Raw genomic sequence first — 72,089 nt, 5'->3', positions numbered from 1 at the left:
ATAATAATAAGTCAAGATGACATTAATTGGATTAATGATTTCCGAGGAGCAATCAGCATACAATTTTGTCTTCTAATGATTTGACAGTATGGATTAAGTTGATAGACATCTGCTCCCAAGAAGTCTTCATCAGACTTGCACTAAAATGACAGTCTAGATTAAGTTGGCAGACATTAGCTCCCAAGAAGTCTTCATAAAACTTACACCAAAATGGAAATAAAAGGCTGAGGTAGTATAAAGCTCATTTATGCAATTATCGGGTATGTTTGTGACAGTCCTGGAATACATACTACCGGCTACGCTTCATTAGAGAACCGATATTTAAGATACTACCGGCTGCGCTTAGGATAAAACTGAAGTTTAGATATTACCAGATTTCGATACAACTGAAGTAGAGATGCTACCGGCTACGCATTGGATAAAACTGAACTTAGATACCACCGGTTACGTGTGAGATAAAATCGACTTTGAGATATTATCGGCTTCAAGATACTAACGGATAGGCTCAGGATAAAACCAACTTTGAGATATTACCGGCTTTAAGATACTACCGGTTGCGCTTAGGATAAAACCGACTTTAAGATATTACTGGCTTGGAGATATTACCGGTTACGTTTAGGATAAAACCGACTTGGAGATATAACCGAATATGTTTAGGATAAAACCGACTTTGAGATATTATCGGTTACTTCTAGAATAAAACCGACTTTGAGAAATAACCGGATACTCTTAGGATAAAACCGACTTGGAGATATAACCAGATATGCTTAGGATAAAACCGACTTTGAGATAATACCGGTTACGTCTATGATAAAACCGACTTTGAGATACTACTGGCTTGGAGATAATACCGGTTACATTTAGGATAAAACTGACTTCGAGATATAACCGGTTTTGAGATACTATCGGTTACGTCTCTGATATAAGACCGATTTTGCACCTGACTTGAGATAAAACCGATCTGTCTTATTTCCGGTTTTCTTTAACCAGCATGATATTTAAACTTAGTTAAGTTCTTTATTAATAGTTAATTAATAATTAATTACCTATTTATCTAACAATTTCTCCCTTTTTGATTATTTAATCTAAATATTCAAAACCTTGTAATTTTATAATCGTTGGCCGTTTATAATGAGTTAATTGTTTAGTTTAATCTAACAATTTCTCCCTCTTTGATTGTCTAGAATAAATTATCAAAGCCAGTTAGTTTTATCAAAAATAGTGATCTAATTTCTTGCAATTTCTCCCTTTTAATTGTTTTAACTTAAAACTATCAAAATCAGCCATAGATATCAAAATAATTATCATAAGAACATCCCTATTTGACAAACAGAAACCAGTGTTGTTAGCAACAGGAATATAGCCAAATGTTCAACAAAAATAACTTTTTTTTTAAAAACAAAATAAAACGCATAAATAGGAAATCAAAAGTATGGAAATGTTTCAGTGTCTCCCTCTTTTTGGTTTTGGATCTGGTCACCCATGAATCTTGTTACGAATCCTTGATTTGGTTGCCCGGAACGTTGATTTCAGGACTCCTTGCCCTCGGTTGATCGAGTACATTGCCTACGACCGGACATGGTTCTGCGTGGAATTTTTGGAGGAGGTGCATCAGGCTGGGACCGAGTGTTCGCAACTCGAGATCTATATCGTGACAACGGCATATCATCTGTTGGTTCTGTGGTTTTCTTTCGTTTAACCGCCTTAGGCTTCTTGACAATATTCGCTTGTTTGGTAAGATCGTCTGTATTTTCCTCCTCCTGAATACGTCGGACAACCTCCTCATTTTCTGACTTTCTTAGCCTCAGTTTGTTTAGTGGCCTCAACAATTGCATTCTCTTCATCTTAAAGACGTCTAACAACTTCTTTACTTTCTCTGATTTTCTCAGCATCAACATCGTTATGGGATTTGGCCATCTCGACAAGTTGCGATGATACGACTTCAACAGTAGTGAGTGTCTTGCAGACTATGGGTTTTATCTGTCCTAATTCCTGCCTCAACTCCTATCGTAACCCTGTCAATTCTTTATTATGATAACTTGAAGAGGATGCTTGCTTCCTTTCCATTGCATCTAGTCGGGCATGAATAGATGCTTGCCACGGAGCTAGAGAGTTCAAAATAATCTTCTCGATGTCCTACTTTGGAGTTTGTTTAGATTCGGACCGAGTTGAGATGTAAGAACCAATGGGGACAGCTTGGATAAGACGAACTTGATAAGATCTAACTTGAATAGATCTTTCCGGACGAACCGGTCCTTCAACATTATCATCATTGTTCTTATGACCACGATCAGATAGTTCTTTAGGCTCAAAGGACTTACCCGATTTAGATTGAGCTGGGGTCGGTGTCTTGGCGGGTGGAACTTCAAGTTCCTCTACAACAGGTGGTTGTGCTGGAGGAAGAGTAGAGTTATTCGTGTCTTGGTCATCCTCGTTTTCAGATTCATCACATGTTGTTCCCAACAAGCCAAATTCTGTTACATCAGCCAATGTGACTTTATTTCTTTCTGTAATCCGTTCAAATTCTTGTTTGGACATTCCAAGATATTTTTCTTTAAAACATCATCCTTTAACATCATATCCCTCAAAGAGCTCTCGTTCTTCTGAAGGGGTCCAGGTTGGCTTTGATGTTTGAGCTTTACAACAGGTGGCTTCTTGGTTCCGATAGTTTGAGGTTCACCTTGAGAACGAGGCATTTCTTCAATGAAATCCAATGGTTCTATCCCGTCGTCATGATTTAGGTCGGCTCGCGGGCAAGGAATACCAGACTCTTCAGAAGTTGAAGTAGCCCCTCCATCCACAAATCTCGCAGTAGTGGACATGTATTGATCCATAACAGCTTCCAAGTGTTTCATCACTTCCCCGTCTTCCTTTGCGCTTGCTACAGATGGGTCAAAGTTCTCTTTGCAGCCTTTAAGAAATGGAAAAATTGATCGGCCCCTTGCATAAGCATCCACAAATATACTTCTTCGCATGGCTTCAACAATCAATTTGGTTTATGCTATAGAGAGAGCCCCTTTTTCTAAGGTGATAAGAGCAACCCATTTCTCATTTTCGGCGACCTCGGGGAAGATCTCAGCGAAATTCCTTTCGAGTCTCAATTCTACCCACATATTGTATATATTTATCTTTTTTTGGGAAGTGGTCTCGGCCTCTTTGAGAATGAGGTTAATGATTTCCTTAGCTTCTCTCTAGAATCAGGAGGTGGTGATGCAACGCATTTGTTTTTATATAGTTTTCCCGTAGTAGGATATATGGGTATCTCAACAATGGTCTCCGGTTCTAGAATGGGCTCTCTGATCTCAAGTTGTCTTGAGTTTCTCATTGTAACAAAAGAGGATTGTAGTTCAATTATAGTTCTTTCTAGACCATGTTTATTAGGAGGAAACAAAATATACAGAATCCCCTATGGAAACGATGGAGTTGGAATAGGTTCTTTGTGGATGACTGTCCTACTTGTCTCATCCTTAATAGACAAGGGGCCTATAGCAGGAATGGAGAGCTCTTTCTGAGAGGCCTGTTCATCGTTAACTTGACCGATTTCAGCGACTTCTAGCTGACTGGTTTTTGACATATTCGACTGATCGGTTTCAGGAGGAATCGACCGATCGGTTCCAGACGCAACGTTCACCCAATCGGTTTCAGCTATCCATCCGGTTACAGCGGGATCGATCACCTGTATTGTAGTATCAACCACTACCGACTAAACCTCTAAGGCTGCAGGCTCAATCGTAGTGGTCGGAAGTGTAACACTTTCCTTTTGATTTTCAACAACTACCAATACAGGTTCAGCATTAAAAAGAGGAGGAAGAAGGATATTTACCTTGGATCGAGTCTTCTATTGTAAAGAAGTAATTTCATTCACATCTTTCAGTCTTGTTCAAGCAATACTAGTAGTCCTAGCGGTGGACTCAGCGGCTGATCGGTGTCTTGAAGCTCCACGAGTGGAGGTGTTGACGTGTTTCGAACCTCCCGCTATCTTTTCACTAACAGTCTTTCTTCCGTTTGTTTGTCGACTTGAGGCCTCGGAGTTGGACTCCTTGGCCTTGCTAATCCTCGTAAAGTATCTACTCGTAGTGAGGGAATTTAAAATCTTATTGGAAATCAAAGAGGTACCTAGACCGGTAGGTATATTTAGATGTGTTAAGATCCAGCCGATCTGCATTGCGTACCCATGACTTCGTTTGTTGAAGGGGGATACCATTTCGCACAGGGTGTTGAATAGAATAAGCCCCTAGTTGATGCTATCGCCCTTGACGATGGCACCCATCATATCAATTTTTGACTGAGTCATCATATCAAAATTTCCCCCTTTTCCTTGTAGCGCCTTGGAGACAATATCACACAGAACGCGATATTCACATATCAGTTCATTCTTCTTCCCGCTAAGGCTTACTGGAAAGTTCTATCGAAAAATAAAAATTGTCTGAATGTAGATGATGGGGATAACGCTTCAGAGAAACCTCTGCCCTTGTTTGGGAGTTTTAGAACTTCGGCGAATAGCTCTTCGGAGATGGTGAACTCCATACCGTTTACTTTGGCGACAATGGAACCTTCGTTCATCTTGGCGGAGTCAAAAAACTCTCGAACGACTTCCAAATAGTACATGGGTGGTCCTTCCAGGAAATGTATTAGGCCGGATTCTTTAATGGATCGTAGTATCTTCTGCATCTCGATGTTTCCGGAGTCGTAGATGGATTGAAAGTCGACACATACAATATGGTTGAACAAAACATTATCCTTAACCATTTTGGGATACAGATAAGAAGAAGTAGCAAAGAAGGTAGAACAATAATATTTTAGGGTTTGTGTTAGGTCAAATTATTTTGACTAAGTGTTGAAATAGTTTGACTAATGTTTTGATGCAGTCTAACTCGTGGAGTTAGACGTGCTGTCTAATGGTTTGTGAAAGATTAGACGTGAAGTCTAATTGGTGAAAGTTAGACGTGTAGTCTAACTCCTTCAAATTAGTCTAAAGTGATTGTAATTAGACGTAAGTCTAATCCCATTAGACCACGTGGTCTAATGGATTCTGCTCTTAGACGGGGACGTTTGATTTCATTAGATGAGGTCGTCTAACTGAAATACGTCTAATGCTATGCTTAAGCAGTATGCTTGAAGCTAGCACCCGCCTACCCACGTGTTATATCTGTACTCTACTCCTGCTCCACTTTCTAGTGAAGATCAGTACGATAGCTATACGCAACCAACCAACGAATGCCACATAAGAGAATTTCTCTCATATTACTGGTTTTGCAAGTACATCTCTGATGGAATATTTTGCGCACTAATAGTTGGTGTATGGCCACGATCCTTGTGCTCAGAACCTAATGTGTACTATGGAGGTTTTCCAATGGAAGAGTGCCACGTATCATTCTAAAGATTTGATCGTTAGTTTCTGCCCAGTATTTATCATATCTCTAGGACAACGGACAATCTCTCCATCTCGGCCGACTACTCTCTCAATCATCTTGCTTACTGGAATTATTGAGTAATCAATTCTTTGAATATTCAAAACGCAAGCTGCTTTCCTGATTGTACTGTGTGTGAATCAAGAGAGCTAGAATCAAAATCACTTTTAGCTGAGTGATATTCTTCATCTTGTAAATTGAACAGAGTGTGTTCTGTTCAATAGTGAGATAAGTGTGTGCAAACAGTATTTTGATTCCAATCATATTATAGTGAATCCTTCCAGTGGTTGGAAGAAGGGGTGACGTAGGAGAGTTTGCTCTGAACATCCATAAACAAACTGTTGTGTCTTTTCATTTATGTCATCTTCACATTTCTCATCTTGAGCTTCAAATCTAAGTAACAATTCCGCCTTGATTCTGTTTCAAGTGTTTACAAGGGTTTGCGTAGAATAGAAAGCGAATTAAATCCCTAACAAGATTTCTTTCAAACCTTTTTTCATAAGCCTTCATCAATAACCAGACCCCGTCTCTATCGATAAAGCCGATCCTTTCAATTGGTATCAGAGCCAGGTTTCTATTCTCAAGCATCAAGAACCTGAAGCATGTCTATCATCAATGAGATCCCTATTTTGTCAAGGAACAACTGCGAATATTGGATGATGAGAATGCAAGCTCACTTGGCTGTTCTTGATTGTGATATGTGGAGCGTCATTACTGATGGCCCCATAAAGATTTCGAAGCCAAGGAGTGAGTGGACTACTGAAGATAAGATGACCAACAACCTGGATAATGTTGCTAGGAACATTTTGTATCAGTCGATTAACATGAACGTGTTCTATGAAATCAAGTCTTGTTTCTCTGCTAAAGAGATATGGGATAAGCTTAATCAGATCTACGGTAGAAGCATTCAAGCAAAGAAGAATGAGAAAGTTTTCATGTGTGTTGAAAACAAATCCAGATGGGCTGATAGCGACTTAGAGGAGTCTCTTGTAGAAAAAGAGAATGAAGTTGTTACATGTTTGATGGCGGATGACCAATCCAAGGTAAATGATGTCTCTACACTAGAATTTACAAACGAGGAGTTACCTAATGCACTCTATGAAATGGATATTGAGTACAAGAAGTTAACTGACTCTTTTTACGAAATGAAAGTAAAATATGAATCAACTGTTCTTTCTTCCAACAAAGAATCTGAATCAAACATTTGTGACGAAAACATAGTAGAGATCTCATCTGAGAATGAGTTGCTCAAAGAACAGATTCAAACTCTTTCATCTGAAAACAAGAGATTAAACTATGTAGTCAGTGCATGGACAAGGTCCGGAGATGCTGTCAAACATCAGATCAGTATGTTGAAACCTGCTGGATCTAGATCTGGTCTAGGATTTGACAGCAATGACCCTAACCTGTCCTGCAAAGAGTCAAACTCAGCAACTGACAAGTTTAATCCAATAAGCTTTGTCAAAGGTAGTATGACTAACATTAAATCTGATCCTATTAAGGTAGAAGTAGCTTTCAAAAATGAAATAATCTATGTTTCGCCGACTGTTAGCTGGATGAAGAATAAGCTAGAAGCAACTAGCAATTCTGGCAATCTAAAACCTGACTCAAAGTCAAGGAGTTTTAAAAGAAAGTTTTCTTCAAATTCTAAGGGATCAGTGGCTAGCAAGAAGTCATCTACTAAGTCAAAATCTTATGCATTAATCACAACACAAAATGGGAAATCCATCAGAATAACTCAAATATGGATTCGTAAGGGACTAATTGACCGAGGACCCAATTGAAAGTGGGTACCAAAAGATTTTAAATATTTATTTATGTAGGTACAAATAAACGAAGCGTTGGAGGAATCTGTATGGTATCTTGATAGCGGATGTTGCAGGCATATGACAGGAAACAGACGGCTTCTTACTGATATTTCAGATTGCTCTGGACCTAAGATTACATTTGGTGACAACAAAAAGGGTAAGACCATGGGTAAGGGTAAGATTATCCATGGTAACCTAACCATTAATGACGTGTTACTTGTAGACAATCTGTGCTATAATTTAATTAGTATTAGTCAGCTATGTGATAATGGTTTGTCAGTTGATTTTCAAACTCACTCATGTCTAGTTAAGGACCAAGATGGAAATACGTTGTTAACTGGTAGTAGAGTAGGAAACTCATACAAAATGAATTGGCAAAATGAGTCTTCTGATCCTATGTGCATGATTGCCAAGAATGACCAGAAATAGTTATGGCATAAACGTTTTAATCATTTAAATTTCATGACCGTCAACAGCATTTACTCAAACAATTTAGTTATTGGTTTGCCCAAACTTCAGTTCTCAAATGACAAGATGTGCACTACTTGCTAGTTAGGTAAACAGGGCAGATCATCGTTCAAAAGTAAAGGGAAATCACAATCCAGTCGTTGCCTAGAACTTTTACATATGAATCTGTTTGGTCCAATTCCTGTCAAAAGTATAGGAGGAATGAGATTTGCCCTAATTGTTATTGATGATTTCTCTCGATTTACATGGGTTGAATTCTTACCATCAAAAGATAAAACTTCTGAAAACTTGATTATAATATTTAAAGGAATTCAGAATCAGAAATCCTTGAATATTGCGTGCATTATAAGTGATCAGGGAACTGAGTTCACTAATTGATACCTTTCATCTTATCTCGAGGAGACTAGAATTAGGCACGAGTTGTCTAGCGCCAGAACTCCACAGAAAAACGGCATTGCTGAGAGAAGAGTGAGAACTCTGAAGGAAGCAGCGAGATCTATGCTAGCTGAATCAGACGTACCTCAGAGGTTCTGGGCGGAAGCCATTAGCACTACTTGCTATACACAAAATCGGTCAATAATCAACAAACGTTTTGATAAAACTCCCTATGAACTGTACTATGGGAGAATTCCCATGGTTTCTTATTTTAAGATATTTGGGTGTAAATGTTTTATCCATAACAATGGAAAGGTTTATCTGACCGCTTTTGATGCTAAAGCAGATGAGGGATTCATGTTGGGATACTCGTCCGTAAGCAAGGCTTACAGAGTATAAAACAAAAGAACACAGACTTTTGAGGAATCCCTCCATGTAGTTTTTGATGAGCCTGTTGAGAGAAAATCCATTGAATCCATTGATCTTGTTGACAGACTAAAAGCGACAAGTCTTGAGTCTGTAAGTGAAGAAGAAGAAACTCTAGATAAATGGATTGCCCTGTCTGATCCAATGGCTGATCCGGTTGAGGTTCAACCAGACGTACAAACTCCTGTTCAACAAAATGTTGAGAGTTTAGACGTCGCGGAGTCACCAGTTCAAATGACCAATCCCCTTGGATCCAACTTCAGATGGAACAGAAATCATCCACCATAACTGATCATCGGAAATCCTTTTTCTCCTCAAAGGACAAGACGTCAACTAATGGATGAAATGGCCAACTCTGCATTTATTTCTCAGATTGAACCCAAGAAAATTGGTGAATATGTACTTGATCCAGATTGGATCAATGCTATGCAGGAGGAATTATACCAATTTGTGAGAAATAAAGTGTGGTATCTTACTCCTAGACCAACTAATAAGTCAGTTATAGGAACAAGATGGGTCTTTAGAAACAAGCTTAGTGAAGATGGTTTAGTCATTAGAAACAAAGCTCGTTTAGTTGCTCAAGGATATAAACAAGAGGAAGGTATTGATTTCGATGAGTCTTTTCCACCGGTAGCAAGACTAGAGGCAATTATAATCTTCCTAGTATATGCATCATTTAAGAACTTTAAGGTTTTTCAAATGGACGTGAAAAGTGCATTTTTAAATGGGAAATTGAGTGAAGAAGTATATGTTGAGCAACTTCCCGGATTTGTAGATCATGTGTTACCTAATCATGTTTATAAGCTTAACAAAGCATTGTATGGTCTGAAACAAGCTCCTAGAGCTTGGTACGACACATTAACTGAATGTTTGTTTGATCATGATTTTGTTGTTTGAACTGTGGATAAAACCTTGTTTAGATTCACTAAAGATTCTCACATTCTACTTGTTCAAATATATGTTGACGACATTATTTTTGGTTCAACTAATCCCAAATTGTGTGAGAAATTTTCTAAGCTGATGCAGGACAGATTTCAAATGAGCATGATGGGAGAGTTGACATTCTTCCTTGGGCTTCAAGTCCGTTAGTTAGAAAATGGAACCCTAATCAATCAGGCCAAATACACCAAGGAACTGCTAAAGAAGTTTGGTTTGGAGAACTGTTACGCCGCAGCTACTCCAATGAGTTGTTCTAGTAAACTGGATAAAGATGAAAGTGGCCAAAGTGTCGATGTAACAACATATAGAGGACTCATCGGATCCTTATTATATGTAACTGCTAGCAGGCTAGACATTCAATTTGCTATTGGTGTTTGTGGTAGATTTCAAGCTAATCCTAAATTCTCTCATTTTAATGTTGCTAAACGTATTCTTAAATACTTAAAGGGAACTCAAAATGTGAGACTGTGGTATCCGAAGGAATCCAGTTTCAATTTAACTAGTTTCTCAGATGCAGATTATGTAGGGTGAAAAATTGATAGAAAAAGCACAAGTGGAACTTGCCAATTCCTTGGAGATCGTCTAATTTCATGGTTCAGTAATAAGAAGACGTCAGTCGCCACGTCTACAACTGAAGCAGAGTATCTTGCAGTTGGCAGTTGTTGCTCTTAAGTTCTGTGGATTAAATAACAGCTCAGGTACTATGGGATTGAGGCTGAAGAATCTCCAATTTTCTGCGACAACATGAGTGCTATCGCAATCACCTACAATCAAGTTCTGCATTCTCGGACAAAGCATATCGAAATCAGGCATCACTTTATCCGAGAACACGTCAACCAGAAGTAGATTCGGCTTGAACATGTTTCCACAGATCAACAAACTGCAGACATTTTTACAAAACCTCTACCAAAAGCTATGTTTTCTCATTTTAGAAACATTTTAGGTCTTGTTGATCTTGATTGATGTGATTACGTGCATAAATTGAGGGGGAACGTATTGTTCAAAACGTAACTGAACAAACATAAAAGTCAGAGGTCTTAATACGACCTAAGGATTAAGGGTTTGAGAAACACGACTACTTAGACGTACGTCTACTCTAGCAGTTTAATCTTCCTTTGGAATATTTGTCTTGGTTATATTAACCAACATGGTTAGACGGATACGTCTAATAGACATTAGACGTTTTTACGTCATGTGCAAGATGATGCTCATGTCTAACCAGACACACGTGTTGCACGTGATGTTATTGCATTATTGGACGTATACGTCTAATAGACTGATTTCCAAGAAGAAGTTGAAAATGTGAAGAGGAGAATAAACGTTTAGACCTTTCATCTTTTGGCTATTTGGACAGTTGTCCTTTGCTTATGTATCTGCTCAAGTATATTTTCCCGTCAAAAATCAAATCAGTCATTCCTCAAAAGAATTGAAGACACGTGTCTCTCAATACATAAGGAATGACTAATAATTCTAACAACTTTTGCTTGTACATTTAGTATTAACTGTTCGTTTTCATGCTAATATTAAATGCTACGCTTATTGGGAACAGACCTTTGAGTTTTTTACGGTAGGAGTAATCATTAGATATGTTCTACACGTAGACCTTGATATTTAATGAGTTATTTACTTCAAAGATAGAGTTCTTCCAAATCCATATCTCTCTAGAATTTGAATCTACTAAGCTATTGTTCATCAAGTCAAAATATATTCCTTCTCTCCGAAATCCATTCAAGTGGACTTCAAATCAGTTTCCACGTTGAAATCTTCGGGTATGGATAAAATGTTTGAATCCTTGAAAGCCTCCGGACTAAGGAAGTTTCTCACTCCTCATCATCTCTATCACGAACAGTTGGATCGTGAATTCTTCGAAACAACGGGCTTTTATCAGGACAAAATTGTTGATGGGAATGTTATGGGCCAAATGATTTGTATCTCCGAAAATTCATTCGGTATGTTCTTTCTATTTCCCACGGTAGGTATTCATGAGTTTCCTCGCTCCCCTCCTAAAATCATGTTTACTATGATGAAAGTCTTCTCCGATTCTCCTCAAATGGACATTTACGGGAAGAAAAATCTCCTAAAAGATGAATTTGCTCTTCTGAGTGAAATCATCTCTAAATCTCTTCTCTCCAAAGAATCCTCCTACAATTATTGTTCTAAGGTCTTCGAGATGATGGTGGCTATCACAAGAGGTGTGCTAGTCAACAGGACAAACTTCCTCTTCAGAAATCTTGTCAGAATGGTTGTTGCCCGGAAAACTATTTTTGGTTTTGACGGTCCTTTCAGCGCCTTCCTTTGCTTTCTTCTGGATCAACCCGGTAAAAGTTTTCACCTTCCTTCCAAAATTATGAACAACTAGAAGGTTGTCGAATACGTTCTTAGGGTGAAGAGGCTTAAGACCAAGAAAAGGAAGAGAGATGTCTCCAACCCTCCTCTAACCACAGTCTTATAGACTTCCTAGGTTGAGGACTATCATTTCCATAGAAACGATTAGGAAGAAGAAGAAGATTAGAAATTATTTTTATTTAAGATGACGTTTTTGAAGACCTTTTGATGATGTTTTTTCATGAACTTATTTTGGTTATTTTGGAACAATGTTTTGTGTGTTTCTTCTGAAAACACTAATTTTTGGATGTTTATGAATCTGATATTTTGAATGCTATATCTGCTTGTAAACAAGTGTTTGTTTAAATTTATATGATGAATGCGTATTTTGTTATATCTATGCAGACTTTCAATTTCATCATCAAAAAGGGAAAATTGTTGGGTCAAATTATTTTGACTAAGTGTTGAAATAGTTTGACTATTGGGATTTTGATAATAAAATGATTTATGCGTTTTTATACAGGTGTATCAAAATCAGTTTTCATGAGACTTGGTTCTAATGAGGTTCATTAGACCGATTTGGTATTAGGTGCAGTCTAATGAATTCGGAAATTAGACGTGCAGTCTAACTCTTGGAGTTAGACGTGGAGTTAGACGTGCAGTCTAACTCGTGGAGTTAGATGTGCAGTCTAATGAATTCGGAATTAGACGTGCGGTCTAACTCGTGGAGTTAGACGTGCTGTCTAATGAATTCGGAATTAGACGTGCAGTCTAACTCGTGGAGTTAGACGTGCAGTCTAATGAATTCGGAATTAGACGTGTAGTCTAATTCGTGGAGCTAGACGTGCAGTCTAATGAATTCGGAATTAGATGTGCAGTCTAACTCGTGGAGTTAGACGTGCAGTTTAATGAATTCTGAATTAGACGTGCAGTCTAACTCGTGGAGTTAGACGTGCATTCTAATAAATTCGGAATTAGACGTACAGTCTAACTCGTGGAATTAGACGTGCAGTCTAATGAATTCGAATTAGACATACAGTCTAACTCGTGGAGTTAGACGTGTAGTCTAATGAATTCGGAATTAGACGTGCAGTATAACTCGTGGAGTTAGACGTGCAGTCTATTGAATTCGGAATTAGACGTGCAGTCTAATGAATTCGGAATTAGATGTGCAGTCTAACTCGCGGAGTTAAACATGCAGTCTAATATATTGTGAAAGTTAGACGTGTAGTCTAACTCCTTCAGACAAGTCTGAAGTAGACCCGTAATTAGACGTGCAGTCTAACTCCTTCAGAAAAGTCTGAAGTAGAATCGGATTAGACGTGCAGTCTAACTCGTGGAGTTAGACGTGCAGTCTAATGGTTTGTGAAAGATTAGACGTGAAGTCTAATTGGTGAAAGTTAGACGTGTAGTCTAACTCCTTCAGATTAGTCTGAAGTGATTGTAATTAGATGTAAGTCTAATCCTATTAGACCAGGTGGTCTAATGAATTCTTCTCTTAGACGAGGACGTTTGATTTCATTAGACGAGGTCGTCTAACTGAAATACGTCTAATGCTATACTTAAGCAGTATGCTTGAAACTAATACCCGCCTACCCACGTGCTATAGTTGTACTCTACTCCTGCTCTACTTTCTAGTGAAGATCAATACGATAGTTATACGCAACCAACCAACGAATGTCACGTAAGAGAATTTCCTTCATATTACTTGTTGTGCAGGTACATCTCTAATGAAATATTCGGCGCACTACCAGTTGGTGTACGACCACGATCCCTGTGCTCAGAACCTGCTGTGTACTATGGAGGCTTTCCAATGGAAGAGTGCCACGTATCATTCTGAAGATTCGACCGTTAGTCTCTGCCCAGTATTTATCATATCTCTAAGACAACGAACAACCTCTCCATCTCGGCCGACTACTCTTTCAATCATCTTGTTTACTGGAATTACTGAGTAATAAATCCTTTGAATATTCAAGCCGCAAGCTGCTTTCATGATTGTACTGTGTGTGAATCAAGAGAGAGCTAGAATCAAAAACACCTTTAGCTGAGTAATATTCTTCATCTTGTAAATTGAACAGAGTGTGTTCTGTTCAATAGTGAGCTAAGTGTGTGCAAACTGTATTTTGATTCGAATCATATTATAGTGAATCCTTCCGGTGGTTGGAAGAATGGGTGACGTAAGAGAGTTTGCTCCGAACATCCATAAACAAACTGCTGTGTCATTTCATTTCTGTCATCTTCACATTTCTCATCTTGAGCTTTAAACCTAAGTAAACAATTCCGCCTTGATTCTGTTTCAAGTATTTACAAGGGTTTGCGTAGAATAGAAAGCGAATTAAATCCCTAACAAGATTTCTTTCAAACCGTTTTTCATAAGCCTTCATCAATAGCCAGACCCCCGTCTCTATCGATAAAGACGATCCTATCAGTTTGCATATATCTCCTTTTGATCCAATATTTTTGACATACATTCCGTTTTAAAGGGATAGTGCTGAGTGTGTTTGAAAACTTTCAGGAATTTGAACTGTCATATTTAATAGCACGCTTCCCAAAACACTATTAAAAGAGGAAGTTTGGCGCCAGTTTAAAAAGAAGGATATATTTTCATAGTGCATTTATTATTATAATAATAAAATTCTTTATGACCGTTATTTAGGAAATGCAATTTAATTAATTAATAAACTTAACTAAAATATACCATAAGTTTATTAAATAATAAATAGAAATATTAATAACTTCATTAATTTAAACTCAAAATAACCGGTTTTCGAAGAAAAATAACCGGTTCACATTCTTTTAGACCGAAAAAGACAAAACTCAATGACATGCAAATCCTGGGTTTAATTCCTTCTAGCTTGTGCCGCCTCTATCCTATGGATCCAACTTTTGACTTTTTCTATGGTAGGAGATTGGATGGCCTTAGATGAGTTCCAAGTCCAAGATTGATTAGGAGTTCGAGGAGGATGCGACTAACCTGTGAGACGTATCCGGTCATCATTCTTGGTGAAGAGACCATTCTCTTCAGATTTTCAATAATGACAAATGACCAGTTGATTAGGATGCCACTAACTATGGCGATCATCATTTTGAAGGTTTTCTTTGAGTACGGGTTGACGGATTCCTTGGCTAGAATGGATTTGCCAACAACCTCGCTAAGGATTTGGTATTCAGTTTGTAGTAGGACATATCATTGATTATTTTATTTGAGAAGGAGAAGTCAGTAAATCCTTTAGTTGGAAATTCGCAGCTTCGTGCAAAATCTTTTTCATCGAAGATGAATTCCTTCCCTTGAACCTTAGACATGATAAGATTTCCACTGAACACTTTAGAATTTTTGAAGAACTCAACCACTACGAAATCATATATAACATGACGATCTTCTAGGAAAGATCTCAAACCCGTGTCCTCCAAGGATTTGAACATGGAGACGATTTCTTCATTTTTACTAGATAGAACGGATTCGAAGTCAATGAGAAGGGTGTTGTTAGTGAGAGCTACATTCATCTCTTTGATCTTTGAAAGAATAGGAAAATCTTTTGTTTGTGAGAGAAGATATAGTTTGAAGATTTTTCAGATGTAGGATTTTCCTTTTTAGTAGGGCATTATTAAATAGAGGAAGTTATAATTTAGATTGCATCCTAGATTCTACTGGACACGGAGAGGGATTGCATCCTAGATTCTACTGGACAAAGAAATATGACTGTTTTAAATCTAGGAAAGTAACCGTTATTGAAATGTTAGTCTTCTAATTTGAACGGTGAGAGACACAAGTCTTCACATTATTTGAGGAATGACTGTTTGCTTTTTCAAAAGGAATAAATTCAAACAAATATGGATAAACATTAGCCAGCTGTCCCATTTTGATTGGAAAATAAAACTACCAAATCTTTTCATGTAAATAACTGGTCGGCTGTCTACAAATTCGGTATTAATGAGATCGGTTAATTAAGATTGAAGAAAAACCGTTTCCGTTTGGAACCGAAGATTTTACCAGGTGGTAGTTATTCAGTTAAATAACCGATCGGTTTTATCTCCATTTTTCTTAAGTCGTTCGATTTTGTTTACACTTATTTTGGTAGAGTGATTTTACCGATTTCAAAAGGAGAGATATGTCCGGTTTTATTTGTCTGAGATTGTTTCTCCTTCTAAGTTTATGCACATGAATTTTTTAAAGGGTCAGAAATTTGAACATCCGACTGGTTTTGGAAAATACCAAAATTTTAAAGAGCCGATTGGTTTTAAGGGAATACCAAAATAGGGTTTTATGTTATAAAGATATTTTTTTATAAGCAAAAAACTTCTCCCTGAAAGTATGCTCGGGTTTTCATGAAGATAAGTGCAAAATGTCTTCTTTTTTAAAATGAGGGAGTTTCTCCTAGAATGCATGCCGGTATTTTGAAAATAGTTTAGTTAATATCAGTAAGACCAAAAATATTTCTAAAGTAAGAAAACTTAGTCTCTTGGAGTGGCTTGGTGAAAATGTCAACCACTTGCTGGTCGGTTGACACATATTCTAGCTGAATATGCTTCTGCGTCACATGTTCCCGAATGAAATGATGTCGAATATCTATATGCTTAGTTCTCGAGTACAACACTAGATTATATGCTATGACAATTGCGCTGGTATTGTCACAGAATATTGGGGACTCCTTAGCCTCTATACCAAAATCTCTTAGTTGTTGTTGAATTTAGAGTAATTGAGCACAACAACTTCCGACTGCAAGGTACTCTGCTTCTGCCGTTGAAGTTGCAACAGGAGTTTGCTTCTTGTTGTACCAGGATACAAGCCAATCACCTAAGAATTGGCAAGTCCCACTGGTACTTTTTCTGTCTACTTTACATTCTACATAGTATGCATAAGAATTATTCGGATACCACAGTCCCACATTTTGAGTTTCTTTAAGATATTTAATATTATTTTAGCAGCAATATAGTGAGATTATTTAGGATTAGTATGAAATCTCCCGCATATTCCAACCGCAAATAGGATGTCCAGTGTGATTGTTGTTAGGTAAAGAAGAAAGCAAATGATTCCACGATAGACATTGATGTCAACACTTTGATCATCTTTATCCTTATCTATCTTAATTGAGGAGCTCATTGGGGTTGCAGCAGCAGAACAACTTTCCATGCCAAACTTTTTTAACAGCTCCTTTGTATATTTGGCCTGATTGATGAAAGTTCCGCCTTTAATCTATCGAACCTGAAGGCCTAAGAAGAAACTTAGCTCCCCAATCATAATCATTTCAAATTTGTCAGTCATCATCTTGGAAAACTTGTCACACAGTTTGGGATTAGTTGAACCAAAAAGAATGTCATCTACATAAATTTGTACAAGTAATATGTGCTTATCTTTCTCAAATTTGAATAATGTTTTATCTACAGATCATATGGTAAAATCATAAGAAAATAGAAAATTTGTAAGTGTATCATACCACGCTCTAGGATCTTGTTTAAGACCATGAAGTTGCTTATCCAATCTATAAACATGATTAACCAATGCAAAATTTTTAAAACAGGAGGTTGTTCAACGTACACCTCTTCATTTATGATATCATTAAGAAAAACATTTTTAACATCCATTTCAAAGACTTTAAAATTTTTAAATGCAGCGAATGCTAAGAAGATTCTAATGGCTCGAGTTTGGCAAAAGGAGCAAACGACTTTTCAAAGTCAATGCCTTCTTCCTGTTTGTATCATTGGGGCACTAGTCTAGCCTTGTTCCTCGTAACCAAACCGTTTTTATTGAGTTTATTTCGAAAGACCCATCTAGTTCCAATAACAGATTGATTAGCTGGTCTTAGAACTAGATGCCAAACTTTGTTTCTCTCAAACTAGTTTAGTTCCTCTTGGATTGCTAAAATCCAATCCGAATCAAGCAATGCTTCATTCACCTTTTTAGGTTCAATATGTGAGATAAATGTAGAATTTGCATATTCTTCTAACAGTTGATGCATAGTTCTAATGGGTGCAGAGGGGTTACCTATAATTATCTTAGGAGGATGATATTTATTCCATTTGAAGTTCGGTCCTGAAATGCTTTCTGGCCGATCGGTTATTTGATCAAGATTTGACTAAATGGTAGGCTAATCAATTTTAGACGGGCCGGTTTCCTCGGTAACATCCGAGGTGTCAACTACTTGTTGTAGGACATCTTGATCTTTCTGAGATTCAGCGTTATTAATCGTTTGATCATAAACAAATCTTTGGTAGACCTGAACTTCATCTTAACTATCAGATTGGATATTGATATTTTCCATTCTGTTATATAAATCAATGGTTATAGAAGTATTGCTTTCAACAGATTCATCAAATACAATATGGGATGATTATTCAACAGTAAGAGTTCTATTATTATAAACTTTATATGCTTTACTAACTGCAGGATATCTTAACATAATACCAACATCAGATTTGGCATCAAAAGCGGTCAAATAGTTTTTGTCATTGATGTGGATATAACACTTATAGCCAAAGATCCTAAAATACTGGATATTATGAACTTTGTCATGGTAAACCTTAAAAGGAATTTTATTAAATCGTTTATTTATAATGGACCAGTTTTGAGTATGACATGCAGTATTGATAGCTTATGCCCAAAGTTTTTTAGCAACACCTAAATCGACTATCATGGATCTGGCAGCTTTCTTAAGGGTTTTGTTTCTCCTTTTAGCTAAGCTATTTTATTGAGGGGTTCTAACACTAGACAAATCGTATTTAATATCAGATTCCTCAAGATAAGAAGTTAAAACTCTATTAGTGAATTTGGTGCCTCTATCGCTTCTGATTTTACAAATACGTATAGATTTTTCATTTCGTACTCTTTTAATCATTTTAATCAAATTTGGGGTTTCTTGATATTTGGAAACTAAGAAGATAACCCAAGTAAATCTAGAATAATCATCAATAATTACTAAAATGTAGTTCATTCCTCCTAGACTAGTTACACTAATTGGTCCGAAGATATTTAGGTGTAAAAGCTCTCTAAACATCTTTTAGATTAAATGTTCCCTTTACTTTTGAAAGTTGATTTGATTTGTTTACTCTTTTGGCAAGCAGAACATACATTATCTTTTGAAAACTTCATGTTAGGAATGCCTTGAACTAACTCTTTAGTACAAATATAATTAATTGTTTTAAATTTCAAATGATTTAATCTTTTATGCCAAAGCCAGTTTTGATCATTTTTAGTAATCATGCAAACAAATTAGAGCATTTTTTCTTCCAGTCTACTTTATAAATGTTTCCTACCCTATGCCATGTCAACAAAGTGCTTCCCTATTGATTTTTAACTAAGCATGCTTGTTTATAGAATTCAACAGTATATCCTATATCACACATTTGACTTATGCTAAGCAAGTTATGATATAGATTTTCAACAAGTAGGACATTATTTATTGTTAGGTTGTCATGGACAATCTTACACTTGCCCATAGCCTTACCCTTAGAGTTGTCACCGAAAATGATTTTTGAACCAGATTCTTTCACAATATCGGTTACCAATTTGCTATTTCCTATCATGTTCCTTGAACACCCACCGTCCAAGTATCATTCTGAATCCTTCAGGCGTTTGATTTGTTTACCCTGCAAAATATAACTATTTACACCTTTTGGTACCCACATTTAATTCGGTCCACGGTTAATTAGTCCATTGGGATTCCATACTTGAATTATTCGAATGGATCTCCCGGTGTAAGTCTTAATGATCCTACTCGCATTAGGATTGACATCTCTCTGTCTGCCTATGAATGCTTCATCGTATTTTGATAGTGATTTTTGATGAACCATTTTTGGCCTTCTGTCGTGTTCTTGCCTAACTGGCCGGTTGACTTTCCTTCTCTCAGGACTAAGCCTCCATGACTTATCGGTTGGCCCTACGTACGTTAATTCCTTTGCCAATTTATTTGAATCGTGACTTGCTTCATTGCTGGTTGATGTACTCTTGACCAAGATTACTGTTTTAACTCTTTGCATGACTTATCTGGATTGTTGTTGTTATAGCCTAGACCAAACTTGCAGTTGGGAGGTCTCTGATGACTCGTCATATGGCTCACAACATCTCTAGATTTCGTCCATGCAGCAATCAAATATTTAGTTCTTTCGTTTTCTTCAATCAATAGTTGAATTGTGTCTTTGAGCTTTTCGTTCTTAGAGGATAGTTCAATTGTTCCGCCAGTTTGGTTATTTAGCTGAGTTGGTACAAAATTAGATAGATTCCTGTACTCAATGACCATGTCATTGAGTGCAGTAATCAGATCTTCTCGGGTGAACTCCTCAAAGGCAAAGTCGAATACCTCTTCATCATCTTCCATAAGACATCAAATTCCTTCATCCTCACTGTCTGAATCACTTTGTGTCCACTTACTTCCACCATCATCAGCTAGCAAGGCCTTTTGAATCTCTTTATCGTTCTTGGATAGTTTATAGTCATCCCTTTATCTTTCATCGGTCGACTTTCTGTCATCTCTTCTTGGCTTTCGTCACTCCGACCTGTAGTGACCTAGAGCATCACAATTAAAACAACGAACATTAGCTTTATTACCGTTTGAGTAGTTGTAGTTGTAGGAATTGTTGGGTTGACTCTTCTTCATGAAATTTCCGAACTTCTTGGCAAGCATAGACATTGCATCATCGATGAACTGTTCAACTGACTTAACAGGTACTGGAGTTGCCTGTTCTACAGAGGACACCAGAGCTCTAGTCGCTGTTGAAATAGAGGACTCATGTTCATTTCTTGAGTTCATCTCGAACTCATAGGCTTTCAGATCTTCAAAGACGTCATGCAACCATATCTTATGAAAACTCCTTGATTCACTCATCACCATAGTTTTACATCCCAATCGCTTGGAAGAGCTCTTAGCGCTTTGACGATTGTCTCTTTGTTGTCATAGGTCTTTCCCATAAGTGAGAGTTCATTCACAATGCTTGTGAAGCGATCACCAAATTCTTTCATGGTTTCTCCGGGGCGCATCTTAATATTTTCGAACTTTTGAGTGGCCACCATGATTTTGTTTTCCTTGGTTCGCTCGTTTCTTTCATGGAGCTGGATGATTGTCTCCCATACATCTTTTGTAGTGGCGCATGCTCTAATCTTTGCGAATGTGTTTTTGTCCAAGGAGGTGTAGATGGCATTTCTGGCTAGGTTGTCAAGATTGTTCCTTCTTTTGTCCTCATTTTTCTATTCGCTTCTTTCCTTATCAATCTTTATTGGACCATTGGAAATGACATACATCATGTCATCGTCTATTGTGGATAGATCCACTTGCATTCGTAGCTTCCAATCGATGATGTCTTCCCCTTAAAGCATTGGGGACCTATTGACAAGAGACATGCTAATATCTGATTGCTTAAGAATAGAGACTAGCTGCTCTGATATCACTTCTTAGGATCGGAATCGCCATGGGAGACTGGGGTCTCACAAGGGTGAACGCTTACACACACATCGGTTGATAATAACCATATTAGAGGTTAATATTGATCTCTATTCTTCGCAAGTTGTCACAAACTCTTGAACCGAGTTCAAGTGCGGAAATGTTTATTTCAACTTGAAGCAGCAGATGGTCGATCTAGAAGATAGTAAAGGAAAGAGGACACAACACAAGATTTATGGATGTTTGGAGATAAAGCTCTTACATCACCCCTTCTTCTCAAACCTATGAGAAGGATATTAACTAGAATATTCAATCTGTTTACAACACGTACAGAAACTTAATCGAACAATCAAGGCTTAACTACTGCCAATTTTCGATCTTTCAATGAACTCACTCTGTTGAACAGAAACAAATTCTGTCAACTTACAATGCCCACCACTCACAAAAAATATGTAATATTGTAATACACTTGAGTTTCTCACACACACTATTTCAAAAGCTTGAGCGACTTGATAGCAAGGATTCGGGTTAAAAAAGTTGTAAGGTTAAATGGTAAAACAAGTGGTGAAAATAGATGATTCCTGTCTTCTTAAGTAGGCAAATATATCAATGGATATATTTGCTTCTTCAACAGATATATTTGTTTGATGGTACACCTTTCTTGATCGTGATTAGTTGGAGTTTAGAGTAGTACAACAGATGGTATATCCTTTGATCTTGTTTGTACTCTGATAATAATAAGTCAAGATGATATTAATTAAATTAATGATTTCCGAGGAGCAATCAACATACAATTTTGTCTTCTAATGATTTGGCAGTTTGGATTAAGTTGACAGACATCTCCTCTCAATAAGTCTTCATCAGACTTGCACTAAAATGGCAGTCTAGATTAAGTTGGCAGACATCTGTTCCCAAGAAGTCTTCATCAAACTTGTACAAAAATGGAAATAAAAGGCTGAGGTAGTATATAGCTTATTTATGCAATTATCGGGTATGTTTTTGACAGTCCTGGAATACATACTATCAGCTACGGTTCATTAGAGAACCGATATTTAAGATACTACTGGCTGTGCTTGGGATAAAACCGAAGTTGAGATATTACCGGATTTAGATACTACCGAAGTAAAGATACTACGGGCTACGCATTGGATAAAACCGAATTTAGATACTACCGCTTACGTGTGAGATAAAACCCACTTTGACATATTACCGGCTTTAAGATACTACCAGATACACTCATGATAAAACCGACTTTGAGATATTACCGGCTTTAAGATACTACCAGCTGCACTTAGGATAAAACCGACTTTGAGATATTACCGGCTTGGAGATATTACCGGGTACATTTAGGATAAAACCGACTTGGAGATATAACCGGATACGCTTAGGATAAAATCGACTTTGAGATATTACCGGTTAAGTTTAGGATAAAACCGACTTGGAGATATAACCGAATACGCTTCGGATAAAACCGACTTGGAGATATAACTGGATACTCTTAGGATAAAACCGACTTTGAGATACTACCGATTATGTCTAGGATAAAACCGAATTTGAGATACTACCGGCTTGGAGATATTTTCGGTTATATTTAGGATAAAACTGACTTCGAGATATAACCGGTTTTGTGATACTACCGGTTATGTCTTTGATATAAGACCGATTTTGCACCCGACTTGAGATAAAACCGACAAGCTTTATTTCCGATTTTCTTTAACCTACATGATATTTAAACTTAGTTAAGTTCTTTTTATTAATAGTTAATTAATAATTAATTACCTATTTATATAACAATATATATGATATTGAGGCCATAACTTTTGACAATGAAGAGACACAAAAAAAAATATAGATAGCTAAAGAATTACTTTATGGGAAGTAATTAAGAGAGAATAACAGAAAAATAACTTTTGCATTTATTGAGAGAAAGAAACCATCAATCTTTTTAATCAAACAATAAATATTATTTCTCTCTTAGTCCTTTCATCCTAGAAGTCGAAAATAAGAAGATATAACCGGGCTCGTGTTGATTAATTATAGGAGAAACACGTGGGCTCTCATCTCCATCGATACCACCAAGCATGACTCAGTTCATGCATAAACATGTATTCCACTATAAACAAAGTAGTTTTGATCTTATCATATTATGCATATAAATCCCGGGACTAGGTGCTTAGATTTTGATCTAAAATTCTAGTTAAAAAACATTATATTTCTAACACCATGAATACTAAAGTTCGTCATTTTTTAACCATCAATAAAGACGAAACTATTTTAGGTTTGAAATGGACTTAAACTCACTAACTTTTTTTCTCAATGTAGAAACCTAGTATGAATCCCTCGTTCTTAAAAAGAGGTAAAGACCCACATTAATCCACCCACTCCATCCTTAATTTCCTTCATTACTTATCTTTCCTAATTTCCATCTTCTTCATTGGTATAGCTAATCGATTCCATCTTGAACAATACCTCTCGACAATTTACAGTATTATTTTTGTATAAGATGTTTAAAACTGAATTTATGTATGTTAGCATCACATTACCTTTAATTGGTTTTTCATCCTTGCATTGCAAATGTTCAATGAAATATTCATTAATTTTTTCTTATGTTTTTCATCCTTGCACTCCTATTGCTTGATAAAATGATCACTCAACTTGAGTAGTTGAGTTTATCTCAGAATCCATTATAAATATAATTTGAGAACATTCAATTGTTTTGTCCAAAATAACATTTTATAACAAAGAGTATACATGTATCTAAAAAATAGGACATCAATTTTCTCCAAAAATAATAAACACTGATATCTTCAATATATAGTCAAACTAGTGAAAACCCTAAATCTACTGTCTCTATAATTCAAAATAAATATAGTAAGCAAATTTCAATTTTTTTTCTCTTCAAACATTGGACATCATTCACCTTCTACTTGTATTGAACGAGATCTAGAAAAAATAAATATATATGTGAATATAATGTTAATATACATGATGAGATAAGACATTCATAATTAAAAACGATGTCTTATCAACAAAATATATTTGAGTATCTCCGAGTACAAAATTTGGAAGTCAAAATCATCGGTTTAATAAAAGATGGTTCAATCAATTTATGTTAAGTTTATTATATTGATTTATCTTATTTTAATATTATTTATTTCCAATCCTAATATTAATCAAGAATTTTCAACAATGAACAATGTAAAGACGTAACTTTGTAATAAATTTGAGAATTATTTTATAGTAAATAATTTGACACTCTACATTAAACAAGATTTAACTAAAGATATGGATGCAATTCTATAATAGATGAGTTTTATATTTTATAATCTCATCAATTTCAATTTATTTGAAGATTATAATATATCATTTCTTTTTTATATAACCAAACGATAATTCTAAGATTCGTCAAATACGTCTTTGGCAATGATTATATAGTTAAGAACAACATTTTTAAGGAGTTTTGTGGTAATATCCTTGTTGAGTTAGGCTTGGAAAAAATATGAAATAAAGAGAAATGTCCCCATTATGTGCTTGCTCTTGGGCAGACTAAAGCCTTTTTCGGATTTAGATTTTTTAAAAATATGGAGAGAGAAATGGTAATAATTGGTGATAATTTTGAGAAGGTGAGAATATTTTTAACAAAATAATTAAAGATTATTAGTATATAACAATAAAATAAAATTAATAATTTAAAATAGAAGTATTATTATTATTTTTTTTTGTTGATGATTCACTTTGTATGATTCAAGCCACATACATGAATTTCAAGCACCTTCGTTATATCTTTTGATTATTCGGTACATGTTCCGACCTATGGGTAAATCTTGATAAATATGTTATCTTTTTCTTGAACTCTATTTCATTGAGAATAAAAACAATGCTCGCCAATGTTCTAGGTTTCGGTATTGATGTCATCCCATAGTTATATCTAGGTATGTCATTAGGTACTAAAGCTCATTTTAAGGTGTCCTTGTACCTGATCATCGTTAAGATAGAAGGTAAATTATCAATTTAGAAAAGTAAATTGATCTCGAAAGGGGTCGTTTGGTTCTCATTAAATGTGTTTTGGCATATATGTCCACCTATATGATGTTCTTATTCATTCTTCCTAAGAGTGTGGCGGTAAAATTGGAGATAATAATGTGTAAATTTCTTTAGAGATTGTCTAATTCCTAATTTAGTCATTTAGTTAGTTGTGATAAGATCATGTGATACAAGAATCAAGGAGGAATGGGTATCTAGGATCTAGTTTCTTTTAACAAATCCCTACTCTCAAAATGGTGTAAATTAACATCTGAGTCGAATAGTCTTTAGACATCCTTGATCAAATGTAAATATGGCTATTATTGGTCTAAACGGTTCACCAAAAATTCTAATCATCCTACGGGATGTAAGATTTGGAGTGAAATATATTCTTAATGGAAGAGTTTTCACGATCAATCTAGATTCACGGTGGGGGACGAGACCTCAATTAACTTTTTGGATGATGCTTGGTGCGGGGTTAAAAGTCTTGCTTTGGCAATTCCTAAGTTCTCCTCCATTTCCATTGTAGAAATGTCACTATTAAATAAATGTTAGATCCTCTAACTAGCAATTTTACTAGTCACATTATATATAGAAGGAGGCTGAATACTAGATCTTCTCATGCTAGGGTTTTAATCAAGTTGAGGCGTTAGGACATAAAACCGACCATACGTGATGTTATGCGATGACAAGACATGGATTGTTTTCATGTGGGAATTATTATAGCTTGTGTGTTGAGTTGTCCTCGTCCGATTACTATTGGGAGTAGTTGTGGGAGTCCAATGTACCGTCTAAGATCTCGTTTTTGGTTGGAGTTTTATTCAAAGTAGGATTTTGACGGACTCTTTATGTATGAAAAAAAGTTGTATTATGACTATTCGTTGTCGGACGTTCCTTATGGAGGTTGAAATAATGTTTCATCTTCTTATGCATTGTCGTGGTGTGGCGGGCATTTGAAGTCTTATTTGGAGCATGGAATTCATTCAGTGGGTGATGCTAAAGTCTCTCAAAAGTTATTATTAAGAGGTTTTGATTGAGTCAATAGATATAGCAGGTCTGAATCGTTGGGCTATCCCTATTATCTTTTGCTGGAATATTTGACTAAAAAGGAAATGACGTACGTTAAATGATTTTATTCGAATGATGCGTATAATTTATAACGTCTTTATTATGATACTATCTGAAATTTGTTCTAAAAAACTCGTTAAGTTGGTTGGAAAGATCATCGCCCTTCTTAGAAAACCTTCATGCACGTTAGTTATTTTATTGTATGTGGCTTACCATTTTTGTTTTTTTTTCTTTCTTCCTTTTTGTATTTATTTATTTATTTTTCTTATGTCATGCTTTGAGATAAGATCAATTGATAAGAGGATGAGGAGGATTGAGTATCCAGAATCTAGTTTTTTTTTTACAAAGCTTTGCTCTCTAAATGGTGCAGTAGATTAACATATGTTCCGAATAGACTTTGGGCATCATTGATTAAATGTAAATATGGTTAGGATTGTTCTAGATTGTTCAACAAAAAAATCTAATCTTCCTACAAGCTATAGCATTTGTAGTGGAATATATTCTTCATGCAAGAGTTATTGCGAACAATCTAGATTAACGGTGAGGGACAAGACCTCAATTAACTTTTGGGATGATGCTTAGTGTGGGGTTAAAATCATGGATTTGGCATTTCATGAGCTCTCCTCCATTTCCATTTGTAGGAATGTCAATGTTAAAGAAATGTTTGATCATTTGATTAGGGTTTTACAAGACGCATTAAATATAGGAGGAGGTTGAACACCATTAAGAGCTCTTCTCATGCTAGAGTTTTGATCAAGGTGGTGCGTAAGGAGGTAAAACTGACCATACACGATATTAAGCAGTGGCAAGACATTGATTATTTTCACGTGGGGGCATACCTATAGCTTGTATGTTGAGTTATCCCCGTATAATTAATATTGGGAGAAGTTGTGGGAGTCCAAGATATAATCTAAGATCTCACTTTTTGGTTGGAGTGTTATTCATGGTGGGATTTTAACGGACAACATATGTATGAAAAAATATTTTAGTATGACTAGTTTTTGTTGTTGGATATACCTTATAGAGGTTGAAACAACGTCTCACCTTCTTTTACATTGTCATGGGGTGGCAGACATTTTGAGTCTTCCTTAGAGTTGGATAGGAATTCAGTGGGTGATGCCTACGTCTCTCGGTAGTTATTGGGAGGTTTAGATTGAGCCAATATATATGGATGGTGTGAATCGTTGGGTTACTCTCTCTATTATCTTTTAGTGGACTATTTGGCTATAAAGAATTATGTGTACGTTAAATGATTATATTCGACTGATGCGTATAATTAATAACGCCAATATTATGACACTATTTGATATTCAATCTGATAAGTCTGTGGAATCGGTTGGGAGATCATCGCTTTTCTTGAAAACCTGTGTGCACGTTAATTATTTTGTTGTATGTTGTCTAAGATTTTTTTCTTTCTTTTTTATCTTTTATTTTTTATTTTTTTATGCCATTATTTGGTTAATTATTCTTAAACTGATCACATTTTTAATTTATTATGTACCTTTATAAAAAAAATAAACACAAAATATATTAAAAATAAAATTTGATCACTTATGGATTACAACTATTGAGGCCGGTATAGAGAAATCTAGTTAGAATTTTCTAAATTTAATATAATATTTTAATTCTGAAAATAAACCAACATAATTCCATTATTACGATTTTCATTTAAAAAAATAAAATCATAAATTTTAATTTATTAGCAACTACTCTTATATTTTAATATAACAATTCCAATTAATTTGTATCTCAAATTAATGTGAAATCATACCAGGTCAAATAATTATTTTAAAACAAAAATACAACGGTCAAAGATGCCAAACAAAAAAGAATATATCAAAAAAATATTGATACTAATATATCTAAGAATACAATGACAACGAAAAATTAAATATCTCTACTATCAACCGTAAAAGTAATAAGTGTGAAACGGCCTAAGGCCATACATCCCCTGTCCTTTTTATTTTGTACCCATAAGTTGTAATCTAGACAGCTTGTCCGTTTCCGGCGTAAGGGTATTTGTCACCGGAAGGAGGAGTATGTCTCTTTCTCTTGATAACAAAGTACCAAGTGTAACACTCCAACAAGACAGCGATGGCGCCGTAGGATATGATGATTCCGATGTAAGCATGTTTCCAACCCTTGGCCGGGTTCAAAAGCTCAAATCCCTTGAAGATGTTCACTATGGTGAGAATGATCACAGCGTATCCCACACCCCAATGGTAAAAGTTCCAATACATTCTATACTTGTTGTCCTTGTTTGGCCTCAACATAAGTGCAAACACCTAATCAAATAATTAACAAAAATCAATTTTAAATATTCGACCACGTTTTTAGTGAAAATCAATAATATTTATATACCTGAAGAGTGCCAAGGCAAAAGAGGGTAATCCCTATGTTTCTATGTGTGGTATTGTCTAATCCAGACTCCTCCCCGAGTTTCAATCCAGTACCCCATCCGGCTACTCCGATAATGTAGGCTGACGATTGACACGCGACATGGATATAGAACCATGCCGGATCAGCCGATTTGAACACCTTTAAATATCTAGCCACTATGGCCCCAAATGGCATCAAAACTCCCCAACTTATTGCATTCAATACTCCGTGAATCTGAAAAGATTTTTTTCATTAATCCCAGCTTAGATAATAAACCCATGAAAATATAAATAATCACAAATCAAAGTAATAAGTTTTGTCACAAATTAAAAAAATAATAACATTAAAACTAAAAGTGTGACTAATAAAGAATTAAAATGCTTACATTTTTGTTTCTCTGTCTAGTACTAGCGGCGCCTCCATCACCCGTCACAGAACCGTCGGCAAAATTTACTGTCCCTGTTGACGCCACGTTAGCTCCGGCCAAGTTGTGTGCTGCCGGATTGTTACCGGAAAGAGGTCCGATTTGCCAGACCTGATTGAAACTAGTACCGTCGCCGGGAAGGTGAAGAGTTGCATATATAATAATCTCACTACTAACAAATTCAGCAGAGATGGATGGGACATTGAAGCTCAAATTTCCCGGCGAGAGGGTTGAAATACGAGTGTCGATAACAGAGGAGGTGTAGGCCTGCATGTTTCCTCCGGTTCCCTGAAAGGCGACGAGCGCTTGAGCGCCGGCCATGCCAACTCCATTGATATTGAGCGCCCATGCGACCCAGTTAGTGGAAGAGACGCCGGTGTGTCGGTAAGCAAGATCAACAGTCCGATTGGATTGATGGTAATTCCAGTGAAGGAAAGAGTTTAAAACGGGGAGAGCTGTGCAGGTGGAGTAAATCCTGTTACCGGAGAATGTTGTGGATTGACAATTCTGAGCAGAGGATGAAGAAATCAGGAGAGATATCATCAAAAGAGAAGATAAGAACCGAATTGGTGTGGATTTTGGTTTAGTATCCTCCATCTTTCTTCTTCAATAATTCAGATTCTTTCTCTTCTATCTTATTTTCTCTTTTCAGGTGAATGAGAGAGATTTATAGATGTGTGAAACGACTGTAATTGACTGGTTCTTACAGTTTGAAGTTTCAGCTGAACCGGTCTGATCTGAACTAGGAAACAACCTAAACTCTCTTTCCTTCTATATTGGCCGCCTTTGAAGAAGGATTAATTATAAAAAAGTATCTACTGGTAAAAACATATGGTTAGATTGATAAAAAAGAAGCGAAAGTGACTTTCAAACTACTTCAAAGACTAAGATCAATTGAATGATATAAAGTTTGAATGCAATTAGATCAACTACTCCAATGATATATAGTTAAATAAGAAATATAATAACATTATTTATGTTGGTTATATATGTTGGTGATGATTTGTCCTTTTGAAGATGAGCATTTCAGAGAAAGGTTGGTGGAAGCTGCCTTCATAGACTCCTAGGCTTTCTATGGTTTTTTAAGAAAAAGTCTTTTTGTGGACCGGAGAAACAACATCTCAAAAAAGATAGGAGGAACGCTGCCTCAACAATATGGCATTGTTATTGATGATGATCAAAATGAAGTAGAAAAAAATATGGTTTTTTCATTCTAAAATGAAAATCCTCTAATGGAAAATTTCTAGGGATGTATAGTAAAAATAAACATAGCAAATAATAGCTAGTTTATTTTATTCACGCGAATCTAGCGAATGACTCTAACTCTAGTATTGGTCGTAGAGTAAGCCTCGAATCTTCGGTCATTCGGTTGAAAGAGTGGCTACCTCGGTTGCGGATGGAGCTGAAGCTCTCGGTCGTGGGGCACGCTAGGCCATCCTTCCCTACGGTCGAAATGGGAGCCGCGAGAGGAGCTCTCGATCGGAAGGAAAGAAAAATAAACATTTTCCGCTCGGTCGAACAGCAAGCCAAGTTTACAGAAATTTGGGTTGGCCCTGAATTCTTAGTCAAAACCAGGTCAAGGTGAGGACGATCAAAAAGGGAGTTAGTGTTGGCTCTGACTATCGGGTCTTCTAAGAACAATTATAAAGAAATGAAACTCTGAAAAATATACAATAATATGTTAAAGAGGAAAAGTATTAAGAGTCTTAAGTATTATATATTAATCTTTACAAACAACCCTTATAAATGAGTAATTAGCCTAAAAACTCTAACTTCCTTATACATATAGGTCAAGCCCACTAATAATTAAATAAGTTTTAATTGCATAAAAGACAATTAAGACCAACAACTCTCAATTCACTGACAATCATGCTTAAACACACAATCTCCCCTGTAAGTTTGATTTGATTCGAGATTCTTCACGCCGAGCAACTCTTGCATCTCCGCAAATTTGACTATTGCAAGCGCCTTGGTGAGAATGTTTGCACGTTTCTCTCTGATACCTACGAACTCTACAACGATCTATCGGTTCTCGACACATTCACGGATGAAGTGGAACCCAGTGTCAATGTGTTTGTTGCGTCCATGAACCATCGAATTCTTCAGTAATGCTATTACGGATTTGTTGTCGACATACAGGTTTACCGGCCTTGGCTCACATCTGAGCATATCGCTCAACAAGTTTTTCAGCCAAAGTCCTTGACACGACGCTACAGTAGCTGCCATAAACTCCACCTCACATGAAGATAAAGAAACAGTTCGCTGCTTTTGAGGTTGCTAGGTGATCAAATTCTCGTTGAGATAACACACCATCTCTCTAGTACTTTTTCTGTTTTCTGTGTCACCGGCTAGGACATTGTCAGTAAAACCAACGATTTTTTCTTCAACTTGTCATCCTCTTCTTAATTGAATCCCATAGCTCATCGTTCTCTTCACGTAACAAAGTATGTGTTTACTGCCTGTTGGTGTAGAGTGATAGGTTGCTCCATGTATCGACTCACTATACCATCTGCATAAGAGATATCAGGCCGAGTGTGCATCAAGTACTTGAGACACCCAATGATACGCTTATACACCTTCGGATCCATTAAGATTCCTTCCACATCCTTTCCGAGCTGCAACTTTACTTCCATAGGATATTTGCTCGAGTTACAATCCTCCATTGCAAACTATTTCAACACCTTCTTTGTATAAGCTTCCATCTTCACCTCGATGCTATCTTTCTTCTGGTCCACCTCGATACCAAGATAGTAAGAGAGTAGCCCGATATCACTCATCTTGAACTCCTTCATCATCTGTTTTTTTAACTCATCGACACCTTTGATGCTTGATCCTGTCATGATCAAGTCGTCGACGTATGCACCAACAATGAGTACTTCTTCTCTATGGTTTCTCGTGTACAAAGCTTTCTCTTGAGAACATTTCACAAAGTCGAGACTAATCATTCTCTTATTGAGGCAAGTGTTCCACGCCCTTGGTGTTTGACGTAGTCCGTAGATAACCTTGTATAACCTGTATACCTCGTACTCTTTAATTTTTATGATGAAGCCTTCACGTTGAGTGACATAGACTTCTTCTTTGATATCACCATTAAAAAATGCTTATTTGACATCCAAGTGGTGGATCTCCCATCAACGGTAAGTTGCGATAGCAAAAATTAGCATAACTACGTCAAGTTTTGCCACCGGTGCAAAGATATCCTCAAAGTCAACGCCTTGCTTTTGCACAAAGCCTTTCGCTACCAATCTCGTTTTGTGCTTGAGGATGTTGTCTTCGTTGTCTCTTTTCAACTTGAAAACCCACTTTAACCTGATGGTCTTGTGACCAGGTGATAAATCGGTGAGCTGCCATGTCTTGTTTTTCCTGATGGACTCGAGCTCTTTCTTCATGGCCTCATACCATGAAAATTTGACTATCGCCTAGTGATATGTTGTTGGCTCGTCAGTGATGAGCAACAAAAATTCACCATGATCCATCTCTGTTAGTGGTGCCTCCGCATAGACATCTCGTAGGATTCCAAACTCTGCGAAATTTTGTATGATCTTATTGTTGTCATTGCACTACTCCCACTTCTTCTCCCGCTCGAACATGGCATCTCTACTCACACAGATTTTTCCACAAGCTGGATCAAGAAACTTGTGTGTCTTGCTTCTGTCTTTGAACTTCACATTTTCGGTAATTTTCTCATCGAGCTCATTGAGCTTCTCTTTATGTCCCGTAATATGGTTGTTTGCTCCATTGTCAAGGTACCATACATCGTTGTGATTACACTCATTGTAAATTGCTAGGAGTTTCTCCATGACTTTCTCTTTATTGAGCAACATTACATCTGCTTCCTCCTTGGACAGTTATTGCACGAACTCTTCAAGGTTTTTCTCCTCGTCTTCGGGAAAAGAATTTGTCACTCCCTCATCAAACATTAATAATGGATCCTCATCAAAGAAGCTAGTGAGGTTTACCACATTGTCTTCAGGAAAAACATTCGTCACTACCTTATCAAATATTAAGGATGGCTCCTCGTCATAGAAGCTAGTGAGGTTTGCCTCATCGTCGGACCTTTTGTTAGGGAACTGAGATGTGTAGTGACCATACTTTTAATAAGCGTAACACTTCACTATGCTATTGTCTTTGCGGGGATTAATGTATTCTTGTTGGGGTGATCTTTCTCCACGACCTCGACCTGTACCCTACCCTTTGCCACGACCTCGATTATCTCCACCGTTGCCTCTACGACTCGACGATCCAGAAGAAAAACTGGTTTCTCTATTTTTCTTCATCCGTGACATCCATTCATCATGCGTGAGCAATAGGTGCTCCTCCTCTTGGTCTCCGTAGTCACGAAACCTCTCCACATGGAAGTTGAGACGACCGACGATATCCTCGACGGTCATATTCTTAATGTCACCAAATTGCTTGATTGTTGTAACAATTTGCATGTATGTTTGTGGTAAGGCTCTAAGAACTTCTTGAAGACGGAGATCTCCTCCATCTTCTCTCCCAACAAGCGGATACCAGTCACAATGGATGTCAATTTCATGGAAAAATCATCCACTAATTCCCCATTCTTCATGCGAATTGTCTCAAATTGTGTCTTCAAGGTTTGCACTTTTGTCTCATTGAGTCTCTCCACTCCAACATGCATTATCTTTAACGTCTCCCACACTAGCTTGGCAGAATCCTTCTCGGCCACCATGAGAAGGACGTCCTCAAGAAGGGCTTGATTGATGGTGGCAAGAGCCATTATTTCCTTTCATTCGTCGACCTTGTCGAACATCACGACTTTCCACACTCTTTGTGCTTGTAAGTTTACCCTCATTTTCAATGCCCACGCCGAGTAGTTACTCTTCGTAAGTAATGGATAGGAGAGCCTCATGTTACCTTCACTTTTGATCTTCATTGCCGCCGCATCTCTAGTTGATCTTGTCGAAGACATGTTCTTCAGATAGGCTCTGATACCAAATGTTAGCTCTGACTATCAAATTTTCTGAAAACAATTTTGAAGAAATGAAACTCTGAAAAATAGACAATAATATGTTAAAGAGAAAAAGTCTTAAAAGTCTTAAAAGTCTTAAGAGTCTTAAGTATTGTATATCAACATTTGCAAACAACCCTTATAAAGTAGTAATTAGCCTAGAAACCCTAAATTACTTATACATACAGGCCGAAGCCCACTAATAATTAAATAATCCTTAACTACATAAAAGACAATTAAGACCAACAACTTTCAATTTACTGACAATCAATGATTGAACTCACAGTTAGGCCCTTATTTGCCTCGATTGGAAAGGAGGTCACCGGTCATTTTCAACCTCTGGCATGTTGCTACACTCGGCCAGGCCTTTGAATCAACTTCATTCGTGAACGTATTTCACCTAAGTCCAATAGTTAGCAACATTCCTCGCGTCACGCTAATCGTTTCCCCACTAACCAAAAGGTATCAATATTCACGAAGGGAGTTTGCATGAGGATCACCGGAATACTGAAAGCCTCATTGTTTAAGCGGGAATTGTTGGTTTGAGTCGAATTTTGTTTTGGCTCTTACCAAATATTTCACAAAAGCTGCAAAAACTAAACTAAACCAACCCAAGGCAACCTAAACCACATTTATGTTAATTATCAAATCAAGAATAACAACTAAACACGGTTTCTAAAAAGGTTCTCTACAAAGATTGTGTTGGGAAGACATCAGATGGTGATTCCAAGTTGGAAGAGACTGGTACAATCAATTTGAGAGAATTTTTAGATGAATATATACCGACTATCGAAGAAGAACAATGTGTTGTTGAAGACGAAATCGCTGAGAACGTGGCCATAGAGGCAAATCAGCAAACACTGGTTATACAGTTGAGAAGATCATCAAGGAATCGAAAACCAGTCAAGAGGTGGTCTCCATCTCTGAACTATATATTGTTGACAGTAGAGGAGAACCTGAATGCTATGAGAAAGCAATACAATCTGATGAATCAGTTAAGTGGGAGTCTGCGATGAAAGATGAGATGAACTCTTTGACGTTGAATCAGACTTGGGAGCTTACTAAGCTACCAAAGGGAAAGAAAGCACTTCACAATAAATGGATTTTCATGATTAAAGAAGAACATGATAAAATCATGAGGTACAAGGAAAGGTTGGTTGTGAAAGGATTTCAACAGAAAGAAGGTATTGACTACAATGAGATCTTCTCTTCAGTAGTTAAATTGATGACAATCAGAATTATTTTAAGTTTGGTTATGAAAGAAGACTTTCATATTCAACAAATGGATGTCAAAACTATTTTTCTTCATGGTGATTTAGATGATGAGATTTATATGCGACAACTAGAAGGATTTCAAATTAAAGGAAAAGATGAGCTTGTGTGTAAGCTTCAGAAGAGTCTGTATGGTTTGAAACAGGCTCCGAGACAATGGTACAAGAAGTTCGATAACTTCATGAAAAGTAACAATTTTCTAAGGTGTGAAGCTGATCATTGCTGCTATATCAAGAGGTTTGATAAATCGTACATTATTCTGCTCCTCTACGTTGATGACATGTTGATTGTTGGAGCAAGTTTGTATGAGATTATGAAGCTCAAGAAAGAGTTGTCTGAAAAGTTTGCAATGAAGGATTTGGGTGTTGCTAAACAAATCCTTGGGATGAGAATTTTCAGGGATGAAGAAGTTCTCAAGCTTTCACAAGAATAATATGTGAAGAAAGTTCTTAGCATCTTCAACTTGTATGATGCAAAACCAGTTACTACCCCCTTAGCTAGTCACTTCAGACTATCTAAAGATCAGTTGCCTTCAACTGAGGAGGAGAAAAATTACATGGCCACTGTTCTGTATTCCTCTGACATTGGTTGTATTATGTATGCGATGGTTTGTAGAAGACCAGACATAGCACATGCAGTGGGAGTTGTTAGCAGGTTAATGACCAACCCGGGTAGACAACATTGGGAAGTAGTAAAGTGGATACTACAATATTTAAGAGAAAGTACAGGTCTCGCTTTGTTTTTTCGAAAGTCTAATATTGGTTTGGAAGGATATGTTGATGATGACAATGGTGGTGATGTTGATAGTAGGAAGAGCACAACAGGGTACATTTATACTCTGGGAGGTACTGCAATCAATTGAGTTTCAAAATTGCAGAAGATTGTTGCCCTTTCTAGTTGTGAGGCAGAGTATGTTGCTGTGACAGAGGCGGCTAAGGAGATGATGTGGTTACAACCCTTTTTGCTAGAATTGGGTCAAGACTATGAGGGAAGTGTGTTGCGATGCGACAGTCAGAGTGCCATTCATTTAGCAAAGAATCATGTTTATCATGGCAGGACGAAGCATATACAAGTTCGTTATCATTTCATCTGGTCAGGTTTAGAAGATGGAGTATTAGCTCTTGAGAAGATTCACGGGAGTGAGAATCCAGCTAATATGTTGACGAAAGTTGTGACAAATGAGAAACGAAAGTTGTGACAAATGAGAAACGAAAGTTGTGTGCAACTTCAGTTGGTCTTCTTCATTAAGACACCAAATGGAAAGCCACTACCGATCGAGAGATGATGAAGTTAGTCTCCAAGTGGGAGATTGTTGAGTTATGAAGACTACACTTATAATAAACTCTATATTGTTAATTAGAGTTTATTGGGTTTTTTTTGGTTTTGGGCTTGGGCCTAACCAAAGTTATTTAGGTTTATTACCTGAATGTTTACCCTATAAATATTTGATTATTAAGGGTTTACATTGTGGAGACAGAATTCTAGAGAGATAAAGTGTGAGACAAAAACTTTGTATTCCTTCTTCTTCATAGCGAAATATGGTGGTGGCTGAAGTGGACGTAGCTCAATTTGAGTGAACCACTATAAATCTGTGTCTTCTTGTGTTCTTCTTTCTTGCATTTTTACAGATTGTTTCAAGTTGGTCAGATTTGGGAGATACAAATCCTAACAAAATTGTATTTTTTTCCAAAGATGGTAAAAATTTTACGGCTACTCCAAAGAAGGAGGCGACCTACAGGTGGGATTCCTTGGCAATTCCTCGAACGCAGAAGTGATATGGCAATTTTGTGGGCCTATGTATAGTGCCTTGGAGCGCTTGGACACGGGTCTGCACTTGGACCAGTTCTTGGGTTGGGGCTCCTTCCGCGCGATTGACTCCTTCAAATGTGTTATGACATAACCAATTGAACTGGGTTTTGCTTGGTTGACTAGGCCAACTCGCCTAGCTAACTGGGCGCCTAGTCGTCGACGGTTGGGTTCGTTGTGGTCAATGGCCACTCGATCAATTGTTTTTTAAATTGCAAAACAATCAACATAAATAATATTAAAATAGACATATAATTCTCATTTAACCCATTTTTTCACGTAAAAGGCCACGTAATACATTATTTTTTATTGATGTTAATTTCCTTCAAGGCAAAACCTCATTTTGTACAAACCTGACAATGCGGAGCCCCAAAATTGTGAGGTTCAAAAGAAGAAGTCTCAAATTGCAATTAACCTCAAAAAGGAGCTCTAAATTGTAAGGTTTGAAAGAAGAGGTCACAAATTACAATTGACCCCACTAGAGAACCTCAAATTGTGAAGTTCAAAAGAAGAGGTCCTATCATCTTACCTTTTCGTCGTCATCATGGAGATCTTTAAGAGCGTATTTACGACGTTCTGAAAGAATTGACCATACATCTTCCACCCATTCTATTAGGAGGAGGAGATCACCCTAACGATTTGTTCATTCTCGCGCATGTTGACGTTGATTCCATAAAAACTGTAAGAGTTGCACTAACATTTTTTTGAGGTTACATGTTTGACTATCAACGAGAACAAGAATTTGGAATTCTACGGAGGAGTAAAAGAGGAAACAAAAGCAAACATCTACAACATCATGGTCATCGCAGAAGGAAGCTTCCTGGTAAGATACTTAGGTATACCACTCACAGCAAAACAGATCCAAATCTCGCACTACAGACCACTAATCGAGAAAGTAAAGAACTCAATTTCCGGTTGGGCAGTAAAGAAACTTACATACGCTAGAAGAATTGAGTTGGTCAAAAGCGTGGTAATGAGAATCATCGGTTAATGGTCGCAGCAACTCGTGCTCCCGAAGAAGGTAAAGAAAGAACTTGACGCGCTAATAAGAAACTTTATTTGGGGAAGCAACGAGAGAGGCAAAAAGAAGGTTAAGTGGACCGTACTTTGCAAACCAAGGGAGGAAGGTGGCATGGGGATCAAGAACTATGTTGAATGGAATAAAGTGTTGACATATAAGCACCTATGGGCCATCGAGAGCAAACAAGAATCACTCTAGATCAAGTGGGTCCACACCCGGTTTATTAAACACAAAGCAAGCATTTGGACATCCAAAATAAGAAAAGGTATGGGATAGTCGTTAAAGAAAATCCTAAGCTAATAAACAATATTTCATGACTTTTTGACATTAACTAGGGAGACGACAGAAACACACTATTTTGACATGATCCTTGAGATGAGGACCAACCGCTAATCAATAAAGAAGAATTCAGAAACGTAAGGATCAGACGAGACTGCCTAGCTGCCAAGGTCAAAGACATTAAAGACGGGCTTGAAATTCGCTCCTTAGACAAATACCGGTGGGGCGGCGCATTCTCAAACATATTAGTAACATCCAATTCAATGAAAGAATAGACGTACACCGATGGAAAGCCAAGGAAAATGGGAAGGTGATTTCAAGCAAATTGTGGAACACCATCCGAGAGAAGGAACAAACAGTAGATTGGGTTAATCTAGTCTAGTGGTCAAAAGTTATCTCGAGACACCAATTCATACTATAACTTGCATTTTGGGAAAGGCTAAACACGAGAGATCGCGTCAAGAAGTACATGGAAATTCCGGATCCAAATTGTCCGTTGTGTGAAGGGAATGAAGAAACAATAGATCACTTATTTGGTTGTAATCCTTACACATCGAAGCTATGGAAGAAGTTTTCCAGAAGCATGGAAATTGTTAACCTGCCTACAAAATGGAAAGAGATAAAAAAGGAAGTCATACATAAAGCAAAGGGAAAAAGTTTTAAGTCAAGTGTTTTCAAAATCGGCTTCCGTACTAACGTCTATCACATATGGCGAGAAAGGAACGCAATGGTGCACTCGAGAATAAGAAAAGTGTAGATGAGACATGGGAAGACATAGTATTCGATAACAGCAAAAATCTACAAACGCTGAGACAAGTACCCATGACTAAGCAAAACTGGAAACTAAGCTAGAACTGAAAAATCACATTCAAAAAAGTCATAAGAACGAAAAAAATTTTAGTTAGATAAACGTTTTCAATTGTTTGTGAATTGTGTAATTCATTTGATTTAGATTGTTACGAACTAAAATTTTCTAAGCTTTTCTAGGAAAATACATAAACTCATTTTGTTTTTTTGTTTTTGAGAATTTTTAATAAAATTACGTTAAATCGTTTAAAAAAAGTCACAAATTACCATTAACCCAGATAAGGAGCCATAATTTTTATTTCAGTATTTTATCATTTATAAGGTTATAATATTAATTTATTTTTTAAAAAGACAAAAATATATTATTAAGGAAAACTAATGGAGCCCAGCAGGCCGGTCCATGATAGTCACCTGGTTCGTGTTTTCTAAAAATAATATAATATTTTATTTTAATATAGCAAATCCCTATTTGTATAACATGAGAAATCATACAACGTCAAAGTCAAAATCTCAAACAAAAAAGAACATATGAAAAAATAATGATACTATTATATTTAAAAATACAAGGACAACAAAAATAAAATAAATATCTCAACAACATAAAAATAAAAAGTGAGACAAACAGCCGGAGGCTGTAGCCATCATCCCTGTTCTACTAATTTGTACCAATAAATCGTAAATCTAGACAGTCTGCCCGTTTCCGGCGTAAGGGTATTTGTCGCCGGAAGGGGTCTGTCTCTTTCTCTTGATAACTAAGAACCAAGTGTAACACTCCAACAAGACCGCAATGACGCCGTAGGATACGATGATTCCGATGTAAGCATGTTTCCATTCCTTGGCCGGGTTCAAAAGGTCGAATCCCTTGAAGATGTTTACTATTGTGAGGATGATCACAGTGTATCCCACACCCCAATGGTAAAAGTTCCAATACATTCTATACTTGTTGTCTTTGTTGGGCCTCAACATAAGCGCAAACACCTAATCAAATCATTAACAAAAATCAATTTTAAATATTCCACGACTAAAACGTTTTTAGTGAGAATCAATAATATTTATATACCTGAAGAGTGCCGAGGCAAAAGAGGGTAATCCCTATATTTCTATGTGTGGTATTGTCTAATCCAGACTCCTCCCCGAGTTTCAATCCAGTACCCCATCCGGCTACTCCGATGATGTAGGCTGACGATTGACACGCGACATGGATATAGAACCATGCCGGATCAGCCGACTTAAACACCTTTAAATATCTAGCCACTATCGCCCCAAACGGCATCAACACTCCCCAACTGATTGCATTCAATACTCCGTGAATCTGAAATGATTTTTTTCATTAATCCCGGCTTAGATAATAAACCCATGAAAATATAAATAATCACAAATCAAAGTAATAAGTTTTGTCACAAATTAAATAAAAAAAACATTAAAACGAAAAGTTTGACTGAAAAATCATTAAAATACTTACATTTTTGTTTCTCTGTCTAGTACTAGCGGCGCCTCCATCACCCGATACAGAGCCGTCGGCAAAATTTACTCTCCCTGTTGACGCCAAGTTAGCTCCGGCCAAGTTGTGTGCTGCCGGATTATTACCGGAAAGAGGTCCAATTTGCCAGACCTGATTGAAACTAGTACCGTCACCGGGAAGTTGAAGAGTGGCATAAATAATAATCTCACTGCTAACAAATTCAGCAGAGATGGATGGGACACCGAAGCTCAAATTTCCCGGCGAGAGGGTTGAAATACCAGTGTTAGGAACAGAGGAGGTATAGGCCTGCATGTTTCCTCCGGTTCCCTGAAAGGCGACGAGCGCCTGAGCTCCGGTCATGCCAGCTCCATTGATATTGAGCGCCCATGCGACCCAGTTAGTGGAAGAGACGCCGGTGTGCCGGTAAGCAAGATCAACAGTCTGATTGGATTGATGGTAATTCCAGTGAAGGAAAGAGTTTAAAACGGGGAGAGCTGTGCAGGTGGAGTAAATCCTGTTGCCGGAGAATGTTGTGGATTGACAATTCTGAGCAGAGGATGAAGAAATCAGGAGAGATATCATCAAAAGAGAAGATAAGAACAGAATTGCTGTCGATTTGGGTTTATTATCCTCCATCGTGTTCAATCTTAGATCTTTTGATGAATTGATTCTTTGTTTTGTTGTTTTTGATTGAAGTTTGATGGGAGATTTGATATGTCTTTATAGATGTGTGACGGATGGGAGCAGGCGAGCTGCCCTTTTGAGAAAGAGATGTTCAAGTTGACTGGTTCATCAATCTTGGAAATAGGAAATAGCCTAGAAAGAAGATAATTCAATGTTTCTTGATTGAAAACAAAATAAAATAATAAGTCATATATATTTTCAAACTACTTCATTAAATTTAGTATAATAACTTTAATAATTATAACAAAAAAAAATAATAATTTTTTGAATCGAATATAAGTTTGAATCAAATTAGATCAACTACTCCAATGATATCCAATCATGAGTTTACACCCCTACAGTCGTGTTGGTTTTGTCCTTTCCCATCAAATCGGTCGGTCTCGGTCCTGATTCCTTGCCCTTCACTTCAAGGGGTATTGGGTAGGACCTTAAATGTCATTATAATATTATTATTATTAGATTATTTTTTCTTTTTTTTTAAATAGTTATTTTATTATGGAAAATAGAATGATTTGAAGAAACAATAAAATTTAGCATTATATTATAAAAATTAAAACTAATAAATTGATTTAATAAACTAATAACCTTATAAATTATACACATCAATCTAATACCATCATTAAAATAAGTTGATTTGTTTTTTATTTTATTTTTTAAAAATGGTCAATTATATTAAAAAAAAATTATAAAATTGTTTAAATACAATGATAAATAAATATAATGATAAAATAAAAATCAAAAAACATTAAAATAAGAAAATATTGAACAGCGCCTATTATCGAGGTCGTAAATTCTCGAGAGGTCGTAAATTCTCGAGAATGACATTTAACTCTAAATGATAAAAATCAAACGACTACGATTATTTAATATTTTATTAATTATAATAAACTTAATATGGTCTAATTAGAAACAACTAGAAGTAGAGTAAAGCTGAATTTAAACCTAAAAAAAATTGACCAAACCAGATTCAGCTCCAAATTTGGGATTTTCAAATATGTTTATAATATAATTCAATTTGAAAACTATAGCCTTGTTCGTTTTAAGTTATTTAAATAATTTAAAAGGAGAAAATAATGATTATGTGTGATAATTTTAAGAAAATGATGATATTTTTTGGTAAAAAGACCTAAAGAGTATTCATATATATAAATAATATAAATAATAATAATTTAAAATAGAGGTATTTTAGTATTTTGGTTAATGAATTAATTGATTTGATGGATGAGAGATGTGATAATTAATTTTGTTGGGTTATTCAAAAAACCTAAAAAAGACGAGGCCAATATGTATTTTTTTTTTTTTTTTGAATTTTGGAAAATAGATTTTGACTATAGTCTGTCGCCTAGCTAGTTTTGCCTTATTCTTGGCCGAATTGATAATAGAAAAACTACTTTATTTGACTTTAAATGATTTTGAAATAGTTTATAGTGTTTTTTTGGTTTTTAAAATAATTTAAATAAAATTAATTTTTAATTAATTGTCTTTCAATAATAATTTTACTTATTTAATTAACTAAAATATTTTATATTTTATTTATATATATTATTACTTTTAATTTTTTTAATAAAAATAATAATTACTTACTCAAAATTATTAATAATAATTATTTTTTTCTATCTAAATTTTTTTTAAAACTTCAATCCAATCCATGCCTATTTTTTAGGCTGTACTTCTATTGATTCAGTGTTCCCTATACATTTTTTTTATGATGTCATAATAGGGTATTAATATAAACATCAATATATATAATACTAATTATTATTTAATGGAGATACGAATATACTAATAATACTATAATACTATAGCAATATGTTAAAGAAATAATAAAAAGACGACAGATTCCGCGTTGATATAATTTTACTAGTGGTATTATTTATAATTAATTGAAACTTTTACTAGTGGTATTATTTATAATTAATTAATATGTTACGTCACAACTCATAATATAAGGTAACTTCTTTACATTTTCTTCTTTCTTCTATAAGAAATTTGAAAATAGGGTATTGTTTAATTAACCTAAACCCTATATCTATAGATATTTTCAATGTTTCAACTTATACAACTTATTTGATAATGTTGGTTCCATCGTTCAAATATTATATTAAATAAATCAAACAATACATAAGACATTGTCTTTGTCTCATAATTGTTATTACTTATATATTAAACTTTCACATGTATTATAAATATAATAACTAACAATCAAAACAAATTGTTAATAAATTACCTATCATTAATTCAAATAAAAAGTTACATAAAACAAATAAAATAATAAATACAATATAATATCTATAAAATTAAGACAAATAAATGATAATTTAGATGTTAAATAATATATCAAATTTATACAAATTAAAATTTTAATTGAGAAAATCCAATAATATTGTGAAAATTTTCAAATAACTCAAAATCAAGTTTATTTGAATTGTATAACGATTAGTGATGAAATAGAGTAAGTCGAACCAGTTAAATAGTGTCGAAAAAATTTCTATCAAATATTATGTGTGAACAATTAAAATTATTTTCGTTCGAGGGTTGATAACAAGGTCGAATTCTTTTTAGTTAAATGAAAATTGACCATCTACTTATATTGTCTAAAAAATTAGGAACTCGTATAAATAATAAAAGAACACATGCAGGAGATTTTAAATGAAAGATCGGTTCTAATACCTTATTATTAAAAAATCAACTATATATTGCAACTTCGTCACATTTGTTGTTAACAAAAACAAATTATTATTTATATGAAATTAAAATAAAGAAATATCAAATCAAACCATGCAACAATGGCTTACAATTTTCAAACAAGGATAAAAGTTAATTATCGTCGTCAATGAAAATTATTTTAATTAAAGAGAACTAGTCTGACACCTCACAGTCTTAATCCTTCGTTTTTATTAAAGCGTTTTTAATGAGAATCGAAAAATGACTTTTTAATCACTTAAATCGACTCTTCCATCGGGTCACCTCAGCGGGTTTAGGGAGAAATTCTCTAATTGTGAATGAGTGTCATCCTCAATATTGTTTACTTATTTTTTTCTAATTCTGGAGTATTCTTACATTTTTTTTACTTCAAACCTCATAGATAGTGGATCCAAAACAATAATTCAACACAATTAAGTAGACATTACATGTCTTATCTTTTCGATCATGAAATCTCTGATTACAAACTAAATGTTGGGGAATTTTGAGACCATCATACATTTAGCGAACTTTTACACAATCTATGAGATAAGCGGGAAAATACCAAAAAGATGCTCAATAAATTCAACCTCTTCTAATCATATGGGGAAGTCGACGAACTTATGATCCTACCTTTTATAATAAGTCTACCTTTGAATGCAAGCTAAAGGATAATCAGGTGTCTCGGGATGACCTTAGTAGACCATACCATTCATTCTCCACCAATTGACCTCGACTTGCTTCAATCTATAATCTAATTACAAGATATATTTGTGTTAAGTTTACTTATTATTATATATAATAATATATAACTATTTTTTTTAATTAAACTTTTAATTTTACGAATTTATAAATTTACAAATAATTAACTATTTTATGTAATTTTTTTTATTTTAATGACTTGCATGTACTAATTATATCTAAGATATTGATAGCCTTAAAATAACTATACAATATAAATTTCATGTAAAAGTATATTTAAAAGTTAAAGACCCCAAAATTTATTAAATCTTATACCAAAATGTTATATTTTGACATGGACTAAGTCTCATTGTACACTATTTTTGGCAAACCAATATACATATGTGGCTGAAATTGTAAAAAATAAAAAATAAAAAAACTTATCCTACTCCTATCTTTTAAGAAAAGAAGAAAAATAAGGAAAAGACATTGACTATTCCTTTGGAGGCTTATTAATTTGTAATTAAAAGAAATAACCTAATGTGAACAAATAAAATAATATTTTACAATTTCAATCTTAGGGAATCAATTGTTTAACTTTAATATTTTGGATCTTATGAAGTATTCTCTTTAACACATCTGTTCTATTATGGAAGTTTCCTAAAGAAAAAATCAAAAAGTAAAGAATAATTATTTTTAAAAATTGGATTGATACGGCCTTCATCCTATGTCAGCGTTTTCCAAATTATATCACATGCCAAATAATTACATTAATTATAAAGAATTAAAAAAATCCTTAAATAATTGTCAATGAAAATTATAGGCTACCAAATTATAAGACTAAGTATTAAGATCTCCGCGTCATTATTTGAACTAGTCGAAAGTTTGATCATCTATCTTTAATAGTATTAAATTATAAAATATTTGAAGTTGTTACAACTATATATTACATTAATTATTCTAGTGATTAATTAAGTTATAATGAAAATTACTCTCTATAAGTTAACACTTTACATTTAAACAAAACAAACAAGCCCCGAAAAATGAGATTGTACTATATGATAAATGAGATTGTACTAGAATATGCTAAATGAGATTGTACTACAATTGCTAATTGTATTATTATATGCTAAATGATTCTGAAGTGCAACACCATTGATAAGACTTAAAAAGTATTTCTTATTTAGTTGGTTTTATCTTCCATTTCTACTTTAAATCATTTTTTATTTAAAAATACTCAAATTTGATTATATTTTTACTAATTTTAACTTCAGTTAAAGGAGAATATTTTGATTTTAGATCATTTTTTAAATTTGTACATGGAAGATCATTTTTTTTATAGTGATATATAATAAAAAAGATTAATTATGAAAAAATAAAGTTAAATAATAAACAAATCAAATACATATTATATGTAAAACTTAAGTTTTTTATATTCAAATTTATTTAATAAAATAGTTACATTAATTTTAAGTACTTAATTACTGTTTTTCTTGTAACTAATTATTAGCTTTGAATTAAATACTTCATTTTATATATATATATATATATATATATATATATTTATGTCTTTTAAAAAAATAAGAGATATATAGTATTATAATGTTAAAAAAATAATTTAAATTGGAGCACGGAGCTACATGATTAAGAGTAGGGGATAAAACACCAAAAAATTTCACTAGATCTCTAAAAATATGCTGGTATGTAGACAAGAAATAATGTGATTAATTTGATCTCGATCGAGAGGAAGTTCATGAGGGTAAACCACAAATCTCTACGAGTATTATCAATTCTATAAGGTTGATTTAAGGAATCATTAAAGTTAGACCTAAATTGAATGTTATTACTTTTGATTAAATTAGTATAGCGCAAAAATGTTGGAGGCTCGTTTTTCGACATAAAATGTTGCGGAGGCCATTAAGGGGTGCAAAAGGTGATAAAACGTCGGAATGTGACGAGTTTATTTTGACTTCTTTTTAAGAAGGCATGGTCTTTCTTTAAGTTTGAAATTATGGAAACAATTGATCATTTTTATCGTTTATCATCATTTGTTAAGAGTTTAAGAGTTGTAACTCTATTTTGATACGTGTCTCATTTGTAAAGCTATAGGGACTATGATGTGAAGAACTTTAGGCCTATTAATCTCGTTTTGTCTCTCTATAAGATTGTCGCAAAATGTTTGGCCAACAGGTTGTAGAGGGTGTTAATGACAGTCGTATCTAGTAATCAGATGACATTCATCAAATGTCGTCAAATATATGAAGCCATATTAATAACTCATGCGTGCATTGACTCAACTAATTCAATATGTGACAAATGTGCTTTTGTCAAGTTAGACATCGAAAAAATTTATGATCACGTCAATTGAGAATTTTCGTTAGATGTAATGGACAGAATGAGAATGGGTGCAAAATGGATTGAATAGAATAGATGACAAGTGCATTCCGAAAGAAAAACTGCACCACTATCTCTAGTCCTGAGGCACCAACATAGATTTTACCTCTCGATGGTTATATTTTTTGTCATTGTTAATGAGAGTTCTCAAAAAAAATTCGAGAGTTCTTAAGGGATTAGACAAGGTGATCTACTCTCTCTTTTCTTGTTCGTCGTTGTTATGGAAGCCCTCTCAAAAATTATGATTTTCATAGAAAACTCGGGACTCATTCGTGTAGTGAGTTGTGAGTCAAGAATATATCATTTTGTAATATCACATTTTCTTTTCATTGAAGACACGCTTTACATGGTTCAGGCTATCTACATGAATTTTAAACACTTTCGAGATATTTTATGATTACTTGGTGCATATTTTGATATTTGAGTTAATCTTAATAAGTTAAACAATTTTTTTTCCAGATTTTTTTTAATAAAAGAATAATTAGGTTTATAAATGTTTGGGGGCTTAGAATTGGTGTTCTTCCATTAACATATATTGGTATGACATTGGGGGCTAAATTTCGATCCAAGCTCTCAGAATTCGATTATCACTAAAATTGAATGTAACTATCTAGATGGAAAAACAAAATAATCTCGAAAGGGGATCGATTAATCCTCATTAAGAGTGTGTTGTCTTCTATGATCACATATATGATGTCTTTATTCATTCTCCCTAATAGTGTGACAATGAAAATGAAGAGAAAATGTGTAAATTTCTATGAGATCATATAGAGTTCAACCAATTGTTTACTTTTAAAGAAGGAGATCATATATGATGTCTTTATTCACTCTTTAAGATAAAGAAGGAGATTAAACATTATGAAGAGTTCGTCCCATAATAGAGTTTACTTTTGGTAGAACGCAACCAATTGTTCATGTTTGAACAAAAAGTTGTGCATTGGCAAGACATGGATAATTTGCATGCGTGACATTGCTATAATTTGTGCGCTAAGATAATTACATATAATTTTTGTTGGAAGAAATTTTGGGAGTCAAAAGTTTCATCAAATATCTTATTCTTTGGATGAAGTGTTATTCGCGATGGAATTTTTACGGATGATATGTGTATGAAAAAAGTTATATTGTAGTTAATTTTTATTGTATGTGTCATGGGAATTTTGAATTGGTAACTCACTTATTGTCGAGAGATGACTAATATTTGGAGTTTTTTTTGAAGTATTACTAAGATTAGTTGGGTGATGCCTGAGTCTTTGGATAGTTGTTTAGAAGTTTGGATTGATGTCGTTGATATGACAGGCATACATATTTTGGTTACCATCTCAATTATTTTTTGATGGACTATCTAGTTGGAGAGAAATTATCGAACTTTTAATGACTAGTCGAGAGTTAATCGTTTTCTCGAGAATTTATAAGTTCGATAACCTATTGACTTAGAGTTTTTTTTCATGTCATACTTTGTCGTTGTACAGTACTGACTCTATGAATTGGTTGCTACAGTATATATTATAGAAAAACGTGAAAACAAATTTTGGCTACCCTAATTTTAGTTTTAAATTTTTTAAAACAAAATTGTTTTTAGTCATATTTGAATCCATAAACAAATAATATTTTTTGTTTTTCAACAAATAAAATTATTTTCTTGAACCAGACACTTTTATGTTAAAAAATAGTAAATTTAACTAAAACTCTTAATTTTGTCTAACAAATAAGCTGCCATGTGTTCTGGGCTTACTCCATGGTCGGCAATGGTATTGTGCTTAAACAATTTTTAAAAGAAAATTAAAAATACTAATTTTATGATAAATAATTTATGCCCTGGTCTTAATCTTGTTTACATTGGCGGACCCAGAAATGTTTTCTCGGGGGGCCAAATACATAGTAACAACGTAGCATTTTTTTGGCAATCAAATAAATGCATTTTCTAATTAAAATTTACTCGGTAATTACATAAAAATACTAACAAACACAATTACAAAATACTAATAAGCACAATTATTAAATTATTTTTGTCCATGAGTCGGTACAACGACAAATTTATTCTACGAGATTCCATTTGTTGAAAATATTGCAATATTGGCTTATTTTCAATTGTTGAGAAAATATCATTCTCAACATATACAACTAAACTATCATTCATCCATTCATCTCTCATTCGATTACGCAAATCAGTTTTCACGGTCTTCATTGCAGAAAAAACTCTTTCAACGGATGCAGTTGCAACTGGTAAAACTAAAGTCAACTTTATCAATCGATAAACCAATGGAAAGACTATATGTTTTTCTGTTGCAACCAATTTCTGAGCAAGAATTCCCAAGTCTTCAATTGAAGAAAATTGAGGATCATCCCGCAAATTAAATAAGTAAGCCCGAAGTTGTTATTCCAAAAATAAATAATCACTGCCTGTGAAATCTTCGGGATAAATTTGGCAAAACGAATGAGTTTACGAATATCAAATTGGGAGAATGAATTTCTGGGATGAAGACATGATATGCAGCCAAATAATTCTTTAGTATTAACTTCTGAAAAACGATTATTCATTTCTTGCATAATCAAGTCAACAACCTAACATTAAATAATAAATAATAACTATTAATAGATAATAAATAATAACTATTAATAGATAAGAAATAATATTTATTATACTTGACAAAAGATTTCCACACGATAATGATGAAGATTAGTGATGAGTTCTCATTTTCCTCTCCGCCTACCATTGTTATCAATTATCATATGCTCATTCATATCAAGTATTGAGATCGAATGTAATTGACAAAAACTGTTAACTTAATCCAAAATATCATGCTATCCATCTTCTTTAAATTTTTGTAATTAATTTTTCGAACTTGCAATCAATGACATGGCTTGAACTATATTTTGATATCCTCTTTGTAGGAAAAGTGGCAACTCACTTGTAAATTCCAATAAATATTTCATCAAATGCAACACAAAAACAAATTCCTAAAAAATTAACTATATAAAAAAATATGAAAATCTAATTTAATAGATTTAAACCTAGTTTTATGAGAATATAAAAAAATATAAAATATAAATAAGAACAAAAATACAAAAACGTGATAAACACATATTATCAAGTGAATAGACACTCGAGATTACGATTATAGAATATTAATGTATTTAAAAATAATATATCAAATTCTTTATTTGAATACCGAACAAAACTAATGTAACTATTTTAATTTGTTTATTAACATTAATTTATATTTACTTATAAATTTTTGAAATAATTTAAAATTAAAAAATATAAAACATTATTATTATTTTAATTTTTATATTTTACCCTTATTTATTAATTATATTGAAATAAATAAAAAATAATGTATAATTATTATATAAATATAATTTTAAAATAAATAATATTATTTACATTATAGATAAATTATAATAAATAAATTAAAAGTGAGGTCAATATTTGATTAGCTGACCGTTTAATTACAAAACTGGACTAAGAGTTACTAGTTAAATATATGTATATATAAAAATAAAATATCTTAAGGTTAGGGAGGCTACACCACCACTACTTGTTTATGTTCTAAAATCCCATTAGGTCCTCTCATGACAATGGGTATCCATCCGGATGGGTATACAGTCGGTAACTAATATCCCATTAATAACCAAAATTTTGGAGTCAAAATAGGGTGTCTATTTTTTTTTATTTTTTTTTTTAATTTTTTTTTGTCAGTACCCATTTATTAACCCGTTAGTAACAAAAATGAAAAAAAAATGTTTTTCTCCAATTTAATTCAAACAAATGAGTGTCTCTGACATATTATAATAATATGAACGTACATATTTAATTGATTAATAATTAGAATTTCATTTAAAAAAAATTTAAACCTTTTTGAATTTAATATTTTATATTTTTAAATGATTATATTTCATCTCTAAATTCATGATAGAATAAATACATTAAATTAAATGTGTCCAAATGTTAATAAAATAAAAAAATATTAACCAAATAAGAAAACTATTAAACCGATTATAATTATGTTAAATGGACAAGAAAATCATTAAAGGAGTAATAATTAAGTTAATGGATAAACATTAAAGATTAAGTTAAACGAGCTAAAAATATATAAACTGGTAAATAAATTTAATAGATAAAATATTATATATTTATAAAACGGGTTTGAGTTCGAATACCCAGAATTCTAAACCGATCCGATTTTATCGGGGCTTGGTCCCGTTCGATCCACAAACCAGAAAAGTTGTCAAGCGTAGGTCCTAAGTGGTCGTCTCATCATAAGGCATCACCGGTTTTTTTACAAGGATTAAATACATTTATAAGTGACTTGCTTTCTCATGGTTGAAAAAATCATTAAAGTGGATCTGCCGTGCTTGTTGAATAATATGAAGAATAAATGTTTCATTATGATTATATATATTCATAAGGTTCTCTTTTTGGTTACCTAACAAAAATATCTTTGGTCTCTAGTCTCAACCATAGACTTTTATTTTCTTTATTCTTCTCCAAACAATAAATTTTTTTAATAATTTGTCAAATTTATAAAAAGAAGGCAATTATGGAAGCATTAAAAAAAGAGAAACAATAAGTAACTAGTAAAACAGAGATCAAAACAATGCATTCTCTCCATTGAGATGCTCTCATAGATTCCAATAGTCCTAGATTCAAAATTTCATTTCTCACTTCTGTATTTTCTAAGATATTTAACTTTCAAATTGGATAGATAAGTTTTCAATTTTTTTTGTTTAAAATATAGAAAACTAGCGTGACATCTCACCGTTATGACCTTCCGTTTCTACTAAGAATCGAATTTTGGTCTCTTAGGTCGACTCTTTTCAACGGACCATTTTGGTGTGATAGATGTAAATTAATTTTACTTCAAGTGAAAATCAAACCCGTAATATTTTTACCTTTTAAGTTAATTTTTTCCATTGAGTCACCCCAACTAAGTACTTGTACATTGATTTTAATATCCCAATATTCTAATTTGGTTGGTAAATCAAGTATTTTTTTAAAGGAAGGAGCATATTCCAAAAATTATATGAAACAATTAATTTATAAATTTCATAATTTATATTTAACATATATATAATTTATATTTTATAAATTTATTTTTTTATATTTTAATATAGATATATTTACATTCAATTTATTATTTTATATAATAAATATTTACTTTATCATTCTCATAAATCATTAATAAATATTAATAAATTTAAAATATTTTAACCATACCAATACAATAATTTAACTAATTATAAAAATAATTATAGTCATCTCTTTTAACATTACTGAAACTTTAGACTATATTTTAAAAATTGATGGTAATCATTTTAGTAAATATTAAATTATTATATTGTTATGATTAGGATGTTTAAATTTATTAGTAATTATTAATAATTTATGAGAATGATCAAATAAATATTAATTATATTATATAAAATAATAATTTTAATATAATATATCTAGATTAAAATATAAATAATTATTTAAATATATATAATATAAATAATTAAATTTAGGATCTATTTAATACTAAGTTATAAATGTTAAATATTAAAAATTAAATTTTTAGAAAAATTTAAGTTAATTTAAGAATAAATAAACCGTACTAATTTGAGAAGTTGAATTCACTTAGATTGAAACCACAGGTCCAAACGAGGCGTCAGAATCATATACTGTTTTTTTTTATCAAATAAATGTATACATAGATTTAGTCCTTAAATTACTTAGCTAGTTCTATAATATATCCCAAGCTTATTTAATGTCCAAAGCATCTGCATAATCTTAAAATCAAACAGATTAATCCAAAACAAAAAATAAATTGACATTACTAGTTATCTTCATACTCACCTATCAATAGGAAGATATCCAAGAAAAAGATTCTAACCAAAAACTTCAAATTGTGTATAATCTTAAATATATTAGTAACATGTTTCTTAGTACATTTGTTCAAATTTAATAAAGTTATCAAAATTTGTATTTTAACAATGTGACATCAATATTAATGTATTTCAATTTTATGAAAAACAAGATTTTTAGAAATACTTTAGCTGTTTTGATATCACATTTTAGAATAACAAGTATTTTGATATCAATTTTAAAATCTCCTAGTATAAAGGATATTCATCGCATGTCATAATTAGTGTCGGTAAAAATTTTATATTCTAATTAAGTGAAGATTGAGACACGTTAGTTTGTTTTATGATTTCTATGAAATAATTGAATTGTCAATAAAAATGAAAAAACTAGTAAATGATTTTCTAGATTCAGAGCATTACATTGTGCAAAATATAGTTTATTAATTTTTTTGTTTTTAATTGAAAATTATTATATAATTTTATAAATACTAATAATTAAATCTTAAATCACAAGTCGTTGTAGTATAGTGGTAAGTATTCCCGCCTGTCACGCGGGTGACCCGGGTTCGATCCCCGGCAACGGCGTCTTTTTTTTCTTTTAATGCAGTCTCCAAAAGATGATCTGCAAATGCCCATATTATCTTTCAGTTCTAGGCAAGAACCTTTTAGATGAGTGAACATACATATATTGTACAACTTATATGTGTATTCTAAGCTTGTTGATCAAGTGTGTATACAATAAAGACATGACATTAACAAGATGATCTGCAAATGCCCATATTATCTTTCAGTTCTAGGCAAGAACCTTTTAGATGAGTGAACATACATATATAGTACAACTTATATGTGTATTCTAAGCTTGTTAATCAAGTGTGTATACAATAAAGATGTGACAACAATGATGACCTTTGTTAATCTTGTTAATGTCATGTCATCAGATGAAGAAAAACCTTCATAAAAAAGGCTTTCGGATAGATAAAAAAGTAAAATCCAGATTATTAATGTTTTATTTGAATAGCAACATGTGTTTTCTGAATCCTACTTCAATTGAGCTATCATTGACAATGTGGTACTGAGTCATCAATGCAATTTAGAGAAAGAGACAATATTGGATTGATAATAACCACATCCTTATAAATCAGTTTCAAACACCAACATTACAAATAATTTCTTTTTATTGTCATTGAAGTTTTTCTCCATTGTTTGAGGAAAAAATAAAAATATAATTGCACCAGTCGAGACCAGGTCTGTACCATGGCAGGGGTACTATTCTACCACTAGAACACTGGTGCATTTGTTTAAGTTACTATCTATTTAATTATCCGTACTTATCACTAAACCTTCATCTCACGTACCTATAAACATATAGAGTTTAGGATACTCGATTTTGCTTATTTTGATTTTGCAGTATCGGTCATGACTCTGTGCCTTTAAGAGAATATTTCAAGAGAATCCTTGTTTCCTTTTTTTCTTTCAAAAATGTCCTTCCTAACTAGTTTAAATTCATCAGTAGGTGATTTCAATCTTTATTTGTGGACATATGACTTATGTTTTTGGATAAAGAAACATTTTTTTGTTCCCCCGTTTCTATCCTTGTTTATCTCTTTTATTTTTTGAGATTGGAATTAACTATGATCTTTTGGAATGAATCATGATGTTTTTAGATTCGAAATGTATTCAGGGCTAGGCATTGGACATTTTTTCCATCCTTTGTGATGATTTTTCTTTCATCAAGGAATAAGATTTATTTTTTCCCCAACGCTCGAGATATCAGCTCTAAATTCGATTTCGTGTATAAACGATTATTCATAATCATAACCCTCGAGGAAAGTGGTCAACATCTTGACGTTTTGATAAAAGAGTGCACCTTAGTTTTGGTTGCTCGGCCCTAAACCGCATTTATTGAAAGTCCAACCCATCATACAAACATTTGGGAGATGTTTTATCAACTTTCAACTTTCAGCTTTGTGTTTTCATTTTTCTCTTTTTTTCTTTTGTTGGATCGCGGGTATATCTAGTAGAATTGGTAAATCCTAGCTTTTGTCGTAACAATCAAGATTAGAGTCTAGGTAGGCAATGAATGGTGATCTCAATAACTCAACCACTTGAGTCGTTTTCTTTTTTCGTACCCGGGGTATATATTAGAATCGATACATTCTAATCTTGTCGTAGCAATCATGACTAGAGTTTGAGTGAGCACGAATGGTGATTTCAATACCTCAACCAACACATGAACATTTTTTCAATTTTTTAGAGATTTTCGGATTTTATTCTGGTTCTCTTTTTCGCATTTTTCATTTTTTTGGTTTTATGTATGAGTTTCAAACCTCTTATTTTTTAACAAAAGTAACGATGAAGTGTCATTTCTCAATTTGGGACTCTAGGCTTCACTTTTATGAGATTTATTCAGGTTCTTTTTCTTCAAAACTTTCGATGGAGTGTTACTCTCAGAATAATCCCCTACGTGCAAAAAATATCTTATGACTGATATCTCTTGAATCGGGGTTATCGTGAAATTCTTTGTTTATTTTTTGAGAATATCACTCGAAAAGAAGCGACGCTCTTAACTTTGACCCCTACTTGTTTCCTAAAATCCGAAATATCGACTCTAGGATTAGACTAGAGTTTTCTTCCTTTCTTAAAATATTTTCTTTCTATTGAGGAAAGGGACTATGGTTTTATTTATATAAGACCGGGCCCGCAAACATGCTGGTTGCCTACGTATCTTCTTTCTTTTATTTTTTTTTTCACCGAGAAGAATCAGGTCTCCGTAGTTCGAACATGAGTCATTTGTTCATGTTGCAAGTTATACAAAACTTGGAATTGGATTATGTTGAAATAAGTTTCTTTCAAGGTCAAACTTCAAACCGTTCTACGCATGTTTGATATTATACAAAATATCTTTTAAGCGCATCAAGGTTTCTTGGTACAATGAATTCTTTGCCTTCTACGTTAGATAGGCGGGCAACTCCTTTAAAGAGGATTTTCTTAAGTAGGAATGTTCCTTTCTATTGTGGTCGAAACTTGCCCCTTGTGTCTAGGAGTTCTTGGGTTCGTTTGAGAACTAGATTACCTTCTTTGAGGTTTCTAAGTTTGACATTCCTATTGAAGGTGGATGACATGTGTGTTTGGTAGGCTTGGGTTTTACATAAAGAGTTTAACCTTTGTCCTTTATTAACGTTAGTTGGTCATATCGAGACTTGAGATAGTCTTCTTCAATAACGTGGTTCTCTAAGAGTATTCTTAGAGTTGGAATCTCGATTTCGATGGGTTGTACGACGTCTATGTCATAAACTAAAGAGTATGGAGTTTCATTCGTCAAAGTTCGAGCGGTTGTACAATATCCCCATAAGGTGTGTAGCAACTTCTCGTGCGAGTCCTTATACATGTTGGTCATTTTCTTGATGATCTTAATCACGTTTTTGTTTACTACTTCGACCGCACCATTTGTTTGAGGTCTATAGGGCAATGATTTGTGATGTTCGATCTTGAACTCGTTAAGAAATTACAACACTTTTCCTTGAAAGTGTCGACCATTGTATGAAATTAGGGCACGTGGAACTCCATATCTAGCGATGATGCTAGTTTAGATGAACTTTTCCACCCGGGATGTTTTCAAGACCTTATAGGAGACTATCAGGATTTGGTTATAACAATCCTTATCTTATGAGACTATCAGGATTTAGTTGTATCCTAAAAATCAGTCCATGAATGACAACAATTCATTACCTGTAGCACGGTCTAACTAGTATGTTGATGTGTAGGAGCGGAAAATGATCTTTAGGGCTGACCTTGTTCAGATCCCGATAATCTATACACACACGTATTTTCCCGTATTTTTTTAGGATGAGGACTACATTGGCTATCTAGGTAGGATATTCTACTACATCAAGAAATATAGATTCGAGTTGATTTAGGACTTCTTCTCAGATTTTATTCATGACTTTCACTTTCATCCATCTGAGCTTTTGCTTTACTAGCTTAACATTAGGATATAGAGGAATGTGATGTTGTATGATCTTTGAATCAATGCCTGACATGTCCTTGTATGACCAGGAAAAGACGTCTTTGTTGGTTTTCAGTAGATCAACAATTTTTATACATTCTTGGGGGTTTAAACTTTGATCGATCATTACGATCTAAGGATCGTTGGCCATGTTTAATTTGATTTTGATTGTATTTTCTACTTCGGAGACAACTTCGTCCTCAGTTTCTAAGAAGTGTTTGATTTCGAAGTATATGTTAGAGTAAAAGGAAAGATAATTTTTACTCTCATATATTTGAAGTCTACTTCTTTGTTACATTGAGGGGTTTATTACATGTAAGAGAAGATGATTTAAAAAGATCATTATTTTTAGGCTTCATACAATGTAGAATATTTAACATCGCTCTACACATGAGAGGAGAAAGAGTTATACTTTTGTCGATCAAAGTATCGACGGATGAAAGGGAGTCGGTTTCTTGAGAACTGAGAGAGCTAAATTCTTGAGCTGGATCAGTTGTCTTGGGAATCCGAGCCAAACTTTCAAGGACATCTTTCCAATATTATGTTCTTTTCCTAATCACAATAACAGAAGGGTTAGGATTATGAGGAAAATCTGAAAAGATTTTGAGACCTGGAAAATGTCTCTATAAATCTGGATTGGTAAAGGGTTCGGGGAAGAAAAAGCATATGGTGCTTTGTCCCTCTCAGATGAACTTTCCATTCAAGGTTGATAGAACAACTATGCGTCGTTTAGATATCTTTTTTCGTGCGGATTTCTTCGATTCCCGTATGTTGTGTGGAATGTGAGAAAGTGATGAACAATAAAGTATGAAAAAAGGATGAAGAGAGACTTGTTATTATCAATGATGAAAAGTTTACAACAAATGAAAAAGACTACAATTATAAAAATGTAGAAAACAAAAAAATGTAAACACCTAACATAATTAACTGTAACTTTAGATTAATTGTTATGTAACGAAAATTAATATAAACCACAAACAATTAATGGTTGATATTAATTCCTATACTAAAGGCAAATCGTTACAAATCTCCACATTGCCTTAGTATCACCCAATAAGAAAAGCCTTATGAGGCTACTTCCAACTGTCAACATTTAACAAGTCCAAACAATGAGTGAATTTGTTAAGTGGGACCGGCTTTGTGAACATATCAGCAGGATTATGATGAGTGTTGATCTTCTTCAACTTGATTCTCCTCTCAGTATGAAGAAAATGATAACGAACATCAATATGTTTGGTTCTATCACGATGCGCTTGATCTTTGACCAAATAGATAGCACTTAAGCTATCACAAATAATAACTACCTGATCATGATGGATACCAAGGTCACTGATTAATTCTTTCAACCATATACCCTCCTTGTCTGCTTCCGTTAGTGCCATATACTTAGCCTCGATAGTGAACAACATCATAGTCTACCATAGATATCTACAGAATAATTTGAGTCCGAATAACCAGTTACGAGAAACTGGTTATTACTCCCATAAATGAGACCAACATTTGATGTGCCTCTCAGATAGTAAAATATTTGTTTTACCGCTTTCCAATGTTCCTTACCATGTCGAGATATAAACCTGCTAACAACACTTACTGAATATGCAATATCCGGTCTAGTGCATACCATGTTATACATTAAACTACCCACCGCACTAATATACACTACATGAGACATGTGTAACTTCTCCACTTCAAACTAGAGTGCGAATGCAGACAAATGATCATTAACAACTGCATGAGTATTTAGATCTTTTGATGTACTCATCCCAAAATGAGGAAATATTTTTAAAATATAACTCTTCTTTGAAAGAAGTAGTTTCTTTTGAACTCGATCTCTTACTATTTCCATGCCTAGAATTTTTCGTGCTCCACCTAGATCTTTCATATCAAACTCGGAACTAATAAGGGCTTTCAACTTTTGAATCTCCGACATTTTCTTGGCTGCGATTAACATGTCGTCTACATACATGAGTAAATAAATCAAAGAATCACCACCTATTTTGTTGGGATAGACACAAAAATCATATGCACTCCTATTGTAACCATGTTCAATCATGAAATTGTCGAAGCGTTTATACCATTGTCGAGGAGACTATTTAATTCCATATAAAGACTTCTTTAGACTACAAACATATGTTTTCTTACCAGGAACAAGAAACCCTTCAGGATGACTCATCAATATATCTTCCTCAATCTCACCATGTAAGAAAGTCGTCTTCACGTCTAATTGCTTGAGTTACAGATCCTGTTGTGCTACTATAACTAGTAGTACTTTAATAGAAGTGTGTCGAACTACATGTGATAATATCTCATTGGTACTACGCCTTTCTTTTGATTGAATCCCTTTGCAACTAGTCGTGTTTTATATCTAGTCCCTTCATCACTAGAGGTTCCATATTTCCTTTTGAAAATCCATTTTCATCAAATGACTCTTCTCCCTATAGGTAAAGTAACAAGCTCCCATGTATTATTCTTGTGAAGTGATTCCATTTCCTCACACATGGAAGTAATCCATTGAGCAAAATCATCACCATTAACAGTTTCACTATAAAAAGATGACTCGTTATATATGATATCATTAGCTACGTGAAGTGCATAACTTACCATTTTTTTAGTATCATTCATAGAGGGACTGGTTGTGCTACTTTTAAGACTAGTTGAGATCTTTCTTCCCTCGATTGAATGAATTAACCTGTTAGGAGTTTTATTTTGCCTTCTAGGTCGTGTAACAATATTAAATTGACTTTTAGGTAATCCAAATTGATAAACTTCCTCAGATGGTTTATTAGTATAGTGTATCATGTTAGTTGTTCCTTGAACTGGAGCCACCTCAAGCTCCACCTGTTTCTCGACACTATCATTTTCTTTAGAAAATGATGGCTTGATAAAGGAGTTATGTATAAATATCTCATTAGATATGAAATCCCTACTGAGGATTACTCTACCTTTCGAAGATGACTAGATTCTATATCCCTTGACTCCATCTCCATAGCCCATGAAAATACACTATTTTTCCCTTGGTTCTAACTTTCCTTTATTAACATGATAGTTAGATGTGCACCCAAAGACCTTCAAATGAGAATAATCAACGTCGTTACCAGACCATACCTCATAAGGTTACGAAGACTGAACATACATTGCTTTAATAAAAACTTGTTAGTTAGTGACTTTTTCATGTACAAAGCCTCTAAGTTCGACCACACACCGATTGTGGTATTTTTATCTAATACCTCAGTAATCACTTTATCAGCCAGACAAAGTAAAATCATTGAGTGTGCTTTCTCTTCTAAGACCTCAAGCTAAAAAGTGACTTTACTATAGGTAGAATCCTTTGCAGGAACTGCTATAACTTTCACCTTGTCCTTTGACAATGGTGCCCAAACGCCTTGTTGTTTAAGCAAGGCTCGCATTCTGATCTACCATAGACCAAAGCTATTTCGCCCTATGAATTTTTCGATTTTCAAATTAATTGAAGACATCTCATTGAGGGACTGGTTGTGCTACTTCTAAGACTAATTGAGATCTTTCTTCCCTCGATTGAATGAATTAACCTGTTAGGAGCTTTAATTTTCCTTCTAGGTCGTGTAACAATGTTAAATTGACTTTTAGGTACTCCAAATTGATAAACTTCCTCAGATGGTTTATTAGTATAGTATATCATGTTAGTTGTTCCTTGAACTGGAGCCACCTCAAACTCCACCTGTTTCTCGACACTATCATTTTTTTTAGAAAGTGATGGCTTGACAGAGGAGTTATGTATAAATATCTCATTAAATATGAAATCCCTACTAAGGATTACTCTACCTTTCGAAGATGACTTCTATATCCCTTGACTCCATCTCAATAGCCCATGAAAATACACTATTTTTCCCTTGGTTCCAACTTTCCTTTATTAACATGATAGTTAGATGTGCACCCAAAGACCTTCAAATGAGAATAATCAATGTCGTTACCAGACCATACCTCATAAGGTTACGAAGACTGAACATACATTGCTTTAATAAAAACTTGTTAGTTAGTGACTTTGTCATGTACAAAGCCTCTAAGTTCGACCACAGACCGATTGTGGTATTTTTATCTAATACCTCAGTAATCACTTTATCAGCCAGACATAGTAAAATCATTAAGTGTGCTTTCTCTTTTAAGACCTCAAGCTTAAAAGTGACTTTACTATAGGTAGAATCCTTTGCAGGAACTACTATAACTTTCACCTTGTCCTTTGACAATGGTGCCCAAATGCCTTGTTGTTTTAGCAAGGCTCGCATTCTGATCTACCATAGACCAAAGCTGTTTCTCCCTATGAATTTTTCGATTTTCAAATTCATTGAAGACATCTCCTTGTTATATAACAAATATTGAAAAAGTAATCGAATCTAACCCTCTCTAATACCAATTATTGTGCGGAATGTGAGAAAGTGATGAATAACGAATTATGAAAAAAACAAATGAAAAGAGAGACTTGTTATTATCAAAGATGAAAAGATTACAACAAATGAAAAATACTACAACTATGAAAATGTAGAGAAAAAGAAAACATAAACACCTAACATAATTAAGTATAATTGTAAAATAATTGTGATGTAATGAAAATTAATATAAATTACAAACAATTAATGGTTGATATTAATTCCTATACTAAAGGCAAAACGTTACATCGTAGGCCTTCCTTAACTAATTAAGGACTGATTTCCTATGCTCGATAGAGTACATTAGGATTTTCCATATGGAAATGTTAGCATTTGTTCTTTTCATTTGACTTAAGAAACTGTTTCCTAGTTAAGAGCTCAGGGTCATTTTCCCTTCTGTTTCCTGTAGGAATTGGGAGGTAGATGAAATATTGGGCTATGTAGTTTTCATGAAACTAGGTTGGAAATCCATTCCACCATGTGTTGCCGTGATGTCTATCAGGGCATATTGGGCAGTCGTTTTTTTATGTCCACCATTTAGAATTCTCACCAGAGTGGGCTTTGGACTTCAATATGGGACAAGGATCGATCATGTTGATCTTTAGATCGATTTTATGGAGTAGGTCCAGTAACACATTGGAGTCAAGGGATGCTTCATTAGTGGTGGACATATTGACTTTGTGATTTGGTAGCGGATTCTTTGTTATTTCTGGCTTGGCGATTACGTTAAGATCGATCAAGTCGTGGAACAGGTGTTTGAGGGAACTATAGTTGTCGGTAGCATGGTCCTTTGCTTGGTGGTAGTCGCACCAAGCGTTCTCATACTGTCCAAAGAATGGTCTGTCTATTCTTAGGGAGAGGGTTTGATGAGATTCTTTTCTTGGAGAATCTTTATCACTTGACTTAAAGGCATTCCTAGGTCATTAAAGACTCTATGAGGTCTAGGTCCCTTTGAAGGCGTGACATTGGTAGGAGTGGTTGTACCTACCTTATAATGTGGAGGCTTACTTGGGCTCGCCTTTTGAGGCGATTACTCCTACTAGGTAGTGGTTACATGGTGTACTTCTATCTTTTCTTTTCTCGGGAAACGACTTAGGGGTGGGGTAACTTTGACTGCATTTCCCTCTTTCTCTTATTTCTCGATTGCATCATCAATTTTATTTCTAGGCTTTAGTAATTTCTTCATATTTTAGAAGGTTTTAACGGCAAATCAAATAGAATATCGTCCATTAATATTCAAAATCATATAGATTTATCGTTGTTCACTCGGGAGGGAATCGATTCCTCGACGACAACTTTCCATATTTCGATAAACATGGAGAGTTTCTTATTTTCTCCTTGTTTGATATTTTTCAACCTCTTTTATGGTTGTTTGAAATTGAAATGCATTGAGAAACGTTCTATGAACGTTGCAACCAGTTTCTCTATGCTCCGTAGATAGACTATCTTTTGTTGGTGATACCAACGTAGAGAAACGTCATCAAGGTACAGGGGGAATAAGTGGAAACCAATTGGTTCTCCAAGTCGCAATAAGGTCATTGTGGAGGCATACATTTTGAAAAAGACTGACGAATTGTTTTTTCATATGTAATTAGAGAGAGCTAGAAGCTTGATGCCTCCCAAAATAACTTTTCGTTCGGTAGCTTTTGTAGCGTCTTTCCAATCAAGATGTTCTTTAGTGCTTTTTCCCTTAGCTATCTTGTTAAGTTGGGCTTGCATTTCTGTCTACATGACTTGATGTTGAGCCATCTAGAATTCATATTTCGTTAGAGTTGGTTGGTCAGCCGATGTAATTTAATTTTTTTGTAGTCCTAGTGGGTTGATTACTTCTTTATGTTGTACCTGTGTGGTTGGGTTGATATCCTCTTTAGAGTCTTTGTAGAGAGAGACTTCCTCTTGAGCTTATTGAACCGTAGGAAGGGGTTAATGGGGGGTGAACATAATCGGGATTGCCTGGTTAAGAAATCGATAAGAAGAAGGTATGTTTTGGGATGTAGACAGAATTTTCTAATTAGCTAAAGAAGCTATGATCAACGCGAGTTGCTCCGCTACATGTTGCAAATATGCCTTAATTTCCCTAAATTCGTCATAGAGACCATTTCAAGTATTGGAAGTTCTTCTGTCATCTAGTAGCGTATAAAATGTTCGGTTGGATCTCTCTTTCTAGGGACCGTGACGGCATGTTACAGTCGTGGACTATTGCGAAGATAAAGAGGTGAGGGATTTGTAGTTGTAAAAAAGTACAAATAAATGAATATGCATATAAAATGAATCTTAGAGAGTGAGCATCTCTTTTGAGATTCGATAAGTAAACATAGAGTTGTTTATATAAACATACTCGCTTAGTTTGTTAAAAACAAAATTCTCTTGTTGATAGTTTACAGAGAGGCTCTAAAAGAGAAAAAGTTAGGGATTACAGACTCTTAGTCGTATTATAGCCTGTCCCCACACTGAAAGCTTCCTCCTCTTTATTTTTCTTTACCTTCTCGTATTCTTTGAGAATGACGGTCAAGTAATTCTTTTGCTCTTTTAGGATACCCATCTAAGAGGCGTTGTGCCATTTCTCAAGTTATCTCGTATAATCCTTATGATCAATTGACATGTCTATAGCGATGGTATTTCACGTGTAAGAGGTCTTGAAGTCATGACCAAACTATTTATAGAGGTCGTGAGTGTAGTAGGAGGTAACCCATTCTAAGCCCATAAGTATTATCATGGGTTCATCATTATGTATTCCATTTTTTGATGGGATACCATGGGAGCAAATCCTTAACTTCATCATCATTTTCCACGAGAGGTCCGGGTGAAGCCTTCCTCATTATTTGGTATTGAAGAGAAGGGGATAAGATGTCTTTGAGACATACTAGTGAATGCGTCCAATCTTATCAAGCAACCAGATGTAGAGGATTAAAGGTGAGCCTCTTTTGCTCACAGTAGAGGTTAAGAATGAGTTATTCAAACCCATGATGTTTTAGCCAATATGATACCCGAGGGAGGGGTCTTTGCTTCCCCTACACATGTGGTATGATACCTCTTAGATTTTGGAGGATGGCTTGTAATCTTCCAGAGCTATGAAGAAATGGGCCAAAAGGATTGTCATCGTCATCAGGGAAGATCCCATAGTTAGGGGGACTTATCCGTTCCTGATTTCCATTTTGGTCCATTTTGGGAAATTAGTGATATTTTTCTTGAGGATTGTTTCAGATGTTGTCTTTGTATATCTTTATTCCTATTGTAAGAGATTTCTTAGGGGCATTGATTCCACAAATGGCTTCAAATGCATAACATTTTTTTGTCCATCATGAGGGTAGCTCAAAATTCCTCTATGCTTGAACATATAGACCTTTCTCTCATATAATAAACTCGTCCTGTGTGGCTCTACCTCATTTGTATCTGCACCATAAAGGTGAGGTTTATTTTAAAGTTCGTAAACCTCACGGTAGGAGTTAGTTCATAAATCTCATAGTTAAACTCATTTTCGTGGAAACTTTCAATCCATGGGATTAGCTCGACATCCATCAGCATGGGCATGTGAGATTGGAAATTCAAAATATTTACAAACATGTTTTTGTTTGAAAAGAATGAACATGCTTGAGACGCTAACTTAGGATATACATGCATACACATAATACATTTATAGTAGTCACATAAAGGGTTGTAGTGACGAAGTTTTAGTTGTTTGGGCACGACAAATAACCGTTTGGTGATAGTAACCATATTTTTTTCAAAGGACATAAGAGAGTATCATTCATCAATAGTGGAGGGGTAAAAATGCTTCCACAAATAAGGGAATATCAACTCAATTAAGAATTCCCCCACCTCCATAAGTCTTGCGCCCTATCGAACGATTCATCGCCAAAGGGTGGGGTCGATCCCGTGCATTCTACTTTTTCCTATCGCAACATCACTCAGTTTATAACAAATTTTCATTCCTAATTGAAAATCTTTGCACATAAGTGTAGAAGTACCGATCCCGGTCGAGTACTTCATTGCAAGTAAGAAGAGGGTGATGTACCCTTTACACTTAAATGCTTAAAATAGGATAAAACTTATGCTTCTTTTAGGCGTTCTACCTTTCAAGACAAGCTTATTAAGTGGAAAACGTGATACAAATATTTTAAAAGCCAAATTTATGTTTTCAAGTTAATCATTTAATCCCCAGTAGAGTCGCTAAAAAGCTATAACACCTGGAAAAAACCCAATTGAGTAGGTTTCACAGAAAAGCTTGAGGTTCGAGAATTTCAATCTCGATTTGCGTGTTAAGAATTTATTTAAAAAAAATATTTAAAATGTTTTCAAATGATTCCTGACAGATTTTGAAATTAATTAAAAATAATTAATTTCGGGGTTCAATTTTAAATAATCTGGGGATTTAAGGTAATCAAATCACAATTTTATTTTTTAGAAATCCTTTGATTTAAATTAATTAAACATAATTTATTTAAAAGATTATTTATTTTGAAATAGAGTCGCCAATTGATTTTTGAAAATCAATAAAAATTGGCATATGTGTACAAACCTATTGGTCATAGTTTTCTTTTAGTTCGTAGTTTGGTGATACTTAGAAAATAGCTTTCGCGCTTTATTCTTTGTACCCGTTTTAAAAATGGTCTCTACTTATAAAGTTGTCTTTTTAAAATCAGTTGTATAACTTTTGAGTTTTAATCAATTATTCTTTCGGTCCTAGTCATGTTTCTAGGTTTTAACGTTATTCAAAATATTGAAAAACAATATTTAAATGATGGTACCGTTGCTGATGATAACCAGGGAGGATTATACATGAAGAACATCAGTCATTTTAAAGGTGTTAGGGTTTAAAAATAAATACCAAACATACCTTAGTCAAAATAATTTTGTATAAATATTCCAAAAATATTTTGAAATCATTTTCTAATTTTTTGGGATTTTTAGAAAATGGGTTGGGAGTCCAAAATTACAAAAATAATTTTGGGTTTTGAAAAGTGGAACCAAACAGGCCTTATGATCGGAGTCCTAAGCCTTGGGTTCGTTTTTATGGATTGGGGTCTAAAAACCCTCGATCTAGGTCAAGGCTTGGGATCTTTGGTCGGAGTGCCGATGTCCCTCGGTCTAGGTGCTAAGGACTCTTGGTGCTTGGCTGAAATTACTGGTCTGTGTGTATAAACCCATCGGTCATGGGTTAGCCCTATGCTAAGTTCATCTAATTGAGTGTATAAACTTATTGGTCCTAGGTTAGCTTTGGGCTAAGTTCATCGGTCCTAGGTTCAGGAATATTTAGTCCTAGGTTGAACCTCTCGGTCTTAGATTAAAATCATTGGTTGGACCTCTCAGTCATGTTTGAAATTCTTGGTCTTGAGTCTTGGTCCTAGATTTAATTTCTATGTCCTAGGATAACAAGCCTCGGTCCATCATCAAAGTTCATTTTTTTAAATTCGTTTCTTAGCTTGTATTTTTTATCCAAATGTTTTGATAACTTCACAAAACTCATAAGAACATATTGATAATCATCTCAAGGTATTAATCAACCTGGATGATGATCAAATCGTTCAAAATAATTTATGATCAAATTTTGAGTTTTTGATTTTATCATATATACTTTATTGGTACCAAAATAAGAACACTGGCTGTTCGTTTTGATCAAATCAAGAACTCCAAAATTTCAGTTATTTTGAAAATTTTAATTTTGATCAAACATGATTGGGATTGATCAAACATGATCCAAATAGTTGTCCAACATCATTACAATCATGTTGGGATGCTTTTTGGGCCGTGATTCAAGAGATTTAGCTTAAGAACAACAAATACTTTTTTTTTAAAATTTAAATTTGGGATTTTCTATTTTAGGTTGATTGATTGTCTCCAACCTATCCAGAAAGTTCATAAATGATCCTATGACCAATATCCAACCATAAAAAACCATAAATAGAAACCATACAAGCTTAAATCATTTGAAATATAAAAACTTCAAATTCAACCTATAAGGCCTTTGTTAAGATCGAAGACAATCGTAGAAGGGAGGAGTGTTGAATACTGTAGTTCTATTTTTCACTTAAATGCGGCTTTAATCCTTTTAAGGATTGAAAATCTGTTTTTATTCTTGGACAAATCGTAGCAAGCTCTTGAACGGTTTCAAGTGCGGAAAATGCTTGCAAGATTTGAAATGGCTGATATGAGAATGAATGAAGTAGTGAAAAGACAACACACGTTTTATGGATGTTCGGAGATAAAAAAACACCTACGTCACCCCTTCTTCTATTTCCATAAAGATTCCACTAGAAAACTGATAGGATCGGCGACACCAATAGAGATGGGGGTCTAGCTATTGATGACGACTTCGGAAAAACAGTTTGATAGAAATCCTGTTAGGGATTAATATCTCTTTCTATTCTTCGCAAATCCTTCGAACTCTTGAAACAGATTCAAGTACGGAATTGTTCGTCGGATTTAAAGCTTTGAACTAATGAAAGATGAATGACTGAAAGTGATAAAAAAATTAAGTAAGTTAATTTTTCAAAACTGACCACTCATTACAAGTTTTGAATATTTATTCTAAATAATCAAAAAGGGAGAAATTGATAGAAAAATTAAGTAAGTTAATTTTTGGAACCGGCCACTCATTACAAGTTTTGAATATTTATTCTAAATAATCAAAAAGGGAGAAATTGATAGAACAATTAAGTAAGTTAATTTTTGGAACCGGCCAGACAAACTAAACAGTTGTTAACTTTCATGTGCAGATACATATCAAAACCATATGAACCGGTTGGGGCATCATAAACCGGTTGCTGTTATACTTCAAAGAAATCAGTTCCAAGTGATCAAGTTAAAGATCAGAGGAACCGGTTTTTACTTTCTCAAGCGACCGGTCAGCAAAGACAAAAGTTTACACACCAGCCGGATCATACAGCACAAGACACAAAATCCGGAAGATTCAAACTTCAAGAGTGATGTACCATGACGAAAGAAACGTGTCTTGAAAGAATAAAAGAAGATCGGATCCGATCGGAAGCATGCGAGGAAAGCAATGATGCTTTATTGATCCTAAGTTGACAACCTGAGGTGCATGTCCAACACGTGTCCAAATCTGAAAATCGGCTATGTCATCTTCTGCTCAGAGCTGCCTGCATGACTGCCAGGTGTTGAGGAAGGTGAAGCGTGCAAGCAACCTCTCTGCACCAGGCGTGATAACGATCAACCAATCCAGAGGAGAGAGAAGAAAAGAGACCGTTGGCTCTTCTCAGCTATAAAAGGAAGACGAAACGTCTTCATTTAATGCCAGTCGCAAGTCACAAAAGCAAGTTATGGATTACGAAAAGCATTAAGTTAGAGAGATAAAACTTCTATATTCCAAAACCGGTGTGTCTAAAACCGGAAGCTTTCTATATTATGTTGTGTTGAGTTGTTGTATTACATCAAAGAGTGAGTTTTGGTGTAACCGGCGAGTAGTGAAGTTGGGCTCGACCGGAGGTATTGTGATAACTATAAAAGTTAGTGGAGATCCTTCTCATAATCTGAGAAGAAGGGGTGACGTAGGAGAGTTTGCTCCGAACATCCATAAAAATCCTTGTCTCGTGTTCTTTCGTTGCTTTCATTATTTACTTTACCTAACATCAAACTAATCATACGCCTTAAACCGGTCACTCATATCCATTATACCGACTCCTCCTAAAACATCATTTAAAGTCGCAAACGTTGCTTCAACCTGAAACAGACATTTCCGCCCTTGAACCCGGTTCAAGAGTCTGTGACAGTTTGTGCAGTGCTGAGAACGGTTTTAGTCTCTAACCGGACTATCACCAAAGAGTTTTGTGTTGTAAGCGGCCACCCTTCCTGAAACCGGAAACACCCCGGTCCTCCAAGGGCGTCCCCGATCCTAACAGAAAGTAAAGAACACAAGAAGTTGTTTATGGATGTTCAGAGCAAACTCTCCTACGTCACCCCTTCTTCCAATCACCGGAAGGATTCACTATACTTCTTTGAATCAAATACAGTTCACTAATCTAGCTAACTCTCTGTTGAACAAAACAACCTTTGTTCAACTTACAACACTGAAGTTTTCTCACAAAAAAGACAGTATATAATACAATGTATTCACAGCTAGATGATAAGTGAGATGTTTGATTTCAGGAACTTTCTTGAAAGAAAAATTAATGAAGCAGCTCTCTCTCTGTTTCTTGTATTTTTCAGCCAGTGATTTGTTCCGTTGTCTTAGGCAGCAATTTATTCTTGAAAAGCTTCAACGGTCAAATCCTTCTTTTGGACACATGTCATCTTTCCGTTGGATGTACTATCCATGAGGTACTGGGTAGTACATCAAAAAAAGATTCTTAAAATCGTGGTATTACAATGCAGTACAGGCAATTTGAATTATGGCATACGTGGCGGTTATTCATTTGTTGAGCTCTGCTGTCCGCTGCCTGGAATACTCTACTGTCAGCTGCCAGGAAGAGCATCTGCCTTCATATGCCTATCTGATCATCTGATCAGTCTATTAGACGCCCCCATCTAACAGTCTATTAGACGCCTGATCTAACATTAGACCACCACGTCTAACATTCTCTTTCTAGACTCCACGTCTAACTTTCTCTTTCTAGACTCACACGTCTAATTTTCTCTTTCTAGACTCACACGTCTAACTTTCTCTTTCTAGACTCACACGTCTAACTTTCTCTTTCTAGACTCACACGTCTAACTCCTTGCATCTATTAGACTCACACGTCTAATTTCGCGTTGAATTAGCTCGCGCGCGTTGACTTTTAGCTGTGACACGTCTAACTCCTTGCATCGATTAGACTCACACGTCTAATTCCGCGTTGACTTAGCTCGCGCGCGTTGACTTTCAACTGTGCCTGCAAATTAACAAAAATCTAATTACTAATTCTGCACCTAGTGAGATTCGAACCCAGGTCACCTGTATGACAGACGGGCATGCTTACCACTACACCACTTAACATATTCATATCTAAATATATATTTATATATTTGATATGACTAACAATTATTGAACTTAGTTTTATCCAAAAACTATTTCATCAATCATCAAATCAAGATTGTTAAGTATTTTTTAAATCAATTAAAAAAATTCAACCCAACAATTTCCCCCTTTTTGATTATTTAAATTAAATTATCAAAAGTTGTTGAGTTCATTAAAAAATTAAACCCAACAATTTCCCCCTTTGATTATTTAAATTAAATTATCAAAACTAGTTGAGTTCATTATTTAAACATAATCTAGGCATGATCACAATCTAACAATCCTAAAAATATTTCTAAGGTAAGAAAACTTAGACTCGAGAAGTGGCTTTGAGAAGATGTCAGCCACTTCAGGCTGCTGATTGTCATATGCTATGTCTGAGCAGTCGGCTGTCCAGATGTCGTATAGCTCTTCCAAGCTGCTTTCCTGTTTTACCTGCATTCAAAGACAATAACGAATCTGGTACCCATTTTTCTTTGGGTCCATGGCTTATTAGTCCCTTGGGAATCCATACTTTAATTATTTTTATGGATTTTTTATTTTGCGTTGTGATCGGTGCGTATGATTTACGCTTAGCAGACGTCTTTCTGCTAGCAGCTGAACAGTTAATCTTAGAGGATGGTTTTTGTCTAAAACTCATTGACTTCCTGTCAAGTTTTAATATGCCAGACTTACTGGCTACTTCCATCTTAAGTTTCAGACAGCTAACAGTTGACGGAACATAAGTAATCTCATCCTTTAAGGTTAACTCATCACAGCTTGGATCAATTCCATTCTTAGTTAAACTCTCTTTGACAAAGTTTATAGACTTAAACTTGTCAGTTTCTGGGTTTAACTTTTCACAAGACTTGTCTGAGTCATTCCCATCAAATCCTAAACCGGATTTGCATCCGGTAGACCTCATCATACTTATTTGCTGTCTGACTGCATCTCCAGACTTCGTCCAGGAACCGACCATATATGTCAAACGTTGGTTTTCAGAAAAACAGAGTTTTAACATTTTCCTTGAGCTTCTCATTCTCAGATGAGAGCTCAGCCATTTTGTTTTCAAAAACATCAGAATCATTGTTTTGAGATGAAGAAGAGCTGTCAGATTTGTTTTTCAAATTTAGTTCATCAAAAGAGTTTGACAGTTTCTTGTACACAATGACCACGTAATTGAGTACAATAATTAACTCATCTCTTGAGAATTTTTCAGAGAAGAAATCAAATACCTCAGAGTCAACTTCTTCTTTTGCCATGAAGCAAGTGATCTCTTCATCATCACTGCCGTTGGATGATGAATCATCCGAGTCGATGTCGGCCCACTTGGCTTTGTTTTCAGCCGCCATGAGATTCTTCAGCTCTTTCTTGTTCTTTTTCTCATCTTTCTTGTTCTCATTACGCTTCGGCTTGCTGTTTCCTTCCTTGAAGTGTCTCTTCTTCATGAATTTGCAGATTTTCTTCATGAAAAGAGCCATGGCATTGCTGCTAATCTTTATAGCAGCAGCCTTCACAACAATGGCAGTAGATGGCTCCTCAACAGTCACCAATGCCTTTGTCATGATGGTGGATGTGGGGTGCTTCTCTTCATTTCTATAGTTCAACTCGAACTCATAGGTCTTTAGATCGGTCAGCAAGTCAAAGAGCTCCATCTTATTGAGGTCTTTAAACTCCCTCATCGCCATCGTCTTAATATCCCACTCTCTGGGCAAAGAACGCATGACTTTGATCGCAACCTCTCTGTTGCTGTAAGTCTTTCCCAGTGTGGATAGAGAAGTGATAACCTTACTGAATCTCTCATCGAACTCCGTCATCGTCTCTCCA

General features: G+C 34.6%; 2 protein-coding genes and 1 non-coding gene across 3 annotated transcripts; 1 reads left to right on the top strand and 2 right to left on the bottom strand.

The window, feature by feature from the left end:
- Positions 1–28,184: 28,184 nt before the first annotated feature.
- LOC124944419 (cytochrome b561 and DOMON domain-containing protein At5g47530-like) lies at positions 28,185–29,636 on the bottom strand. Its single transcript, XM_047484667.1, has 3 exons — positions 28,979–29,636; positions 28,576–28,827; positions 28,185–28,499 (listed from the first exon to the last, which is right to left on the bottom strand). Exons 1-3 carry the CDS (start codon positions 29,612–29,614, stop codon positions 28,200–28,202), a joined length of 1,188 nt encoding a protein of 395 aa, XP_047340623.1. The 5' UTR covers positions 29,615–29,636; the 3' UTR covers positions 28,185–28,199.
- A 9,977-nt stretch (positions 29,637–39,613) lies between these two features.
- LOC124944418 (cytochrome b561 and DOMON domain-containing protein At5g47530-like) lies at positions 39,614–41,433 on the bottom strand. The gene is made up of 3 exons (XM_047484666.1): positions 40,637–41,433; positions 40,235–40,486; positions 39,614–40,152 (listed from the first exon to the last, which is right to left on the bottom strand). Exons 1-3 carry the CDS (start codon positions 41,270–41,272, stop codon positions 39,856–39,858), a joined length of 1,185 nt encoding a protein of 394 aa, XP_047340622.1. The 5' UTR covers positions 41,273–41,433; the 3' UTR covers positions 39,614–39,855.
- A 12,001-nt stretch (positions 41,434–53,434) lies between these two features.
- TRNAD-GUC lies at positions 53,435–53,506 on the top strand. Its single transcript has one exon. It is a non-coding gene; the product is annotated as a tRNA-Asp (tRNA).
- Positions 53,507–72,089: the final 18,583 nt, after the last annotated feature.

This window comes from Impatiens glandulifera, chromosome 7 (assembly GCF_907164915.1).
Source record: "Impatiens glandulifera chromosome 7, dImpGla2.1, whole genome shotgun sequence".
NCBI classification, from domain to species: domain Eukaryota; kingdom Viridiplantae; phylum Streptophyta; class Magnoliopsida; order Ericales; family Balsaminaceae; genus Impatiens; species Impatiens glandulifera.
The sequence above is the reverse complement of the archived record's forward strand: the minus strand, read 5'-3'. Positions and strand labels throughout refer to the sequence as shown.

Coding starts and splice junctions, on each gene's coding strand:
- LOC124944418 (XM_047484666.1), bottom strand. CDS start 41,272: ATGGAGGATAATAAACCCAAATCGACAGCAATTCTGTTCTTATCTTCT. Junction 40,487..40,636: donor CTAGACAGAGAAACAAAAAT/GTAAGTATTTTA, acceptor AAATCATTTCAG/ATTCACGGAGTATTGAATGC. Junction 40,153..40,234: donor TTTGCCTCGGCACTCTTCAG/GTATATAAATAT, acceptor TGATTTGATTAG/GTGTTTGCGCTTATGTTGAG.
- LOC124944419 (XM_047484667.1), bottom strand. CDS start 29,614: ATGGAGGATACTAAACCAAAATCCACACCAATTCGGTTCTTATCTTCT. Junction 28,828..28,978: donor CTAGACAGAGAAACAAAAAT/GTAAGCATTTTA, acceptor AAATCTTTTCAG/ATTCACGGAGTATTGAATGC. Junction 28,500..28,575: donor TTTGCCTTGGCACTCTTCAG/GTATATAAATAT, acceptor TTATTTGATTAG/GTGTTTGCACTTATGTTGAG.